Source organism: Salvelinus namaycush, chromosome 23 (assembly GCF_016432855.1).
Source record: "Salvelinus namaycush isolate Seneca chromosome 23, SaNama_1.0, whole genome shotgun sequence".
Classification (NCBI taxonomy): Eukaryota; Metazoa; Chordata; class Actinopteri; order Salmoniformes; family Salmonidae; genus Salvelinus; species Salvelinus namaycush.
Window position 1 is genome coordinate 25,631,525 of NC_052329.1, and position 72,089 is coordinate 25,703,613.

Below are 72,089 nucleotides of genomic sequence, written 5' to 3' on the forward strand. Positions count from 1 at the left end.
AAAGTAACTAGTCCCAGGTGAATACTTGGTTTAGGCCACAATCCTATCAGCCTGAACTGAATAGAGGATTCTCCAGAAGCGGATTTTACTTCCTGGAAGTAGGTCCCCTCTGTGATTTTTTTTAACAATTGGGGATGGTGTTGTTATAATGGGAAGATAGAGAGATTATGGGGAGGGAGGGAAAGAGGGTGAGAGAAGAGGACACACATTTCTGTCCTGTCAAGCAAACAAATGGGCCTGAACATCAGTGTGTAACTCATGACCATCACCGCATCGTCATCACATTAGCCTCATTCAATTACACTGCAACTCGGTGCTCCCTGAAATCAGTTAACTACTGCTAAACCATGAAGTGCACTACCAAAGATAGGCCTTTGCTTTTCATAGATAGTCCATGTTTTACCTAGACCCACACTTTGTTTAGGTGTGGTTAGCCACTTATGGTAATGAGATGAAGGGACTAGTCTTCCCCAAGGTGTTTGGGTTGGGGAGATGCTATATACATTATTTTAATTGGATAGAGGCAGATAAGTCACTGTGTTAAGTGTTGTTAAGTCAGGAGAGGTAAAGTTAGAAGTGGCATGTGATTGTATGTGTCACAAATGGCACCCTATTCCCGATAGAGTGCACTACTTTTGACAAGAGCCCATAGGGCTCATTTGCGATGTATTTGTTGTGTTTGCTGGGTTGCCAAATTCTGGGTAGAGATATGAAGGCTGTTTGGGTCTCTGTGTTGCCATGTTGGGTTGTAGTGAAACCTGCTGTTTGACAGAGAGAGTATTAAGGCGTGATTCTCTGACCTGAGGGTGACCCGTCGGCACCAGGCTGTAGAAGTACACACACACAGATCGTCGCTGTCAGACCATGCCTGCCGTTTGTCAGGAAACACACCCTGGAGAGGTTTTCTCTGTGTCAAACCACTTGCTCCTCTCTAATCAAGACCAGGGCACCTCCTCACCCCATCATTACCACCACACTCCCCTAACATACACACCCCGCCAGCACAGGCCCTGGAAAATGGTAAGTGGTATGTTAAGATGGTGCCGACATACACGTCAGCTCTGCTTCTAGCTCCTAAGCAACTTTGCAATATTTAGTTTTATTGTGTGTTATTTCTTACATTATTATATTATAATTTTTTTGTGTTATAACATACAGCCGGAAATAACTTTTGGATATCAGAGCAGCGGTAACTCAACAGCATTACGACCAGGAATACTACTTTCCCGAATTGGATCCTTTGTTCGTACACCCCAGGGCAATTGAACTTATCCCAAAGGCTGCTCCAAGACGCTGCCAGTGGAGAAGAGGTATTCGGAGTGTACTTCTAGTCCGACTCAGGAGGTGGGCCCACCATCCACTGCTTACGAGTATATTACTCGCTAATATTCAGTCTCTGGATAATAAAGTAGACGAGCTCAGGGCGAGGATCTCCTTCCAGAGAGACATCAGGGACTGTAACATACTCTGTTTCATGGAATCATGGCTCTCTCTGGATATACTCTCCCCGTCCATACAGCCAGCTGGGTTCTCAGTTCATCGCACAGATAGGAATAAAGAACTCTCCGGGAAGAAGAAAGGCAGGGGTGTATGTTTCATGACTAACTACTCATAATGTGATTGTGATACCATACAGAAACTCAAGTCCTTTTGTTCGTCCGACCTAGAATACCTCACAATCAGATGCCAACCGTATTACCTTCCAAGAGAATTCTCTTCGGTTATAGTCACAGCCGTGTATATTCCCCCTCAAGCTGATACCAAGACGTCCCTCAAGGCACTACACCACTGGACTTTATGCAAATTGGAAGCCACATATCCTGGGGCCGCATTTATTGTAGCTGGGGATTTTAACAAAGCAAATTTGAGGAAAACGCTATCAACACATTGACTGTACTACTCGCTTAGGAAAAACATTAGATCACTGCTACTCGCCTTTTCGAGACGCCTACAAGGCCCTCCCCCGCCCTCCCTTCAGCAAATCAAATCAGGACTCCATTTTGCTCCTCCCTTCCTATAGGCAGAAACTTAAACAGGAAGTACCCGTGCTAAGGTCTATTCAACGCTGGTCTGACCAATTGGAATCCATGCTTCAAGATTGTTTTGATCATGCGGACTGGGATATGTTCCAGGTAGCCTCAGAGAATAACATTGATGTTTACACGGACACGTGACTGAGTTCATCAGGAAGTGTATAGGGGATGTTGTTCCCACGGTGTCTATTAACACCTACCCAAACCAGAAACCATGGATGGATGGCAGCATTCGCGCAAAACTGAAAGTGTGAATCCCCGCGTTTAACCATGACAAGGTGACTGGGAATATGGTCGAATACAAACAGTGTCGTTATTCTCTCTGTAAGGCAATCAAACAGACAAAACGTCAGTACAGAGACAAAGTGGAGTCGCAATTCAACTGCTCAGACACGAGAAGTATGGGTCTACAGACAATCACGGACTACAAAAGGAAAACCAGCCACGTCGCGGACACCAACGTCTTGCTCCCAGACAAACTAAACACCTTCTTCGCCCGTTTTGAGGATAACACAGTACCACCGACGCGGCCCGCTAGAAAAGACTGTGGGCCCTCGTTCTTCGTGGCCGATGTGAGTAAGACGTTTAAGCGTGTTAACCCTTGCAAGGCTGCCGCCCCAGACGGCATCCCTAGCCGAGTCCTCAGAGCACGCGTAGACCAGCTGGCTGGAGTGTTTACAGACATATTCAATCTCTCCCTATCGCAGTCTGCTGTCCCCACTTGCTTCAAAATGTCCACCATTGTTCCTGTACCCAAGAAAGCAAAGGTAACTGAACTAAATGACTATCGCCCTGTAGCACTCACTTCTGTCATCAGGAAGTGCTTTGAGAGGCTAGTTAAGGATCATATCACCTCTACCTTACCCGACACCCTAGACCCACTTCAATTTGCATACCGCCCCAATAGATCCACAGATGATGCAATCGCCTGCGCACTGCACACTGCCCTATCCCATCTGGACAAGAGGAATAACTACGTCAGAATGCTGTTCATTGACTATAGCTCAGCCTTCAACACCATAGTACCCTCCAAGCTCATCATTAAGCTCGGGGCCCTGGGTCTGAACCCCGCCCTGTGCAACTGGGTAGGAAACAACACCGCCACTTCACCAATCCTCAACAAAGGGGCCCCACAAGGGTGCGTGCTCAGCCCCCTCCTGTACTCCCTGTTCACCCATGACTGCGTGGCCACGCACGCCTCCAACTCAATCAAGTTTGCAGACGACACAATAGTAGTAGGCCTGATTACCAACAATGACGAGACAGCCTACAGGGAGGAGGTGAGGGCCCTGGCACAGTGATGCCAGGAAAATAACCTCTCCCTCAATGTAAACAAAACGAAGGAGCTAATGGTGGACTTCAGGGAACAGCAGAGGGAGCACGCCCCATCCACATCGACGTGACTGCAGTGGAGAAGGTGGAAAGCTTCAAGTTCCTCGGCGTACACGTCCCTGACGATCTGAAATGATCCACCCACACAGACAGTGTGGTGAAGAAGATGCAACAGCACCTTTTCAACCTCAGGAGGCTGAAGAAATTTAGCTTGGCTCCTAAAACCCTCACAAACTTTTACAGATGCACAATTGAGAGCATCCTGTAAGGCTGTATCCCCACCTGGTACGGCAACTACACCGCCCGCAACCGCAGGGCTCTCCAGAGGGTGGTGCGGTCTGCCCAACGCATCACCGGGTCATACTGCCTGCCCTCCAGGACACCTACAGCACCCAATGTCACAGGAAGGCCAATAAGATCAATGACCCGAGCCACGGCCTGTTCACCTCACTATCATCCAGAAGGCGAGGTCAGTACAGGTGCATCAAAGCTGGGACAGAGAGACTGAAAAACAGCTATCTCAAGGCCATTAGACTGTTAAATAGACATCACTAGCCGGTACCGCCCAGCTACTCAACCCTGCACCTTAGCCTCTACGGCCTTATATACATAGACATGGAATCAATGGCCACTTTAATAATGGAACACTCGTCACTTTAATCATGTTTACGTACTGCTTTACTCATGTACAGTGAGGGAAAAAAGTATTTGATCCCCTGCTGATTTTGTACGTTTGCCCACTGACAAAGAAATGATCAGTCTATAATTTTAATGGTAGGTTTATTTGAACAGTGAGAGACAGAATAACAACTATATACTATATACTGTATTACATTCTGCTGTATTTTAGTCAATGCCATTCCGACATTGCTCGTCCTAATATTTATATATTTCTTTATTCCATTATTTTACTTTTTGATGTGTGTGTTGTTGTAAATTGTTAGATACTACCGCACTGTTGGAGCTAGGAACACAAGCATTTCGCTACACCCGTAAATACATCTGCTAAATATGTCTATGTGACCAATACAATTTGATTTGATTTGAAAAGGAGAAAACAGAGCCCTTCCCTTTTCATGTAAGCCTCCTGTGTCTCTCTCTCTTGTGTTGTTAAGTGGTCAGAGCCATCAAAACCCCAGCAGCACAGACCTTCAAACCAGAACCACAGTCGCCATAAGGCAGGTTGGCCTCCCGGGTGGCCTCCAGGTTGGCCCGGTTACTGCTCCCGGCGGCGCCATGATGTATAAAGAATATCTGGACCCAGTCAATGTCTTCGAATCCAAAGAGAATATTATTTACCAAACACTGCTGTAAAAATATATATATTTTATTGTGTTGATAAGATGGCGGCCATTCCTATCCAGGAATAAACAACCAATGTTGCCATATTGTTTTGCGCTAAACACCAGAGGCCCAGCCTGCATCATACCAGGCATCTCGTACTTTGATCCTGATGTTCTTTTATATGTCATTTACATTGGTGTGTGTGTGTGTGTCCTCTCGATAGCCAATCTGTCCCCTCTCAGGTGCCCTCATAACTGTGTACACGCCACTTAATCAGACAAGCCAGCATAATCAGCACTGGAGAAGACACGCAGTCACACACATTACATGGTGCGCTGTGTGTTTACATGATGCATGTGCAAACACAGACACTTATGTGTGGTACCATCGTTCAGGGTCAAAGCACGTGAACATATGGCACTGGTGTGTTTGGGAACTATACGGTGCAGTCACGTGTACATTGACAGACACACAATATGACATTTTTCCAGGCCACAGTCTGTGCAGCATTTGCAGTATCCCAGTATCAACCATTTTGATGATGCAGGTTCCAGTTTCAGATTAGAAGGGAGGCAGGCTGAGTCACAGGTCTAATCCCACACACAGAGAGAACAGAGAGTTATTATCTGCTGGGATATCTGTGCGGCCTTGTCACACTCACCGTCCTGGTATGGGGGTTATGTTGTTGGGACAATTATGTCCTATCTCCCTTCTATCCTTTGATCTCACTGACTGAACCTACCGCCACTTTTAGACCCTTTTCCTATTGAACGGTTTAAAGACAAACCATGCTGTCGCCTATAAAAAGTCCCCCACCAAGACAGAGAGCATGTGGGTCAGATATGTATACACACTACAGTACAGAGAGGTGTGTGTTTGTCTCAAAGGCTTTGAAGTCTGTCTGACAGTGCCACACACAGTGCAGAGACAGACAACCTCCTCTGCTATTAAAGGTTTAAGGCTAATCGTGAGCTAGCCATCATTGCCTCTCTGACACTCCTTTAAACTAGCTTTAAACAGGGAGGTGCAAAGTGAAGCCTCTCTCTGTGTGTGCTTACGTGTGCACGTGTGCTTGCGTGTGTGTGTGTATGCTTACGTGTGCACGTGTGCTTGCGTGTGTGTGTGTGTGTGCTTACGTGTGTGTGCGCGTGTGCTTACGTGTGCACGTGTGCTTGCGTGTGTGTGTGTGTGTGTGTGTGTGTGTGTGCTTACGTGTGTGTGCTTACGTGTGTGCTTACGTGTGCTTACGTGTACGTGTGCGTGTGTGTGTGTGCTTACGTGTGTGTGTGTGTGTGTGCTTACGTGTGGGTGTGAGTCTTTGGCCCCGGGCAAGCCCCAGTATTGACAGGATTACTAGTACTCAGCCAACCCAGGAGAGAGAGGGAGGGGGAGTAAATCATTTAAAAACAGGGCCTAGTGTAATGAAAGACAGGGAATCTAGTGAAGAGCAAAGAGAGACCTCCTGGGAGCTAGCTACCTATCACAGGCGTTAATCCTGGGAGTTACAGCTCGATTAACACTTAACAAGTCTCTCACCACTTAACTGCTCTGGCAAGCAGCTCTCCTCTCTCACTGATTCTCCTCTCCATGGACCTGCCCTGCCTGGCCAACATCACACACACTCTGTCAGACTTGGTCACAGCGCAAGAAGAGTGTGTGTGTTTGACTACCACTGATAAAGACATAGCCTCAACCTCAAGTCTGCTGTCTCACATCCCAGCTAGTCACCACACCAAGACAGACATGCATTCCGTGCCCCAACTGCTCCAGGTACAAGCTGTCCAGGTCGAACTCAGGGGGTTAGTCTGTATCTTTCCAAGTATACACCTCTGTGTCCTTCAATCCGGTCAAATCCTGATTTACGCAGTGGCATGTTTGTTTTCCAGAAGGCGTTTGTTTTCCCAACACAAATGACCCCGTCCCTACAACCCTCCGTTTACAGCCCTAAGGACTCGTTAGCTTCGCCGCTCTAATGGCACCCCCGTACAGTAAAGCCTAATTTAATTATCGCTATCAGCTAGCCAACCGTTAGCCTCCCGTCATTAGGCTGTTTAGCAGCCAGGTAGCCCAGAGATGATGGCATGTGGCCGGTAGTTATGCATTGCGTGCAGTGTGTGTTTGTGTGTGAGTCCAGCTGTGCCATCCTGAGCTGCCGCCCTGTTGTAAAGGTGAACACACACACACTGATTAAGTCTTTAAGGAAACTAGCGTTGGGAGAGATCAGTAGGGCCTGATTGTCAGTCGGTGTGGTGGTGAACTAACAGCTGGGAGAAAACTAATCCAGCCTGGGATTTAGTTTTACCATGATAAAAAAAAATCTCTCTCTCCTCTTTCTATTTCTCTCTCTTTCTCTCCTTTCTCTCTCTCCTCTCCTCTCCCCTCTTTCTTCTCTCTCTCTCTCCTCTCTCCTCTGTCTCTCTCTCCTCTCCTCTCCCCTCTTTCTTCTCTCTCTCTCTCCTTGGTCTCTTCTCTCTCTCTCTACTCTCTCCTCGGTCTCTTCTCTCTCTCCTCTCCCCTCTTTCTTCTCTCTCTCTCTCTCTCTCTCTCTCTCTCTCTCTCTCTCTCTCTCTCTCTCTCTCCTCTCCTCTCCTCTCCCCTCTTTCTTCTCTCTCTCTCTACTCTCTCCTCGGTCTCTTCTGTCTCTCCTCTCTCGCTAAAATGATTGTGAACATCATGTCCTCATGTTTCAGTTGTCGCTAGAAAATTGTCGGTGACAAATAGAAAAAAGAGGGATTGAGATGGACACAAACCAAAGCCCCACACTGCAGAAGAGGAAGCCCATATCATGCTGCTCCACACTCACTCTGCCCCTCGGTTCCTACTAACCCCTGAGGAGTGCCAGGGTTATTTGATTAGCTTCATAATGATAATGACAGGAGTGGAGGAGTGGGACAGGCTGTCACAGGCTAGAGGATCGAGAGATCACCCCTGATGGAGAGGGGGGCAGGGGGGGGACTGGTGAACTTGACATCTACGTACAGTGCAGTCGAAATATATTCAGACCCGTTTACTTTTTCCACATTTTGTTACGTTACAGCCTTATTCTAAAATTGATTATATAAAAATTTTTCAATCTACTCACAATACCCCATAATGACAGTGAAAATAAAAAGCAGAAATAACTTATTTACATAAATATTCAGACCCTTTGCTATGAGACTCGAAATTGAACTCAGGTAAATCCTGTTTCCATTGATCATCCTTGAGATGTTTCTACAACTTCATTTTAGTCCACCTGTGGTAAATTCAATTGATTGGACATGATTTGGAAAGGCACACACCCGTCTATATAAAAAAAAAACAAGCCATGAGGTTGAAGGAATTGTCCGTAGAGCTCCGAGACAGGATTGTGTCCAGGCACAGATCTGGGGAAGGGCCGCCATCATTCTTAAATGGAAGAAGTTTGGAACCTTCCAGAAGGACATCAATATCTGCAGCACTCCAACAATCAGGCCTTTGTGGTAGAGTGGACAGACGGCAGCCACTCATCAGTAAAAGGCACATGACAGCCCACTTGGAATTTACCAAAAGGGACCTAAAGGACACTGACCATGAGAAACAAGATTCTCTGGTCTGATGAAACCAAGATTGAACTCTTTGGCCTGAATGCATCACATCTGGAGGAAACCTGGCACCTTCCCTACGGTGAAGCATAGTAGTGGCAGCATCATGCTGTGGGGATGTTTTTGAGCAGCAGGGACAGAGCAAAGTACAGAGAGATCCTTGATGAAAACCTGCTCCAGAGCTCTCAGGACCTCAGACTGAGGAGAAGATTTACCTTCCAACTGGACAACGACCCTAAGCACACAGCCAAGACAACGCAGGAGTGGCTTCGGGACCAGTCTCTGAATACCAGAGCCTCGGCTTGAACTTGATCGAACATCTCTGGAGAGACCTGAAAATAGCTATGCAGCGACGCTCCCCATCCAACCTGACAGAGCTTGAGAGGATCTGCAGAGAAGAATGGGAGAAACTCCCCAAATGCAGGTGTGCCAAGCTTGTAGCGTTATACCTAAGACTCAAGGCTGTAATCACTGCCAAAGGTTCTTCAACAAAGTACTGAGTAAAGGGTCTGAATACTTATGTAAATATGATTTCCGTTTTTTATTTTTAATAAATCAGTGTCATGGTGGTTTTGGTGTAGTAACTATTAAGACATACTTTGGTGTACAGTCGTGACCAAAAGTTTTGAGAATTACACAAATATTAATTTTCACAAAGTTTGCTGCTTCAGTGTCTTTAGATATTTTTGTCAGATGTTACTATGGAATACTGAAGTATAATTCCAAGCATTTCATAAGTGTCAAAGTCTTTTATTGACAATTACATGAAGTTGATGCAAAGAGTCAATATTTGCAGTGTTGACCCTTCTTTTTCAAGACCTCTGCAATCCGCCCTGGTATGCTGTCAATTAACTTCTGGGCCACATCCTGATTGATGGCAGCCCATTCTTGCATAATCAATGCTTGGAGTTTGTGGGTTTTTGTTTGTCCACCCGCCTCTTGAGGATTTACCATAAGTTCTCAATGGGATTAAGCTCTGGGGAGTTTCCTGGCCATGGACCCAAAATATCAATGTTTTGTTCCCCGAGCCACTTAGTTATCACTTTTGCCTTATGGCAAGGTGCTCCATCATGCTGGAAAAGGCATTGTTCGTCACCAAACTGTTCCTGGATGGTTGGGAGAAGTTGCTCTTGGAGGATGTGTTGGTACCATTCTTTATTCATGGCTGTGTTCTTAGGCAAAATTGTGAGTGAGCCCACTCCCTTGGCTGAGAAGCAACCCCACTCATGAATGTCTCAGGATGCTTTACTGTTGGCATGACACAGGACTGATGGTAGCGCTCACCTTGTCTTCTCTGGAAAATCTTTTTTCCGGATGCCCCAAACAATCGGAAAGGGGATTCATCAGAGAAAATGACTTTACCCCAGTCCTCAGCAGTCCAATCCCTGTACCTTTTGCAGAATATCAGTCTGTCCCTGATGTTTTTCCTGGAGAGAAGTGGCTTCTTTGCTGCCCTTCTTGACACCAGGCCATCCTCCAAAAGTCTTCGCCTCACTGTGCGTGCAGATGTTCTCACACCTGCCTGCTGCCATTCCTGAGCAAGCTCTGTACTGGTGGTGCCCCGATCCCGCAGCTGAATCAACTTTAGGAGACGGTCCTGGCGCTTGCTGGACTTTCTTGGGCGCCCTGAAGCCTTCTTCACAACAATTGAACCGCTCTCTTTGAAGTTCTTGATGATCCGATAAATGGTTGATTTAGGTGCAATCTTACTGGCAGCAATATCCTTGCCTGTGAAGCCCTTTTTGTGCAAAGCAATAATGACGGCACGTGTTTCCTTGCAGGTAACCATGGTTGACAGAGGAAGAACATGATTCCAAGCACCACCCTCCTTTTGAAGCTTCCAGTCTGTTATTCGAACTCAATCAGCATGACAGAGTGATCTCCAGCCTTTTCCTCGTCAACACCCACACCTGTGGTAATGAGAGATTCACTGACATGATGTCAGCTGGTCCTTTTGTGGCAGGGCTGAAATGAAGTGGAAATGTTTTTGGGGGATTCAGTTCATTTGCATGGCAAAGAGGGACTGCAATTAATTGCAATTCTTCTGATCACTCTTCATAACATTCTGGAGTATATGCAAATTGTCATCATACAAACTGAGGCAGGAGACTTTGTGAAAATTTATATTTGTGTCATTCTCAAAACCTTTGGCTAGGACTGTAGTAGTTTCCGTGTTGTGGTTAGTGTTTTTGCTCTGTAGTGGTTGACGTGAACCCCAGGCGTGGGTGTGAGAAATGAGTTCATACCATTAGGATCCTGCCATCATGTTGATTGAGACTAATGGGTTAATAGCTTTGTGAAGGAAGTCTTCATAGAGCATCTGGAGTGCTGTGACAGTGAATTCAGGACACACTTATTCTTACGCTGACACAGACTAAGACAAGCTCTCACACCTCAATTCCACCCGTTACGTACTCAGCCCATGTAAATAAATGAACTAGCTCACTAAACGTCACACACGGTTCACACACCAGCATAGTGAGGTCTCAGAAAGATGGGCCATTTTTCACAGCAAGGACAGAGGGTTGTTTAAAGGGTCAAAAATGTAATTCCACACTGTGGTAAAACATCAAATCAACAGCTTGGTAACTATAATAACGTCATGTCCCTACTATGGCACACAGGGCTACTGTTCTCTGTCTCACCCACACACACACAACAACACCCCACACACAGGCTCTTGGCCATGGCTTTGATAGTGGGCCTGCTGGCAAGGGGGGGGGGTCCTTTGAGGAATCACCAACGCACATACACACAGCTTTTTTATGAAGTGGTGTAAAGTTATCAGCGTCTCCTGGCTTGCCCGGGACAGTGTGTGTCTAACAGCAGATAGCCAAGTGGAGACCTGGTCCCTCTTATCTGTGTGTAGAACCAGGCCAGGCAGGGCGGCCCGTGCGGGCTCTCGCCCCAGCATTAAAGCCTGTCAGTGGGCCACAGTGTGGCTGAGGCTGGCCAGGTCTCCATACACCAAGGGCATAGATAGACACTGAACTTAACTCTGAGATCAAAGGGTCCACTGTCACTGTTCCTTCTGATAACACAGACCCAGTCTGGGCCAGGGGACTAGGTGTCAGTGTAGAGAGACCAAATAACAACCACCAGACCACAACCACCAAACCACAACCACCAGACCACAACCACCAGACCACAACCACCAGACCACAACCACCAAACCACAACCACCAGACCACAACCACCAGACCACAACCACCAGACCACAACCACCAGACCACAACCACCAGACCACAACCACCAGACCACAACTACCAAACCACAACCACCAAACCACAACCACCAAACCACAACCACCAGACCACAACCACCAGACCACAACCACCAGACCACAACCACCAGACCACAACTACCAAACCACAACCACCAAACCACAACCACCAGACCACAACCACCAGACCACAACCACCAGACCACGACCACAACCACCAGACCACAACCACCAGACCACAACCACAACCACCAAACCACAACCACCAGACCACAACCACCAAACCACAACAACCAGACCACAACCACCAGACCACAACCACCAGACCACAACCACCTGACCACAAACACCAGACCAGAACCACCAGACCACAACCACCAGACCACAACCACCAGACCACAACCACCAAACCACAACAACCAGACCACAACCACCAGACCACAACCACCAGACCACAACCACCTGACCACAAACACCAGACCAGAACCACCAAACCACAACCACCAGACCACAACCACCAGACCACAACCACCAGACCACAACCACCAGACCACAACCACCAAACCACAACAACCAGACCACAACCACCAGACCACAACCACCAGACCACAACCACCTGACCACAAACACCAGACCAGAACCACCAAACCACAACCACCAGACCACAACCACCAGACCACAACCACCAGACCACAACCACCAGACCACATCCACCAGACCACATCCACCAAACCACAACCACCAAACCACAACCACCAGACCACAACCACCAGACCACAACCACCTGACCACAACCACCAAACCACAACCACCAGACCACAACCACCAGACCACAACCACCAGACCACAACTACCAAACCACAACCACCAAACCACAACCACCAAACCACAACCACCAGACCACAACCACCAGACCACAACCACCAGGCCTACTTTTCTATTTGCTGGATTTAAAGGGATACTTTGGGATTTTTAAACCATTTTTATGTCTCCGTGTCCAGTATGAAGGTAGTTTTACGAGACAATGTTAACTAGCGTTAACCCAATGACTGGGCCGCATTCCTAAAATCCCGAAGTATCCCTTTAACCAGGGCCGTAGTCAGTGGTGTCTGCAGCCTTTGTCCCAGCTACTAAATCTCTTGACTTAATTCACTGTTCATCACATCCTGAAGTACAGGGGGAGTGAGGGAATTGGCTAAAATGGGGGGACAGTATTGTTTGAATCAGTTGTTTTAGTATCTGGCTGGCTGGGACCCAGAGATAGATGGAGACAGACACGGAGGCTGCCTGGTGGCAGGGCTTTCCATTTCAGAGATAGATGGAGACAGACACGGAGGCTGCCTGGTGGCAGGGCTTTCCATTTCAGAGATAGATGGAGACAGACACGGAGGCTGCCTGGTGACAGGGCTTTCCATTTCAGAGATAGATGGAGACAGACACGGAGGCTGCCTGGTGACAGGGCTTTCCATTTCAGAGATAGATGGAGACAGACACGGAGGCTGCCTGGTGACAGGGCTTTCCATTTCAGAGATAGATGGCGACAGACACGGAGGCTGCCTGGTGACAGGGCTTTCCTTTTCAGAGATAGATGGAGACAGACACGGAGGCTGCCTGGTGACAGGGCTTTCCATTTCAGGGGTAGAGATTTGAAGAAAACAGCACACTAGGTGGTGTTTGAGGTCAGGACTCCACTTGACAGTCTGTGTGGTTATACAGATTTAGTGTGTGGTTGTTATGGTTGTGAATGTGGTTGTGTATTTGGAATGACCGTGTTGTGTATGGACTGATTGTGTTTGTGGTTGACCGACTAAGTGTGCAGTAGCCAGCGTGCCGTTATACTGACTATTAGAAGGTTCTTGCTTCTATTTTGACCGTGTGTATGGTTAAACTGATCAGTGTGCACTTTAACAGATCATACATCTAATTTATACTTTGTGTACCTTAACTGACCATGTTTCAGGGTTCTACTGAATGTGTTTGTGGTTCTGTTGTGCTGATGGTCTATAAATGGTTGCGTTTGTTGTTCCAGGGACGTTTGACCGCAGTGTGACCCTGCTGGAGGTGTGTGGAAGCTGGCCAGAGAGCTTTGGCCTGCGTCACATGAGCTCTGTGGAGTCCACCGAGGAGGGGCTGAGAGAGAGGCTGGCAGACGCCATGTCAGAGTCACCATCCAGAGACATAGTGGGCTCGGCTACCGGTCAGTCACAAACATACAAACACACACTAACCCATACACAGACACGCACACACACACATATACACACATGCGCGTGCGTGCGCACACACTAACGCGCGCACACACACACACAGACTCATAAATAATTTGTCATCATTAATAATTTCATGGTTTTAATCTTTCCACCAATTTACTGACCATTCATTCTCTCAAACTGTGAAATGTGATAGTGGTCAACTTCATTTTCTTAACTTTTTGAACTTCCATTTACTATCTTTCAACCGCTACTCTTAATCATGCTTGTTTGGTTTTGCAGCAGCTAGTTTTCAAAAGTGTGCGGGTGTATATTTGTGTATGGGCCTGTGTGTGTGTGTGTGTGTGTGTGTGTGTGTGTGTGTGTGTGTGTGTGTGTGTGTGTGTGTGTGTGTGTGTGTGTGTGTGTGTGTGTGTGTGTGTGTGTGTGTGTGTGTGTGTGTGTGTGTGTGTGTGTGTGTGTGTGTGTGTGTGTGTGTATGTGTGTGTGTGTCAGCCATTCAGACAATCCAAATGTTTAACTCATTTAGGAAGCGGCAGCGCTCTTCCTCTCCTTAAGTGAACAAGAGATCCTTTGATTTTTATGGTGGGAGAGGAGGGGTTTCTCTTAGGGAGAGGAGACTGCCACTGGGAGCTAGGAGCGGCAAAGGGTCACAAGGCATTAATGTGTTTAGCATCGACTACCCCCCACCCCTCCTCTCATCCCCTTCTCTCTCACCCTTCTCGCTCTGCTCTCATCCGTCTCTCTCTCTTTCTATCATCCCTTTCTTTCTCTCGCTCTCGTTGCCCATCTTTTACGACATAATCTTGTTTGGACCTATTCATTTACAGAGGCCCCTGCAGCAGCAATGGCAGTCACATGGAATGGACACTCTTTGGGACTACCTCGCCCCCTCCTCTCTCGCCCGCTCTCTCTGTGTCTCTCTCTCTCTGTCCCTCTCTCTCTCTCTCTCTGTCCCTCTATAATTGCTCCTGTCTCTGTGACTCTGCTCGTCATTAGATTAGGGGCCGACTCCCGGACACTTGTAGTCTGCGCTTGTCCATCCATCGCTACGGCTACAGCCCCCTCTAATGCAACACAAAATTCATTACTGATCACATTACATCCAATCTCCCCCCATTTTCCTCTGCCTTGGGCCCTCCTATAAACATGAACTTAACCCTTTCTTGAGAGAGGGAGACATAGAGGAATGGGCTAAATATTGTTTGAGGAGGGGTCAAATGGAGCCGAGTCTGAGACATGCACATCCATTCTGTCTGACTGAATAAGTCCCAAACTACACCCTGTTCCCTATGTAGTGCACTACTTTTGACCAGAGGCCAATGGGCCCTACTATATAGAATAGGGTGCCATTTGGGATGCAGGCTGTCTTTGTGTGACAGTGGCACCAAGCTTCAATCAGGGAATAACTCGGACGTAATGGAGGCAAATCTAATATGGACCTCTGGTTGATGGCTGACTGTAATGTAGAGAACGTGTATGTGTGTGTTCGGTTCATAGAGAGAGAGGCCTTTGATGGGCAGGGCCAGATGGTGTATAGCTTAGAGAGTGTCTCCACGTGCAGGGCCCAGTTTCCCCTATCCTTAGACATACTGTAGGCCCCATTGGCCTAGACCTGAAGGATTCACTCATACACAGATTCTCTCTCTATCCGGCTTTCGCACACACACAGAGGGACGCGGTATTGGAATGCTGGATGATGGAACAAATCACCCTCTTTGACATTTCCCCCTCAACACACAACCCCAGACACACACACTCAGGCTCACGCTCAGAACAAAGCCTGCAGTCACACAGATTTGACTTTTCAGGCACAGCCAGAGACCTACTGTCGCCACAGCCAGGGGCAGGTGACACAGATATAGAGATGGATAGATGGAGAGAGAGGGATATAAGGAGGGGGTGGGACAGGAAGACTCCTAAACATACTCTTCCAGGAATTAGATTTGCGCTAGCAACATAATGTTGCTGATGTGATTTTGCTTAATGGTTCAACCCCAACGAATTCCATTGGAGCCGTGAAGAGGACACCTGTTTTAGCCCGGTTTAGTATATTCCAACCCTAGTCTACTCTCAGCCCAACCCCAGTATAACATAACCCAGTCCAGCCTTTGTCCTCAGCCAGTGTTAGGCCAGTGTTTATGGAGGCCACGTTCAGGATCCAGCCCTGACCTATGTTAATAGAGCCATTGTAAGGGAACTGGTGTCTGCTATATATCTGACATGCAACTATCTCTGTCAACCAGTCATTACATTTTAATGCTAATATTTACGGTATATCCTCATCAGCATCCAAAAATAATGGATACAAACTGTGGATGTGTGAGTGCACGAGCATGTTTATGTGTACGTGCGTATACACTGAGTGTACAAAACATTAGGAACACCTGCTCTGTCCATGAACATCATACAGCTGGCAGGTTTTACACTGTTCCGGCAGGATAGAACAGCAGCCTCTGGTAAGACAAGGGGTGGCAGTTTATGTTTATTTGTAAACAACAGCTGGTGCACGATATCTAAGGAAGTCTCGAGGTTTTGCTCACCTGAGGTAGAGTATCTCATGATAAGCTGTAGACCACACTATCTACAGTTGAAGTCGGAAGTTTACATACAGTTAGGTTGGAGTCATTAAAACTCGTTTTTCAACCACTCCACAAATTTCTTGTTAACAAACTATAGTTTTGGCAAGTCGGTTAGGACATCTACTTTGTGCATGACACAGATATTTTTCCAATAATTGTTTACAGACAGATTATTTCACTTATAATTCACTGTATCACAATTCCAGTGGGTCAGAAGTTTACATACACTACGTTGACTGTGCCTTTAAACAGCTTGGAAAATTCCAGAAAATGATGTCATGGCTTTAGAAGCTTTTGATAGGCTAATTGACATCATTTGAGTCAATTGGAGGTGTACCTGTGGATGTATTTCAAGGCCTACCTTCAAACTCAGTGCCTCTTTGCTTGATATCATGGGAAAATCAAAAGAAATCCGCCAAGACCTCAGAAAAAAAATTGTACACCTCCACAAGTCTGGTTCATCCTTGGGAGCAATTTCCAAACGCCTGAAGGTACCACGTTCATCTGTACAAACAATAGTACACAAGTATAAACACCATGGGACCACGCAGCCGTCATACCGCTCAGGAAGGAGATGCAGGAAGGAGATGCAACTCTGATGCAACTCTGTCTCCTAGAGTTGGACGTACTTTGGTGCGAAAAGTGCAAATCATTCCCAGAACAACAGCAAAAGACCTGGTGAAGATGCTGGAGGAAAGACCCGTAGCACTCACGTCCGTAGCCATGAAGTGCTTTGAAAGGCTGGTAATGGCTCACATCAACACATTTATCCCAGAAACCCTAGACCCACTCCAATTTGCATACCGCCCAAACAGATCCACAGATGATGCAATCTCTATTGCACTCCACACTGCCCTTTCCCACCTGGACAAAAGGAACACCTATGTGAGAATGCTATTCATTGACTACAGCTCAGCGTTCAACACCATAGTACCTTCAAAGCTCATCACCGAGCTAAGGATCCTGGGACTAAACACCTCCCTCTGCAACTGGATCCTGGACTTCCTGACAGGCCACCCCCAGGTGGTGAGGGTAGGTAGTAAAACATTTGCCACGCTGATCCTCAACGCTGGAGCTCCCCAGGGGTGCGTGCTCAGTCGCCTCCTGTACTCCCTGTTCACCCACGACTGCATGGCCAGGCACGACTCCAACACCATCATTAAGTTTGCTGACGACACAACAGTGGTAGGCCTGATCACCGACAACGACGAGACAGCCTATAGGGAGGAGGTCAGAGACCTGGCCCGGGTGGTGCCAGAATAACAACCTATCCCTCAACGTAATCAAGACTAAGGAGATGATTGTGGACTACAGGAAAAGGAGCACCGAGCACGTCCCCATTCTCATCGATTGGGGCTGTAGTGGAGCAGGTTGAGAGCTTCAAATTCCTTGGTGTCCACATCAACAACAAACTAGACTGGTCCAAACACACCAAGACAGTCGTGAAGAGGGCACGACAAAGCCTATTCCCCCTCAGGAAACTAAAAAGATTTGGCATGGGTCCTGAGATCCTCAAAAGGTTCTACAGCTGCAACATCGAGAGCATCCTGACTGGTTGCAACACTGCCTGGTATGACAACTGCTCGGCCTCCAACCGCAAGGCACTACAGAGCGTAATGCGTACAGCGTAGTACATCACTGGGGCCAAGCTTCCTGCCATTCAGGACCTCTATACCAGGCGGTGTCAGAGGAAGGCCCTAAAAGTTATCAAAGACTCCAGCCACCCTAGTCATAGACAGTTCTCTCTGCTACCGGATCGCCAAGTCTAGGTCCAAGAGGCTTCTATCCCCAAGCCATAAGACTCCTGAACATCTAATCAAATGGCTACCCAGACTATTTGTATTGCCTCCCTTTTACACTGCTGCTACACTCTGTTATTATCTATGCATAGTCACTTTAATAACTCTGCCAACATGTTCATATTACCTCAATTACCTCGACTAACCGGTGCCCCCGCATATTGACTCTGTACCGGTTCCCCCTGTATATAGCCTCGCTATTGTTATTTTACTGCTGCTCTTTAATTATTTGTTACTTTTATTTCCTATAATTTTTTATATTTTAACTGCATTGTTGGTTAGGGCTTGTAAATTAGCATTTCACTGTAAGGTCTACACCTGTTGTATTCGGCGCATGTGTCAAATAAGATTTGATTTGATTTTGACATAAACTGATCAGGTGAAAGCTATGATCCCTTAATAATGTCACTTGTTGCCTCCTGAGTGGCGCAGCGGTCTAAGGCACTGCATCACAGTGCTAGAGGCATCACTACAGACCCGGGTTCAATCCCGGGCTGCGTCGCAGCCGGCCGCGACCGGGAGACCCATGAGGCGGGGCACAATTGGCCCAGCATCGTCCGGGGTAGGGGAGGGTTTGGCCGGCCGGGATGTCCTTGTCCCATCGTGCTCTAGCAACTCCTGTGGCGGGCCGGGCACCTGCACGCTGACTTCTGTCACCAGTTGTACGGCGTTTCCTCCGACACATTGGTGCGGCTGGCTTCCGGGTTAAGCGAGCAGTTTGTCAAGAAGCAGTGAGGCTTGGCAGGGCCGTGTTTTGGAGGACACATTGCTCTCAACCTTTGCCTCTCCCAAGTTCGTACGGGAGTTGCAGCGGGACAAGACTGTGACTACCAATTAGATATCACGAAATTGGGGAGAAAAAGGGGTAAAAATAAATAAAACAACAATAAAATAAAAATTATTAATAATGTCACTTGTTAAATCAACTTCAATCAGTGTAGATGAAGGGGAGGAGACAGGTTGGAGAAGGGTTTTAAGCCTTGAGACATGGATTCAGAGGGTGAATGGGCAAGACAAAAAATGTATGAACGGGGTATGGTAGTATGTGCCAGGCGCACCGGTTTGAATGTGCCAGGAACTGCAACGCTGCTGGGTTTTTCACACTCAACAGTTTCCCATATGTATTGAGAATGGTCCACCACCTAAAGGACATCCAGCCAACTTGACACAACTGTGGGAAGCATTGGAGTCAACATGGGCCAGCATCCCTGTGGAATGCTTTCAACACCATGTAGAGTACATGCACTGATTAATTGAGGCTGTTCTGAGTGCAAAAAGGGGTGCAACTCAATTTTAGGACAGTGTTCCTAATGTTTTGTACACTCAGTGTGCATGTGCTTGTGCACTGTGTTCATAAAAGTGTGTGACCCTCCAAACCCAGGAAGTATGTCACTCGCCACCAGGCCCTGTGTGTAGCAGGAACTTGTTATGTTCTAATTATTTATCAAATTGTCGGATGGCGGTCCACATAGGTTTATGATTTACTTAATTAGGCCTACTTCCATGTACTATTGGAGTGTGGATTTGGCCGGTTGATTTCACCGGCTTGCGTGTAGGTTTTGGAGGAGCTCCACCTCTGGTCCGATGTTATCGTGGTACAGAAAACCTTGCCTCTGCCACCACATGTAGCACTGTGTTTTTGTATGTATGTACAGTACTGTGTGGGGGTGGGTGGTTTGGAAGAAAGCAAGCAGTTGATGTAATCTTTTGGTGTGGAGTGAGGATTTCCTCCCTGCCAAAGAGAGTGGTACGTTCCAGTGTGTTTGGGGACCTGTCAGGAGACCAATGAAAGTACAGACTATGAGAGCTAGGTCTATGGGTCCCACTTATGGAGAAACAGAGCGGTTAGAAGGGCACAGGGCCTTTCCATCTATATAGATTCTTGCCACACACACACACACCTCTTACTTTAGTGGTCTGCTTTTTAATCTGATCTTACAGTAATACTCTTTACTGCCTGAATGTCTAGAAAGAACACTCATTGCATGTGAACGTGAATGCACCTCTTTGGGCTAGTATATGTGAATCATTTCATGAAGTTTGTTTCATAATGTCTGATGAATTGGGCATATTAAGCTGTGTGGATGCTAGACTCTAGACTCCAACCCTCTGGTTAGCTCTGTGAAAACCTCTATTGTTCCCTACTGTAGGTTTGGTAATGATGCTCCTATCTCCTGTTTGACTTGGACAGCCTCTTGTAGTCATTCGCAGAAACTACCAGGTCAATTATGTGACTGACTGGGTTCCTTTCTACCATTGCTTGTTTTAACACACAGATATCCATCGCAAGAACAACAAAACACACCACAGCGGTCCACCACACACACAGACACACACAGACACACACAGACACAGACACAGACACAGACACAGACACAGACACAGACACACAGACACACAGACACACAGACACACAGACACAGACACACAGACACACAGACACACAGACACACAGACACACAGACACAGACACAGACACAGACAGACAGACAGACAGACAGACAGACAGACAGACAGACAGACAGACAGACAGACAGACAGACAGACAGACAGACAGACAAGATTATAAACACATCAACTCACTTCTCACTTCACCTCTTTTTGCACTTGGGGACGTGGCTTTAGACCATTGGGAACAGACATGTTGGGTTAACCAGCGGACACACGGCCACACCCAGTCACACACGCACACCCCTCTGTCCTTCTCACTCACCATTTGTGTACTTGACAAAACTATTAGTTGATAATTTTGTCACCTTCCCCCAGGGTCCTGTTATAACCTGCTTCACTAGAGAAAAAGTGAAACCCCGGAGTCCTGTTCTAACCTGCTTCACTAGAGAAAAAGAGAAACACAGGATCCTGTTCTAACCTGCTTCACTTGAGACAGAACCCCAGGGCCCTGTTCTAACCTGCTTCACTAGAGAAAAAGATAAACCCAGGGCCCTGTTCTAACCTGCTTCACTAGAGAAAAAGAGAAACCCAGAGTCCTGTTCTAACCTGCTTCACTAGAGAAAAAGAGAAACACAGGATCCTGTTCTAACCTGCTTCACTTGAGACAGAACCCCAGGGCCCTGTTCTAACCTGCTTCAATTGGGACAGAGAAACCTAGGGCCCTGTTCTAACCTGCTTCACTAGAGACAGAGAAACCCAGGGCCCTGTTCTACCCTGCTTCAATAGAGACAGAGAAACCCAGGGCCCTGTTTAAACCTGCTTCAATAGAGACAGAGAAACACAGGGGCGTGTTCTAACCTGCTTCAATATAGACAGAGAAAGACACTGAGTGCACTCTGTACCACTGAAAGACATTCAGCTGAGCTGCTAAAAGAAAAGAGAAAAAAAGAAGGGAACCCTGGGAAAGAAAAGGGAAAGTGACATGAGCTGAGGCTGAAGAGTATGGTGCAGAGGAAAAAGAAGGGAGTGTGAAAGAAGAGCAATGTCATTATTTCTGCCCCTCAGCACTCCTCCATTCACTGGCAGGTCGCTCCCTCTCTCTCTCTCTTCCTCTCTTTCTCTTCATCTCTCTCTTTTTATCTCTTCCTCTTTCTCTACCTCTCTGCAGCCAGTTGAGAGCGTGAGAGTAATCCGCGGCGACAGTGTGAGACGAGGAAGAATAATTCCTGTATTCAGAGCCGCCACCGCTTATATATTCCTTTTCTCTCCTCTCCTCCCTCTCTTTTGCACTCCTCCACTGATACGTTGGGCCTGGATGTCATTGTATCATTTGCCCTGGCTTCACCTCTCTCTGCCACTCTGCCCTGCTAGCCTAGAGGAGGGGTGGGGGTAGTTTTACTATCATGTGAGGACCAGAACTACTCACAAGGATAGTAAAACAAGGAAAATTTGCTTGTCCACACAAGGAAAAAGCCTATTTTAGGCGTAGGGGTTAGGGTTGCAGTTAGGGTTAGGAGTTAGGTTCATGGTTAGGGTTAGGTTAAGCGTTAGGTTTATGGAAAATAGGATTTTGAATGGAACTCTATTGTTAGGTCCCCACAAGGATAGGGAAACAAACTGTGTGCGTGTGAGAGGGCAGAGATTCTTAGCCTTCTGCAAATGGGCTTTTTGTGGAGTTTTTTTTTTAGACTGCACTTAACAGCTTGCTCAGGGGAGAGACGCCGTGAGAGTTCAGGAAGAAAGAGGGCGAGAGATGAAGAGAGGGAATGAGAAATAGGGCGATGGAGAGGTAGAGAGAGTGAGATTGCGATGTGGAGAGTGGGAAGCACATCTTACAAATGTGTATGTGATGTTCCAGGTCTGTTTTGGGTTGTCTAGACAAGACAGCGGTGAAACACTTTTAAACCGGGAAGCATTTTAGAGGAGTGGAATTTAGGAAAAGGACTCTGTATCCGAGGTGTCTCCGAGTTGTTCTCCACTTTAGTCTGTTGTATGATTTCTACCTATATCTTTTTACTCTGACTTCACTGTTTAAACCTATGACTCTCACATCCATCTGGAACGATACAGCCTTTCTCCTAGCATGAGTAGATGAATAATAAATGCACTAATGTAGTATATACCTCCTGTATATTTACTTAAGCACTCATTTATGCTGACACTCAAACACAAGCACACCTATATGTGCATATGTGTGTATATACACTGCTCAAAAAAATAAAGGGAACACTAAAATAACACATCCTAGATCTGAATGAATGAAATATTCTTATTAAATACTTTTTTCTTTACATAGTTGAATGTGCTGACAACAAAATCACACAAAAATTATCAATGGAAATCAAATTTATCACCCATGGAGGTCTGGATTTGGAGTCACACTCAAAATTAAAGTGGAAAACCACACTACAGGCTGATCCAACTTTGATGTAATGTCCTTAAAACAATACAAAATGAGGCTCAGTAGTGTGTGTGGCCTCCACGTGCCTGTATGACCTTCCTACAACGCCTGGGCATGCTCCTGATGAGGTGGTGGATGGTCTCCTGAGGGATCTCCTCCCAGACCTGGACTAAAGCATCCGCCAACTCCTGGACAGTCTGTGGTGCAACGTGGCGTTGGTGGATGGAGCGAGACATGATGTCCCAGATGTGCTCAATTGGATTCAGGTCTGGGGAACGGGCGGGCCAGTCCATAGCATCAATGCCTTCCTCTTGCAGGAACTTCTGACACACTCCAGCCACATGAGGTCTAGCATTGTCTTGCATTAGGAGGAACCCAGGGCCAACTGCACCAGCATATGGTCTCACAAGGGGTCTGAGGATCTCATCTCGGTACCTAATGGCAGTCAGGCTACCTCTGGCGAGCACATGGTGGGCTGTGCGGCCCCCCAAAGAAATGCCACCCCACACCATGACTGACCCACCGCCAAACCGGTCATGCTGGAGGATGTTGCAGGCAGCAGAACGTTCTCCACAGCGTCTCCAGACTCTGTCACGTCTGTCACATGTGCTCAGTGTGAACCTGCTTTCATCTGTGAAGAGCACAGGGCGCCAGTGGCGAATTTGCCAATCTTGGTGTTCTCTGGCAAATGCCAAACGTCCTGCACGGTGTTGGGCTGTAAGCACAACCCCCACCTGTGGACGTCGGGCCCTCATACCACCCTCATGGAGTCTGTTTCTGACCGTTTGAGCAGACACATGCACATTTGTGGCCTGCTGGAGGTCATTTTGCAGGGCTCTGGCAGTGCTCCTCCTGCTCAAAGGCGGAGGTAGCGGTCCTGCTGCTGGGTTGTTGCCCTCCTACGGCCTCCTCCACGTCTCCTGATGTACTGGCCTGTCTCCTGGTAGCGCCTGCATGCTCTGGACACTACGCTGACAGACACAGCAAACCTTTTTGCCACAGCTCGCATTGATGTGCCATCCTGGATGAACTGCACTACCTGAGCCACTTGTGTGGGTTGTAGACTCCGTCTCATGCTACCACTAGAGTGAGAGCACCGCCAGCATTCAAAAGTGACCAAAACATCAGCCAGGAAGCATAGGAACTGAGAAGTGGTCTGTGGTCACCACCTGCAGAATCACTCCTTTTTTGGGGGTGTCTTGCTAATTGCCTATAATTTCCACCTTTTGTCTATTCCATTTGCACAACAGCATGTGAAATTTATTGTCAATCAGTGTTGCTTCCTAAGTGGACAGTTTGATTTCACAGAAGTGTGATTGACTTGGAGTTACATTGTGTTGTTTAAGTGTTCCCTTTATTTTTTTGAGCAGTGTGTATATATACAGTGGGGAGAAGAAGTATTTGATACACTGCCGATTTTGCAGGTTTTCCTACTTACAAAGCATGTAGAGGTCTGTAATTTTTATCATAGGTACACTTCAACTGTGAGAGACAGAATCTAAAACAAAAATCCAGAAAATCACATTATGTCAATTAGCCTATCAGAAGCTTCTAAAGCCATGACATCATTTCTGGAATTTTCCAAGCTGTTTAAAGGCACAGTCAACTTTGTGTATGTAAACTTCTGACCCACTGGAATCGTGATACAGTGAATTATAAATGAAATAATCTGTCTGTAAACAATTGTTGGAAAAATGTATTGTGTCATGCACAAAGTAGATGTCCTAACCGACTTGCCAAAACTATAGTTTGTTAACAATAAATTTGTGGAGCGGTTGAAAAAATTAGTTTTAATGACTCCAAGCTAGGTGCATGTAAACTTCCTACTTCAACTGTATATGCGTTTAGAGGCACTCAAACATGACTCACATTCTCAGACACACACATACAGTGTCTTTGGAAAGTATTCAGACCCCTGGACCTTTTCCACATTTTGTTACATTACAGCCTTATTCTAAAATGGATTCAATAAAAAAATATCCCGAGTAATCTACACACAATACCTCATAACAAGCGAAAACAGGTTTTTTGCAAATTTATAAAAAATATAAAACAGATACCTTTTTTACATAGATATTCAGACCCTTTGCTATGATACTCGAAATTGAGCTCAGGTGCATCCTGTTTCAATTGATCATCCTTGAGATGTTTATACACTTGATTTTAGTCCACCGGTGGTAAATTAAATTGATTGGACATGATTTGGAAAGGCACACACCTGTCTATTTAAGGTCCCACAGTTGACAGTGCATGTCAGGGCAAAAACCAAGCCACGAGGTTGAAGGAATTGTCTGTAGAGCTCAGAGACAGGATTGTGTACAAAAAAATGTCTGCAGTATTGAAGGTCCCCAAGAACACAGTGGCGTCCATCATTCTTAAATGAGCAATCGAGGGAGAAGGGCTTTGGTCAGGGAGGTGACCAAGAACCCCTCCTCAGTAAAAGGCACATGACAGCCCGCTTGGAGTTTGCCAAAAGGCACCTAAAGACTCTTCGACCATGAGAAACAAGATTCTCTGGTCTGATGAAACCAAGATTGAACTCTTTGGCCTGATTGCCAAGCGTCACGTCTGGAAGAAACCTGGCACCATCCCTACGGTGAAGCATGGTGGTGGCAGCATCATGCTGTGGGGATGTTTTTCAGCGGCAGAGACTGGGAGACTAGTCAGGATCGAGGGAAAGATGAATGGAGCAAAGTACAGAGAGATCCTTGATGAAAACCATCTCTAGAGCGCTCAGGAGCTCAGACTGTGGCCATTGTTTACCTTCCAACAGGACAACGACCCTAAGCACACAGCCAAGACAACGCAGGAGTGGCTTCGGGACCAGTCTCTGAATGTCCTTGAGTGGCCCAGCCAGAGCCCGAACTTGAACCCGATCGAACATCTCTGGAGAGACCTGAAAATAGCTGTGCAGCAACGCTCACCATCCAACCTGACAGAGCTTGAGAGGATCTGCAGAGAAGAATGGGAGAAACTCCCCAATACAGGTGTATTAAGCTTGTAGTGTCATACCCAAGAAGACTCGATGTTGTAGTCTCTGCCGAAGGTGCTTCAACAAAGTACTGAGTAAAGGGTCTGAATACTTATTTAAATGTGATATTTCAGTTCTTTATTTTTAATAAATTAGCAATAATTTCTAAAAACCTTTTTGCTTTGTCATTATGGGTATTGTGTGTAGATTGATAAGGAAACAAAACAATTTAATACATTTTAGTGTAAGGCTGTAACGTAACAATGTGGAGAAAGTCAAGGCACTGTATATGCGTGTAATGGTGTGTCTGTGTATCAATAAAAGATGTGATATGAATTAGTGATAGGGTACATAATGGGCAGGCTGCGTTAAGGAGTGGAGCTGCTGAAACAGTGTTCCAGGGGTGTCTTCACATATCAGATCTGTACCCAGAAAGCACACATAGGCTTTCTAGGAAAGAATAGGAGAGGAGCGAGAAAAGGGGATGGAGTGAGGAGAAAGTAAGGAGTGGTGAGAAGAGATAGAAGAGATAGAATAATAATTATTATAAATGCCATTTAGCGGACACCATCATCCAAAGCAACCTGAGTTATGCGCATATACACTTTACAGTGCCTTCAGAAAGTATTCATACCCCTTAACTTTTTCCACATTTTGTTGTGTTGCAGCCTGAATTCAAAATTGATTAAATAGATATTTGTTCCCACCCATCTACACATAATACCCTATAATGACAAAGTGAAAACATGTTTTTAGACATTTTTGCAAATTAAGTCAGATTTCTCACACCCCTGAGTCAATACTTTGTAGATGTACCGTTGCTAGTGATTACAGCTGTGAGTCTTTCTGGGTAAGTCTCTAAGAGCTTTGCACACCTGGATAATGCAAGCTCTGTCAAATTGGTTGTTGATCATTGCAAGACAACCATTTTCAGGCCTTGCCATAGATTTGCAAGTATATTAAGTCAAAACTGTAACTGGGCCACTCAGGAACATTCAGTCTTCTTGGTAAGCAACTCCAGTGTAGATTTGGCCTTGTGTTTTAGGTTATTGTCCTGCTGAAAAGTGAATTAATCTCTGTGTCTGATGGAAGGCAGACTGAACCAGGTTTTCCTCTAGAATTTTGCCTCTACTTAGCTCCATTCGGTTTATTTTTCATCCTGAAAAACTCCAGTCCTTGATGATTATGAGCATACCCATAACATGATGTAGCCACCACTATGCTTGAAAATATGGAGACTGGTACTCAGTAATGTGTTGTATTGGATTTGCCCCAAATATAACACGTTGTATTCAGGTCAAAAAGGGAATTGCTTTGCCACATTTTTTGCAGTATTACTTTAGTGCCTGGTTGCAAACAGGATGCATGTTTTGGAATATCTGTATCCTGTACAGGCTTCCTTCTTTTCACTCTGTCAATTAGGTTAGTATTGTGAAGTAGCTACAATGTTGTTGATCCATCCTCAGTTTTCTCTTATCACAGCCATTAAACTCTGTAACTGTTTTAAATTCACCATTGGCCTCATGGTGAAATCCCTGAGACAGTTTCCTTCCTCTCCGGCAAATGAGTTAGGAAGCACTCCTGTATCTTTGTCGTGACTGGGTCTACTGATACACCATCCCAAGTGTAATTAATAACGTCACCCTGCTCAAATGGATATTCAATGTCTGCTTAATAATTTTTTTAACCCATCTGCCAATAGGTGCCCTCAGGTAGTCATTCAAAAATCATGTTAAACACTATTATTTAAACTTATTATGTGACTTGTTATGCACATTTTTACTCCTGAACTTATTTAGGTTTGCCATAACAAAGGGGTTGAATATTTATTGACTCAAGACATTTCAGCTTTTCATTTTTAATTAACTTGCAAACATTTCGAAAAACATATTTCCACTTTGACATTATGGGGGATTGTGTGTAGGCCAGTGACAAAAAAATCTTTAATTTAATCCCTTTTAAATTCAGTCTGTAACACAACAAAATTTGGATAAAGTCAAGGAGTGTGAATACTTTCTGACGGCGCCCTGTATTTATGGACTATTTTTTGCAAAGAAATATAACCAATTTTCAGGGTGGCCCTCCAGAGCTCGTTGGAGACCAAATGCGGCCCCCCGGGAAAAATGAGTTTGACACCACCGAATTAGACCAACATAGCACTGTTCTTACACATGTCCCATGGATACAGCTACCCACTAATAATATGCCATCATATCAAATGTCATGGCCCTGCTTGACTGTCTAAAATCAAAGCCAAACCAGAATCACTCTAAATGGCTACATTCAGACAACCAGCTATGATGGAGCCCCCTTCGCTTCAGTGTCATTTTCATACACAGGCTCTAATGTTCTTGTTTTTCCCCTCTTCTCTAAATTTACTCATTCAGGGTATAGCTAGTGATATTAGGATGAACCTTCCATATACCATGTTCCACTTCTGTTTAAATCACTGCTGTATTATTACCTATAAACTGATTCGGAATCAATGGTACAAGATGCTGTTTCTCCCTCCTCCCGGCCATTTAGACCCAGTTTGCGTCCCAAATGGCACCCTATTCCCTATATAGTGCACTACTTTTGACCAGGGCCCATGGTGCTCTAGTCAAAAATAGTGCACTATATAGGGAATAGGGTACCATTTGAGACGCAAACCCCGTCAGTCAAGACGAAATAATGGAATACGGAGTCGGTCGGCTAATTAAATAATGAGTTGATTAGTAGAAATGGACTGTAATGTTAAGTGATATGATCCATTGAACCATAGTAAATAGTTAGAGAGGTAGTGCCCTTAGGTTTAAGCAGCTTGTTTCATAAATTATACCTGCTACGGTAAGAGCCTGCTTAACCATTTGGAGATAGGCCCATCTCCAGCTTCTTCTGCTTCCCAAATGGAACCCTACGCCCTACATAGTGCACTACTTTTGACCAGTGTCCTATGGGAATAGTGTGCCATTTGGGGAGCAGGCTCTGAATGGTTGTAGCTACTTTACAGGCTCTATATATAATAGTTGATATGGCCAGCAGACAGCCTTGTTGTGTCCTCCTAGTCTTTAGCCTGCTGCTGTTTGCACACTCTGGGAGGAGTGGAAAGGGAAAGAAGAGGTGAGGGGTGGCAGTGTGTCCCAGACCAGAGAGCATGTGTGGCTGTGGCCTGTAGTTGTGTCCCCTGAAGTGAAGGGACAGCAGGGGACTATGGGGGGGGGGGGGGGGGGGGTACAGACCTGTGGTGTTGGGTATCAGACGTGCCATGGAATGTTCCATAGGAGTATGTTGGATGGATCTCATTCATGTCTTTGTCTTCTATCAAGTCAGATGTGTGTATGTCAACTAAGGTTGCAAAACTTCCAGAAATCCTGGTGGGAGGTTTCCCGGAATCAGGAGGGAATAAGCAGGAATCTGGAATCCTCCAAACAGGATTTATGGAAAACTAGGGAATTTATTGAAAGTTCCCAGAATTTTGCAACCCTAATGTCAACACATGCTGGCACTCACACACTCAGCACTGCAGCAGCAGCACCTCAGCTCCAGTAGAAAGGTAGTGGTCCTATGAGTGAGTGGAGTGACCTGATGTGTTGTGGCCTGACTGTAGTGAAAGTCCCCTTCACAGCCAAATAGCACCATGCATACATACACACACTACCACCAGTCTGTTCAGCTGAGCCTAGCCCTCTGTCTCAACACATGCAGCATATACAGCTGTCTCTCCCTCTTTCTCTCACTGTTGCCCTGTATATAGTCCTGATCACCGACAACGCCTATAGGGAGGAGGTCAGAGAACTGGCAGTGTGGTGCCAGGACAACAACCTCTCCCTCAATGTGAACAAGACTAAGGAGCTGATCGTGGACTACCGGAAAAGGCGGGCTGAACAGGCCCCCATTAACATCGACGGGGCTGTAGTGGAGCGGGTCAAGAGTTTCAAGTTCCTTGGTGTCCACATCACCAACGAACTATCATGGTCCAAACATGCCAAGGCAGTCGTGAAGAGGGCACGACAACACCTTTTCCCCCTCAGGAGACTGAAAATATTTGGCATGGGTCCCCAGATCCTCAAAAGGTTCTACAGCTGCACCATCGAGAGCATCCTGACCGGTTGCATCACCGCCTGGTATGGCAACTGCTCGGCATCTGAACGTAAGGCGCTACAGAGGGTAGTGCGAACGGCCCAGTACATCACTGGGGCCAAGCTTCCTGCCATCCAGGACCTATATACTAGGCGGTGTCAGAGGAAAGGCCAAGGCTCCAGTCACCCAAGTTATAGACTGTTTTCTCTGGTACCGGAGTGCCAAGTCTAGGACCAAAAGGCTCCTCAACAGCTTCTACCCCCAAGCCATAAGACTGCTAAACAATTCATTAAATCGCCACTGGACAATTTACATTGTCCCTCCCTTTGTACACTGCTGCTACTCGCTGTTTGTTTGTTACCTATGCATAGTCACTTCGCCCCCACCTACATGTACAGATTACCTCAACTAGTCTGTACCCCTGCACACTGACTCGGTACCGGTGCCCCCTGTATATAGCCTCATTATAATACAACAAGTGTAGACTTTACCGTGAAATGCTTACTTACAAGCCCTTAACCAACAGTGCAGTTCAAGAAGAAGAAAATATTTACCATGCAGACTAATATAAAAAGTAACACAATAAGAATAAAGGGCTTATAGTAAGCATTTCACGGTAAAGTCTACACTTGTTGTATTCAGCGCATGTGACAAGTAAAGTTTGATTTGATATGCAGTTGTTTTCTTAGTGAAGTGTTTACTGGCATATGACCGTCCGTCACTTTCCCTTTGGTGGATTACTTAGGTTACGAAGGGGCACTTAGGTTGTTTTGGGGTTAAGTTGTGGTAATAATATCCTGTTTTGGGATTTAGTTCAGAGATCAAGGTCCAGAGGTATGTTTATGTGTTTGGTTCTGTCCCAAATGGCACCTCTTCCCTATATAGTGCACTAATTTTGACCAGATGAACCCTATGGGTAGATAGACTACCTCCCAAATTGCACCCTATGTTTGTGAGTGTTAGTGTACTTAGAGAGGATGGTATGGTGGATTTTCAACAGCTAGCCGGATCATCTGTGTGGGCAACTAATGACGATGTCTCCTCTAAATTCAATGTGGCTTAACTATAAACATAGACTGACAACAGCTGCGCACTCGGCACCACACACTCTCTCAGGCCAACCCAGCGAGGGGGTAATGAAGAGGGACACTCAGTGTGTAGTGTATAGGGTTTCACAGCACCTTGATCTATAGCAGGGCCATACAACCAGTACAAGATATTTACCAGGGTGAGAGAGATGAGTGGAAGGAATGAGGAGAAGAGGGGGAGAGATGGAGAAGAGTTATTGTATTTCCATGCAGCAGTCCTGGTGTAATGAGGTCTGATTGTATTTCCATGCAGCAGTCCTGGTGTAATGAGGTCTGATTGGAGATGAAGCAGTTCACCGTTTATCTGACGACCCGTGTGTGTGTGTCTGGGGGGAAATCTGACTTGATGGCGCTAACCAGAGCCAGCTGGGGCCAACGGTGAGATTAAAGTTAAAACACAAAAACAATCAGTGGGGATAAGTATAGTATCGGTGTGTGTTACTGCCTCACTCCCAGACTCTGAGAGATAGAGGAAGAAGAGAGAAAGAAAAGCGAGAGAGATGAAAAAGTGGCATCTCCTCTCTCCTCTCCGGTCATCTCCTCTTCTCTGGTCATCTCCACTCTCCTCTCTGGTCATCTCCTCCACTCTCCTCTCTGGTCATCTCCTCCACTCTCCTCTCCGGTCATCTCCTCCCCCCTCCTCTTCGGTCATCTCCTCTTCTCCGGTCATCTCCACCTCTCCGGTCATCTCCTCCTCTCCGGTCATCTCCTCCTCTTCGGTCATCTCCACCTCTCCGGTCATCTCCACCTCTCCGGTCATCTCCACCTCTCCGGTCATCTCCACCTCTCCGGTCATCTCCTCCCCCCTCCTCTTCGGTCATCTCCTCCTCTCCGGTCATCTCCTCCTCTCCGGTCATCTCCACCTCTCCGGTCATCTCCACCTCTCCGGTCATCTCCACCTCTCCGGTCATTTCCTCCACTCTCCGGTCATTTCCTCCACTCTCCGGTCATTTCCTCCACTCTCCGGTCATTTCCTCCACTCTCCGGTCATCTCCTCCACTCTCCGGTCATCTCCTCCACTCTCCTCTCCGGTCATCTCCTCCACTCTCCTCTCTGGTCATCTCCTCCACTCTCCTCTCTGGTCATCTCCTCCACTCTCCTCTCTGGTCATCTCCTCCACTCTCCTCTCTGGTCATCTCCTCCCCCCCCCTCTCTGGTCATCTCCTCCCCCCTCCTCTCTGGTCATCTCCTCCACTCTCCGGTCATCTCCTCCACTCTCCTCTCTGGTCATCTCCTCCCCCCTCCACTCTGGTCATCTCCACCTCTCTGGTCATCTCCACCTCTCTGGTCATCTCCACCACTCTGGTCATCTCCTCCACTCCTCCTCTTCGGTCATCTCCACCACTCTGGTCATCTCCTCCACTCCGGTCATCTCCACCACTTTGGTCATCTCCTCCACTCTCCAATCTTGTCATCTCCTCTCCGGTCATCTCCTCCACTCTCCTCTCCGTTCATCTCCTCCTCTCTCCTCTCCGGTCATCTCCTCCACTCTCCTCTCCGTTCATCTCCTCCTCTCTCCTCTCCGGTCATCTCCTCCTCTCTCCTCTCCACCGGTCCTCTCTCCTCTCCACCGGTCCTCTCTCCTCTCCTCTCCTCCGGTCATCTCCTCCTCTCCGGTCATCTCCTCACTCTCCTGTCCTCTCCTCGCTCCTCTCTTCGCCTCGCTCCTTTCCTGTTCTTTCCTTTCCTGGTCTGTCCACTCCTGTTCTCTCCTGTCCTCTCCTCGCTCTCGTTTCCTCTCGTTTCCTCTCCTCGCTCTCCTTTCCTCTCCTCGCTCTCCCTTCCTCTCCTCGCTCTCCTCTTCTCGCTCTCCTTTCCTCTCCTTTCCTCTCATTGCTCTCCTGTCCTCTCCTCGCTCTCCGGTCTTCCTCTCCTCGCTCTCCTTTCCTCTCCCGCTCTCCTTTCCTCTCCTCGCTGTCCTGTCCTCTCCTGTTCCCTCCTCGCTCTCCTTTCCTTTCCTCGCTCTCCTTTCCTCTCCTCGCTCTCCTTTCCTCTCCTTGCTCCCCTTTCTTCTCCTTTCCTCTCCTCGCTCTCCCTTCATCTCCTCCTCGCTCCACTCATCCGGTCATCTCCTCCTCTCCTCTCTTCCCCTCGCGCCTCTCTTCGCCTCGCTCCTCTCCTGTTCTCTCCTCTCCTCGCTCTCCTTTCCTCTCCTCGCTCTCCTTTCCTCTCCTCGCTCTCCTTTCTTCTCCTCGCTCTCCTTTCCTCTTCCTTTCCTCACCTTCCTCATTCTCCTTTCCTCTCCTCACTCTCCTTTCCTCTTCCTTTCCTCTCCTCGTTCTCCTTTCCTCTTCCTTTTCTCTCCTTTCCTCTCCTCACTCTCCTTTCCTCTCCTCACTCTCCTTTCCTCTTCCTTTCCTCTCCTCGTTCTCCTTTCCTCTTCCTTTTCTCTCCTTTCCTCTCCTCACTCTCCTTTCCTCTCCTCGCTCTCCTTTCCTCTCCTTGCTCTACTTTTTTCTCCTTTCCTCTCCTCACTCTCCTTTCCTTTCCTTGCTCCCCTTTCCTCTCCTTTCCTCTCCCGCTCTCCTTTCCTCTCCTCGCTGTCCTGTCCTCTCCTGTTCCCTCCTCGCTCTCCTTTCCTTTCCTCGCTCTCCTTTCCTCTCCTCGCTCTCCTTTCCTCTCCTTGCTCCCCTTTCTTCTCCTTTCCTCTCCTCGCTCTCCCTTCATCTCCTCCTCGCTCCACTCATCCGGTCATCTCCTCCTCTCCTCTCTTCCCCTCGCGCCTCTCTTCGCCTCGCTCCTCTCCTGTTCTCTCCTCTCCTCGCTCTCCTTTCCTCTCCTCGCTCTCCTTTCCTCTCCTCGCTCTCCTTTCTTCTCCTCGCTCTCCTTTCCTCTTCCTTTCCTCACCTTCCTCATTCTCCTTTCCTCTCCTCACTCTCCTTTCCTCTTCCTTTCCTCTCCTCGTTCTCCTTTCCTCTTCCTTTTCTCTCCTTTCCTCTCCTCACTCTCCTTTCCTCTCCTCACTCTCCTTTCCTCTTCCTTTCCTCTCCTCGTTCTCCTTTCCTCTTCCTTTTCTCTCCTTTCCTCTCCTCACTCTCCTTTCCTCTCCTCGCTCTCCTTTCCTCTCCTTGCTCTACTTTTTTCTCCTTTCCTCTCCTCACTCTCCTTTCCTTTCCTTGCTCCCCTTTCCTCTCCTTTCCTCTCCTCGCTCCCCTGTCCTCTTCTTCTCCTCCTCTCTACTCTCTTCTCCTTGCTCTCCTGTCCTCCTCTCTTCTCCTGTCCTCTTCCTCTGCTTGGCTCAGACTCACTGATTAAGAGCCGCTTTGTTTTCCCTTTGATCCCTCGCGCCACTCATCTCAACTTAATGTAGCCCCCTCACCACATCCTACATACACACATAAACACACACACTGCAAACACACACACAGCACAAACATGCTTTCGGTGAGGAGACTTACATGTTTGTACGTTGATTCATTGTGTGAGTGCATGCATGTCTCAGTTCTTTACATTTGTGTGTGTGTGTGTGTGTGTGCGCTCACGGCAGGCTGAAGTGAGAAGAGAAGAGTTTAGGAGGATTAGGCCATTGACAGGCTGCTGGACCATTTCTGGACGTTATTTCCACAGTCAGTCCACTTGGTAATGAGTTATTTACTGAGCCCAGTGGAACTGTTATTGCATTTTGCCACAAAGCACAACTCCATCCTCGCTAGATCGAGCCATGAGGACATTCAGCTTGGTGTTTGTGCAGGGGTTAGGATTGGGGCTAGTGGTTAGGAGAGAGGTGTTGGGGGTTAGGAGGGAGGCGCTAGGGGTTAGGAGGGAGGTGCTAGGGGTTAGGACTGAGGGGTTAGGAGTGTGGGTCTAGGGGTTAGAAGTGAGGGGTTAGGAGTGAGGGGCTAGGGGTTAAAACAGAGGTTAGGGATTAAAAGAGAGGTTCTAGGGGTTAGGAAATGGGATAGAAGAGAACCCAGAGGAGGAGCAGGAGAGGAAGCGAGAGTGAGGTGAGTTGTGTAGTCAGAGAGACAACAGCACATCTACATGATTACAGCTGACAACGTGATATCATTAGATATCATATCATTACTGATTCATCCATACTGTGTGTGTGTGTGTGTGTGTGTGTGTGTGTGTGTGTGTGTGTGTGTGTGTGTGTGTGTGTGTGTGTGTGTGTGTGTGTGTGTGTGTGTGTGTGTGTGTGTGTGTGTGTGTGTGTGTGTGTGTGTGTGTGTGTGTGCGCGCGCGCTTGCGGGCTCATGTGAGGGAGTGCGTGAGAGTAAACCCCAATGTGGAACAGTAGTCGACGTCAGCCACTAGGATTACTGTTCAGCTGTGACTGTGTTTCTGCTGCTTGTATCCAAGCAAATGAAAAAGGGAGGAAGGTGGGACAGAGTGGTGGTTGCGTGTGTATTCTGTGTAAGGGAGGAAGGTAGGACGGCTTTGTGTAGCTCGTCAGATCTGAAGCCAACAGCTACTGTTTCCCGTGGGACATTCTCATGGCTCCAGTGTAACCTCTCCCTTCAGTCCACACCGCCTGGTTTACTTATGTCATGGATTGGATTTATACAAGGCCTTTACAGCTGCTTCAAGTGCTTTACGTTGAATGGGATGTGATCATTGATGTCTGAATTGACTGGATGTATAAGTGAGAGCACGTGTTTGAGTTAAGCATTCATTTGTACGGTAGAAGGTCTGTGACTGTGTGTGTGTGAGAGCAGAGCTGTCTCACCTTCTACGTGTGCAAGAAATAGAGAGAGAGGAAGTGAGCGAAAGAAAGAAAAGAAAGGGGGATACCTAGTCAATTGTACAATAGCGCAGATATGTTTGTATATATGTTTGTGCAGCTGTCAGTTTCTGAGTGTGCTAGGGTACCGTTGCATGTCTGTGCAGGCAGCAGAGTAATAACGGTGAAAATACCACGCTGCCTATGACAGGTATATATACTGTATGTCTGATCTGTGTCACAATTCACCACGTAGATAACTGCCTTTATTCCTTCCTGACACCATGCCAGCCTGCACCCATCCTGACGGATATGTTTTACAGTATGTAATATCTTTAATATGTTCCGTATGGCCATGGACTGACTGTCTAATAATAGAAACATGTAATATCTTTAATATGTTCCGTATGGCCATGGACTGACTGTCCAATAATAGAAACATGTAACAGTTTCCTGTGAATGGTGTTGGAGCAGCTTGTCAGACAGTGTGTCAGTCTACACAGGGTGCTGAAGGAGCAGACTGCTAGCTGGCATACCGTACTGTTACTGTAGCTACTGGGATGATTGATGAATCAGGTTGAGAGACAGTGTTTTTGACAGAGCAAACCAAGCAACCCTGAGACATGTGGTAGTGGAGGGAGTCTGGTCTAGTAGAGGGAGCAGAGTTTGGGTTCCTGACCAGAAGCAGCCCCTAGCCCCTACCTCTTGTTCCCGATAGGCTCTTCATCTGTTGTAGATCTGATAGTTGGATAGGGAGAAGCAAAATGGTTGTAGCTCCAACTTGGCCTCTGATAAAGACAACATCTGGCGGCTTTATGTGAATGTACATTTCTATTGGTTTGGTACACAGACAGGAACAAGACAAAATCCCACTCAACACTACATAATCTACTTACACCGTTACAACACGTTCAATGTACAGCTCATAGAAGATTGGAATTTTCATAAATGCTTTATGTACTCGTTGCTCTTTGTGTGTGTGTGTGTGTGTGTGTGTGTGTGTGTGTGTGTGTGTGTGTGTGTGTGTGTGTGTGTGTGTGTGTGTGTGTGTGTGTGTGTGTGTGTGTGTGTGCCTCTGTCTCTCCCCCACAGAGCTCCAGAGGGAGGGCAGCATTGAGACTCTTAGCAACAGCTCTGGCTCCACCAGCGGCTCCATCCCCCGTAACTTTGAGGGTTACCGCTCTCCACTGCCCACCAACGAGAGCCAGCCCCTCAGCCTCTTCCCCTCCGGATTCCCCTAGAGGAGACCAGGAGACAGCCTGCCTACCGCCCTACAAGACCTGGGGTCAAATACTATTTGATATCTTTCAAATGCTTTGAGAGTTTGCTTTAGTCTGCCTGGAATCCCTGATGGGAGGGGGCTACATTTTGGCGACTGTTCTATTGGTTCCATTACGCCAGACAAGCTCAATAAACCCCAGAAAAAGTATTTGAAATTATTTCAAAAAGTATTTGAACCCAAGTCTGTTCTGAAAAATGCAACGTTACAGGACTTTCAGGTAGAACATTTTATAGATCAGATATGTCCTGTAGGAAAATGAGTTATTGCAGATCTATATATTATATTTATATCTGCAACGCTCTGAAAGTTTCACCCTATTGAACACAGCCATGTTCCCGTAATTCTGCATGTTGAATGAGTCGATGGCTACTGCTGCTTGGTCACTGGCTAATGTAACATAAAAGGGTCATGATTAATTTATTATTTTTAATGCAGAACACATGCTTATTAATACATTTTCACTGTAATATTGATTTTGTACAATACTGAGTCGTTATTTGCTATACATTTGTGTTAATGAAATACTGAAGACTTGGAAAATAGTTTGCTGTGTTATATTATCACCCCTGGATATTCAATAATTTCATATATACTAAGTAAATATAACATCTGCATAGTCATTGTTTTAATCACGTGTACAAAAGTTAGCAGCTTGTGCTTCTGTAAATGTAAAGAGACTACTCGTTTAATTTAAAGAAAATAAATTAACCACACCAAAGCCAGTACACATTTTCTGCCAGTTTATTGTGGAAAAGCAGACTGTGAATACAACACTCTAAAACGTATCTGACACTCAGAACAAGAATCAAATTAACTGCAAAATGTTCAAGAATCTAAAATCAGTACAAGACTAATTGATGTAGGGCCCCAATGTTTAAATGCAATTCACTTACCTTAGACAGGAGCAAAACCAGGCCAGAGACTGAAATGGCCATGTGAATGTGTTTGAGCAGGCATACTCATGCCAACAAGCACTGGCTCTGCTCTTGCCTTCAGGTTGTTTGCCCCATAGAAAAATAATTTATAGAATGGGCTTGGAACTTCTAACCCTGGCATTTTTGATTGGTAAACACATGGGTACACTTACAGTGGCTGCCTGGTAATGTGATGCAATAATTTCCATGTTCATTCAAACGAATGTATTTTTTTGTAATGTCAGTTTAATCAACAAATTACAGCACATATGACTTGTCCACCCATAGAGTACCACAGTATGAGTCATATACCCATAAAACCTAGCGGTCAAACAGGGAAATGGTTCAAATCATTTTTCCACCATTCATCATCATTCATAGGGGATTTTATAAACACTTAAAATAAGGGCTGTGTTTCATGTAGGGTTACTCTGGTGTGACGTTTTGATAACCGTGTAAATCTGTCTAGGACAGGGTTACTTTTATCAATAATTTGCCTGTATTTACCCCCCCAAAAATGAAATGCTAATTAGCTGCTAATGTGGCTATCATAAAACATTACAAATGCCATGATGATCTGGAGGTGGCTGCCGAATCGAGGCAAAGGTAAGAATCTCTGGATTAACTATCTGTTAACTAAATGTAGTAATGAATAAATTGTCTACATTTTTTTTAAATGGACAATTCTGTGAACTGTCTTTTGCTATTTTTTTATATATTTTTTAATCTCCCCAATTGATAGTTAGTCTTGTCTCATCGCTGCAACTCCCCTACGGACTCGGGAGAGGTGAAGGTCGAGAGCCATGCGTCCTCCGCAACACGACCCTGCCAAGCCGCACTGCTTCTTGACACACTGCTCGCTTAACTCGAAAGCCAGCCGCACCAATGTGTCGGAGGAAACGCCGTCCAACTGACAACCGAAATCAGCTTGCAGGCGCCCGGCCCGCCACAAGGAGACACTGATGATGAGACAAGGAAATCCCGGCCGGCCAAACCGTTCCCTAACTTGGGCCAATTGTGCGCCGCCTCATGGGTCTCCCGGTCACAGTCGGCTGGGATCGAACCTGAGGCTGTAGTGACGCCTCAGCACTGCGATGCAGTGCCTTAGACCGCTGCGCCACTCGGGAGGCCCTTTTGCCAGTTTTAAATTGACACAATACCTGATAGCAAAGGTGTCAGCTAGAGATGATGTGCAGGAGCTTGCAGAGATTTGTAGTTTTGCGTGATGTCTACTTTGAAGCTAATTAGCATTTTTGAATCAGAGTAAATAGAGCCAAATATATTGATAAGTCACCTTGTCTGAGAGAGATTTACATGGTTATCATAACATCACACCAGGGTAAGCTTACAAGAAACACAGCCCTCATTTTAAGTATTTCTAAATTCCCCTATGGGAAAAATGAATGGTGGAAAAAACGATTGGAACCATTTCCCTGTCTGACCGCTGGGTTTTATGGGTATTATGACACCTCCACTGTGGGCATAATTGACTTGAATGGGGACGCCTGTTCTATTCATTATATTTCTATGGTTTGCCCACTGACGCTCCCCTGGTGCCCCACACTGTGACATGATGCCCTGCATGCCAATGTCTCTCTGAGTCTGAGGGAACCATGCCCAGGCCAGTGCCCCAGCTGGCACCTCTACCAGGGGCAGGGGCCTGTTAAGGAGGGCACACCTTAGCTGTTTCACTCTGTTTCAAAACGTTGTCTGCCTCCTGAACATGCCCCTGGTCTTTACCATCCTCTCCTGTGACAGTCTCCATTTATACCCATCCTCCTCTGCCAGCAAACCCTGTGAATAGATAGAGCAGCGAGAGGAGAGATGAGGTTGGCACCAGGAGAGAAGCCGCATTAATATATAGCTAGCTACAACCACTTGTGGACAGGTTTGCTAAGCTTTTGCTAACATTGTTTTACTCAAAATCACACAGAAAAAAATCCACTGCCCAAAGAACGCAAAATACAGAGCAAAAGTCATCTCTATCCAACCTCATATACTGTATTTCTTTAACTTTGTGGGATTTATTTCTGTACATATCTGTGTCTTGAAATGTGATGGAATTTGTTATTCACTTATATTCAATAATTTATCAGACTGTAATAGCATTATAATGTGTGTACAATACAAAACATTTAACAATATCAGATCTGAAATAGTATTTTGATTGCTGTCATTTAATTTTTGTCATCCTCTCAACTAAATAGACTAGGAAGACTTACATTGTTAGCAAAATATTTATGTTAGGCAAGTAAAATTCCCTCTTTTTTAATCACTTATAATTATTTTCCTTTCCTTGGTGCACTCCTTTGATCCACAAAGGAGACAACTAGATATCAAATAGGTCTACTTCGAATTAATTTATAGTGGCAGCCATTTGAAACCAATCAAAGGCAATACCATGTATTATATCCTATTGTTCATATGAATATGACAGAAAAAATATCTTGGGAAATGCTGTGGTCATTGCAGGTATGTTGATGACATTTTATGACCTTTTAGTGAATAAAACAAATGTCACTAACCAATTACAATTCGCATAGGGCTATTATTATTGTTAATTTAATGTACAAATGTAATCTTAATAGCCACTTTTCAGATCATGCTTTTCAATCGTCTAACAGGAGGCGAATATTTTTTTTATAACCTAACCTTACAGTTCTGTGTTGTTTACATTGCCAAAGTGTCCAATGAAAAGGTTTTATGCATCAATGATTTTATTCAAACGAAACGCTTCCTCATAAACTGAGGACCCTAATCGCCTGATTCTGAGCAAGATTATAGCCTGCCTATGTGTACACTTATTTCTAATTCAATGATAGAGACCATCGTGTGAGCGGTTACGTTCGAAATTGAACACGGGAAAGTGCTTTCCTTGCTAAATGAAAGTATGTCTGAAATAAATGTAATTTCCCCCTGACCCAAGTAATTTCATATCGCTTCTGTATATAATACGATTCAATGTATTCGGTCGCATGAGTTGAAAATTGAATTTTGAAGCACTGTCAACAAGTTCAACTCTGTTAAATCAACACGAGTTTGATAGGACTGTAGCCCATAGTAGAGAGCAACAAGGCTATTTTCAAGGGAACTGAGTGCATGTGAAACATAATAGCCAGCCTATCCATGTTGTGTTGCAACATCACATCAAATTGATCAAGGCTGTTATAGAGTTACGTTCCTGAACAGAAATTGATCTGCTATATGCACATATATGTTGTCAATAGGACATTAAGTCTACACTTGTTGTATTCGACGCATGTGACAAAGTTTGATTTGATTTGATTAACTTGTCGTCTCTCTACTACCTATTTGAGCTTAGACATTTGAACAAACCAAAATTGTTAGTCTATAGCAGCGGTTCCTAACCAGTGGTACTAGGACCCCTGGGCCTACATGACCTATCCACAAGGTTGATTTTAAAAAATGAACTAGGCAAGTCAGTTAAGAACAAATTCTTATTTTCAATGATGGCTTATGAACAGTAGGTTAACTGCCTTGTTCAGGGGCAGAACGACAGACTCATGAGACCATAGGGATACAGGTAAAATGCACATGAGCGGGTACTTCAGGGGTACTCCGGACAGAGCAACATTTTAGGCTATATAGCCTATACCTTCCATTTCTGAAGTCAGTCAGATAACTTCCAACACCTAGGAAATACTCTCCCATTTATTTCAGATGTGGCCTATTTTTCGGTTTATTTCAACTGCAGATGCAACAATTCCATGAAGCTTTCTACTGAAGTTAATGATATACCTTTCCATATATAGTAGGTAGACATACTTGTAGCCTACATCAGTATCGACCCATATGGATTTAAATAGTTTCTTAGATGCATAAAATACACTTTGCAGTTCACTTTCAATTGTCCTATATCTCTAACCCTAACAATGTCCGAGGACAGCAGCTTTGTTTACAAGTTGTGAATCAGTAGCATTATGACCTTAACGAGGTTGTAAAAAAATCTAGTAAAGACTTCGATTACATCAGCTTATCGACACGAAGACAAAGCATTGCAACACAAATTCAAAGGTGCGTACAAATCACTGTTAACACTATTGTCAAAGTTACCCGCCGAAAGAACTAGCGGATCATTTATTGTTACGGTTCTTGTCAGTATTCACAAGATGTAAACAGTAGGCGGACACAAGATCAATCAATCTGCAGGCAATTCTCATTTCTCCGTAGGCTAATGCTTTTTCATTTATTCTAGGACTACTCAAAGGATCAAATCTCTTCCAGGTGGCTATATCACTCACAAAATATCCTACGGTTTAACCCGCGCCATTTAATTAAAATCATTAGGCTATAATGCATTGCATAAATTGTTTACGGATTTGTAGCTATGTTATTCTAACACCTTGCTATCAGTAGCATCCTAAAACTGCCATCTGAGGTATTTTGAGGTTGTGGTTTGTTGTTTTTGTAATCCACTGTTATCAGTGAAACTATCAATTAAGGTCCATTCAATGCCACTCGACTGAAACCATGATATGGATGTTTCATTGAATCGCATGATATGCTTAAAGATAGTAAGTTATTTAGTGGTTTTGTTAAATATATTTTCAGAAATCAATGAATGGCAAACAATTACGTCTTTATGCTGCTATTTTGCACTCAAATAAGATGCTGTTAGCGTGCCCTAAACCATTACGCTTGTGTAAGCTTGCTGCATTGAGGGTGGGGGGTTAATGATATATGCCAGGGTCACGGACTGGGTTGTAATTGAAAAAGCAACCCACATGCTGCACGGCTCCGCGGCCAGGCCTCGCTGATCAAAGTTTGGGAAGCCGGGGAGGAGAGGGCCGGCTGCAGGCAGGGACATTCCCGGAGCTGCATGGAGTATTGTGTGTGTTCAACCTGTGTTGCCAGAAGCAGAAAATAAACAAAAACTCCATTCACTCTCAATTAAGATATTTCCTGCATTATTTTGTCAAGAACTATATACCCGTTGTCATGACATGTGTTTATAAAAGCCATTCTTAATGCATAGATGTTTTGTATATTAAAGTAAATAATACATTTTTACTACAGGTCACGTAGAATTAATGTCCAAGGGTAGCAAACTATGTCATGTGTGTAAACACGCACCCGCACGTACACACACACACCTTTGAATCACTGTCAAATGAACTTGGACAGAGTGAAACAGTGAACAACACAGACAACATGAGAGTATATTGGTTTAGTGAAGTAACATGGAGGCTGGAAAGCAGCAGTAAGGGTGTTCCTCGGTACCCTGGGGTCATTATAGCGCCCCCACCTGTTGCTACCTGTGAAAGGTAGGCTGTCAGCATAGAATTGGGAGCTAGAATACTTCTCTATGGCTGTCAATTTCTCCAGACAAACGCTTCAAGCTTTCAAGATGTACGTCGGAAAGACAATAAATAGGCTATACTATTCGCTAAATAAGTATCTAAAATATTTACAATCGACATACCTGGCATAATCACCAGTTCTGTGCTACTATTTTACAAATAACCTCAACCTATTATTACAAAAGCCTACTTTCAAGGTGATAGCTGCACGTGAAAATAACATCGTATTCACGTTTGTTGTAGGATGGGGGTTATTCGGCTACCAGTGCTGCTTGTGAGAATTGTTCTTTTTCATCAATCAGTCGCAATTTGTCCAAGCGGACAGGACAGCCCACCGGCAGCCCTGCTGACTCGGGTCAATGAGACAACACGAGCACGAAGACGAGCAAATTGAACAAAATTCACAGAGGGCGAGAAAGGGGGATTAAAACCCGGCTTTCATGAGTGGGAGATGAAGAAATTTAGAGAAATTTAAACTGTGTGTGTGGGGGGGGGCTAGAGTGGGGGCAGGGAAGGGGAGTAAAGCGAGAATGAAAGAGCGATGGGGAAGAGGAGGGAGAGGGGGTTGGTGGTAGCCTGGCTGGAGGAGGCGCTGGGTATACATGTGACAAGTGGAAATATGAGGGACTTTGACAGGTCTTAAACGGTCTGGCGCCAAGGCCTCAGTCTACCGGCTAAATATAGCAGGAGAGATGATGGGAAGAGAAGAAGAAAAGATGGAGAAAAACAAATACAATGTAGTGGGAGTAGCCTAAAAAATAACAAAACAAAATTACAGACAAATAAGGCTACAGTAGTAACAATACAGTGACCCGTTATTTCGTAATTAGAATTTTCCCGCAGCATATCAGTAACACGCGGGTCACCACAATGACCCTGAAGGTGTACTGTTCTTTCCGCACATTTTCACCTAACACTTGCAATTAAGCAAATTATATTGTGTGGACCTTACATGGCACAGGGCTTAATGCAAAATGATGTCTGTTACTTTGGGGTTACAACCTTTTCCATAGGAAATGATCTCGAGGTGTGGCGAGCACATCTCTTGTCACGCACAGGAGCAAGCATAAAGACGTAATGGGGCATATTTCTATAGGACCATGTTCAACGTTTAACCGAAATATGCTGAATATTTCCGTTATTGCCACGTCTCTCATCTCTGCTTTAACAGGTAGCATAGAACAGGGAATGTTTCTGGCATTTATGACGTTAAAAGTAATCTGTAATAACACCACATCACTTGAGGATTGCGTTTTTGTCCATTTAGCCCTATATAGTGTATTCACACACCTTGACTTGTTCCACATTTTGTTGTGTTAAAAGGGTGATTAAAATGTATTTCATTGTCATTTTTGGTCAACGATCGACACACACAAAAAATCTAACATTTATTTAACAAATATGGAAAATGTAACACTAATATATCTTGATTAGATACGTATTAAGCCCTCTGAGACAACAATAAATGTTAGAATCACCTTTGGCAGAGATTACAGCTGTGAGTCTTTCTGGGTAAGTCTCTAAGAGCTTTGCACACCTGGATTGTACAATATTTGCCCATTATTCTTTAAAAAACGATATTACTAGAAATTGATAGAAAGCCATTTTCATGTCTTGCCGTAGGTTTTCAAGCCGATTTAAGTCAAAACTGTACAGGCCATTCAGGAACATTCAATGTCGTCTTGATAAGCAACTCCAGTGTAGATTTGGCCTTGTGTTTTAGGCATACTTAGTTAAGTCCACAACTGAATGCATTCAACCAAAATGTGTCTTCCGCATTTAACCCAACTCCTCTGAATCAGAGAGGTGCAGGCAGGCTGCCTTATCAACGACCACGTCCACGCCGCCGGGATAGCAGTTATTGTTAGGGGTTAACTGCCTTGCTCAAAAACAGAACTGCAGATTTTTCCACCTTGCCAGCTCTGGGATTTGAACCAGCAACCTTTTGGTTACTGGCCTAACAGTCTTAACCGCTAGCCTATCTGCCATCGTTATTTACCTGCTGAAATTTGAATTTGTCTCCCCAGTGTCTGTTGGAAAGAAGACTGACACAGGTTTTCCTCTAGTATTTTGCCTGTGCTTAGCTGTATTCCATTTATTTTTATCCTGCAAAACTCCCTAGTCCTGCAGATGACAAGCATACCCATAACATGATGCAGCCACCCCCATGCTTGAAAATATGTAGAGTGGTACTCATTGATGGGTTGTGTTGGATTTTCCCCAAACATAATGCTTTGTATTCAGGACAAAAGTTAATTTCTTTGCCAGATTTTTTGCAGTATTAGTTAAGTGCCTTGTTGCAAACAGGATTCTCTGTATAGGCTTCCTTCAGTACACTCTGTCATTGTGGATTAACTATAATGTTGTTGATCCATCCTCAGTTTTCTCCTTTCACAACCACTAAACCCTAACTGTTTAAAGCTGAACTGTTAAAATCACCATTGGCCTCATGGTGAAATCCCTGAGCAGTATCTTTGTAGTGACTGGGTGTATTGTTACACCATCCAACGTCTAATTAATAACTTCACCATGCTCAAAGGGATATTCAACGTCTGTTTTATATTATTTTTACCCATCTACCAATCGGTGCCGTTCTTAGCGAAGTAGTGAAAAACCTTCCTGGTCTTTGTGGTTGAATCTGTGCTTGAAATTCACTACTCGATTGAGGGACATTACATATAATTGTATGTGTGGGGTACAGAGATGGGGTAGTCATTCAAAAATGATGTTAACCACTATTCTTGAACACAGAATGAGTCCATGCAACTTATGTGATTTGTTAAAGATATTTTAAGTCCTGAACTTTTTTAGGCTTGCCATAACAAAGGGGTTGAATATTTATTGACTCAAGACATTTCAGCTTTTAATTTTTTATTAATTATTAACATTTTCTACAAACAAAATTCCACTTTGACATGATGGGTTATTGTGTCAATGACCTACACACAATCTCAATTTAATAAATGTTTAATAACGGCTGTAACACAACAAAATGTTGAAAAGGGAGGGTGTGAATACTTTCTGGAGGCGCTGTACACAGCGAATACCTGGAGTAACTGCAAACCCGTTGTTGATGTAATTAGTTGTTTAAGTATATACATAGAAACCATTAACATTCTCTATGTGGTGCTGATATTTTCCCGCTCAGAATGTTTCTTCTGCCCAACTTGAACCTCAGTAAGTAGGCTAAGCTTTAACGATGAGTCTTCTATATAGTCTAGCAGCAGTATAGCGTCTGTTAGAATGCACTTCATTTCGCTGACTGGGCTACTGATTGACTCAGTCGACCACTAGTTGAATGTATAGCCTATAAAGGACGAAAAACACAAGTACGAAGGAAGAGTAGTGCTTTAAAATATATGAGATTGATTTTAAAAAATGTACTCGAGCTAAATCAAATAGATCTGAAATAGGCTTCATGTTAAATAGCACTGAAACTGTAGCCCTATACATAAATTCCCTAACTGTAAAAGGTTTAAGAACATTATATTCACAAAACTAAATGATGAAACATGTTGGGCCTAATGAGCTAGAAAAGTAGTCACCAAATTATCCATTATGCATAATTGACCATCCTTAACCTATTATAACAACAATAATTCTACAGGGTTTCAACAATTTCCCATTATTCTGATTATATTGTTCATACTAGAAATGAAATAATCCCAATTTACCTGATTCCTTTAAGTTAGGCCACATTATAAAGATTCCAATTAAATTATGCAGAATAATTGATTCAGTTCAAGCCTGATAAAGCCGTGATCACAAAATGTATTGACAACTAGGCCTAATTAAATTCACTACAATTTTGAGCACGACTGGTGTGATAAGAAGTCTATAAAACCATTTACAGAATGTCTCTCAGATAAAAATGCTATTGGAAGAAAAATTAGTTTTGGAATAAATATCAAATCGTTTTATCTTACCGCACATTGCATAGTGACTTCAATCAGGTTTTAAAAGGGTAGGTCTGCAAAAACAAGTGATCTATGTTCCAAAAAAGATTCCACTGTCTCTAGTTTCTTTAGAATTTACAAGTATAAAACAACGTCCTGGATTTTGCTGGGATTTTCATGTTCAGATATAAGTAACACGTGTCTCACCTCATACCACCAAGGCTCATTCTACAGGGTGTCTTCTATTTATTTGTTATTAGTGGTACATTCCTAATCAGATGATATGAATAAGATAGTAAGATATCCGTATAACCTTGATGCACTAGAACAGACCACAAAAACAACACCAAAAGCTATTGCACCTTATACCATGTCAAAGGTGTGAAACTCTAAAAAGTATCCTACTTTTACTTATAAATTACGCATAGATTACATTTAATTTCATTCCGGGTTTTTTCAAATCTAACGTAAATCCTTCAAGCTCTCAACATGCACTTGGAAAGGAATGTGTTATATTCTATTGACACTAATGCCAATGGAGCTGTGGGAACACTGATAGGGAAGAAATGTAGACCTACACAAAACACCGACTCGGCCTGCGATAGAAGGTAAATCGGAAATGTGTGGTTTGTATCTGACGAACTCACTCGGAAGGATTATGAGTTTTTGTTTCAGTTTTTATGTCGAAGTGACGATGTTCTGGATTGAGCTAGAGCGGAACCGGATCTACTAGTCTGCGTCAGATAAACTTCTGGGCAGACTGTTCCGTGTATCCAAATTCTCACATTTTGATGCAAAGTAAAAATCCCTCCGAAAGAGCATTCTCAGACCAAAAACTCCAGACATAAGCCGCAGCTTTGGCGTAGATAGCGAGGGGGATTGGAGGGCGCTCGCTGCTGGTTGGATTTTAGGGTAAATATGAAGTGACAAGTGTCTGCTCTTATTGTGGTGCGTCAGCCGACTGGCGCCAAACGGCTCTTTAACCAACGGAATTCAAGTTAATCAAGCCAAGGGTCCACAGAATGGATTTCTTAAAGGTACAACACAACAGTACCAAGACCAAGTTTTTGGTCGGGTCGCCTTAGGTTGCAATGGTCTCAAGTTTGTTATGTACTGTATGGGGTTTGACACATACCAACAAACTGTTCAGGCGAGTCAGGACGCTGTTGTGCGGTCACGCTCAGAGGAGAGACTGCCCTCATGATAATCTTTTATTATAAATCATCTCATTGCTGTATCAGTTTATGCTGAAGATGAGAGCGAAGGTCATATTAGCATAAAAGGAATAGTCTACGTCTATACAGTACAGTATAGGAGAGCTAACGATAGGCTACGTCAGGCTATTCCTTGTATTATTATTTTCACTATTTAGGCTATAAGGCAATCAAATAAAGTGAATGTACAATTAATCACTTTGCGTAGGTCATAACGTGAGCATGAATAATTTATTCTACCTCAAACCAAGTGAAGAGGACATAGATAGGCTACACATCAGAAGAAACAACATATTTAGTTTCTCTAAGGCTATAAGCAAGCACTCACCGCGTTCTATCTGTCGATTTTGCCCTCGAAATTCATTCATTTGTTTTCTTTTCTTCTTGCCTCGACGCAGCATCTGCCTCTGCGCTTTTCGAATGACCCGGGGCAGTTTTTAAAGTGGCAATGTCCGGTTTATTAATCGCTGTCCTTGCTGTGAATCGTTCACAAAACAGCAGCGAGTCACGGAAATGGACAGACATGAAATATAATCACTAAATCGAGTCCGATAGCCCACATTCAGGTACGGGTGGCTGTGGACTCTCTTACCGTCTCAGCATAGTCTGTGTAAGTATATCATTAAGCACAACCAGTGAGGGAACAAACTGTATGCTATTATGGCCAAACCACGATCAACACTTCAACAGATAAAACTGCACGCGGATTTCTAAACAAACGAAACCAGATATAATGGCTATGAGGTAAAAATGTAACCTAAACTGACAACATAATCTTCACATGAAATGGAACCACAACGAATCTATTTGGAATCTTCGTTTTCCTGAGCTAAATTCATACTTTAAAAAATCAATCACCGGTATAGCCTACTAACTTGATTTAGCCTACCTCTAGGCTATAATGAAAGCGACCAAAGAGCAATAAACGTAGGCTATCTATTCGGGTATTGTTTCTGGGCTGGAGTTATGCACCTCGTCGAAAGTATAAAGCTCAAGCCGACCGAGGTGATGCCTCCACCGGCCAAGAATTGAGGGCTGACCCGGTGTTTGGCTTGGAGATAGGGGTGGGATTTCCCGAGCTTTCCTGTCATTGGTTAATATTTTATTCCGTTGACATGTTTTCTTACTGCTAATGCTTCCGACACCTTGTTGTCCACCCCCCTCTCTTAGAGCCTGGCTGGAGCTGTCAAAACCACGCCTATAGAGGCCCACAATTGGTCCAGAAAGCGTAAAATCAGCAATCAAAGGGGCTTGGTTCATTAGTGTTGGGATCGAGGCAGGAAGGACATGTGAGATAGTCACAGTTCTACAGCGAACAGGGCAAGATCTAACCATTTCAACTCCGTGTCCGTGTGGAATGATTGCTCTAGCCTTCCGAGAGACACATCTTATTTTTATCAAAGCGATTGGTGGGGAGAAAGAAGGAAACCCCGATTCTGCTCTCAAAGCGTCGCTGCTTCTTTATCTTTGACTAATATTGTTACTGCACTTCGTGGAGGTACCAGCAACGGGAGTTTACGTGTAGTATAGGCTAGTTCCTATCAATTCATTTTTTTCAGATAATAACCATCTATAACGCGTCTATTCATAGGCTAGCTATCTGGCACCGTATTCGAAATTACTTCTGTATACTTCTTAAAGAAATAAGACTGAAATAAATTATTCTGGAAACGGACCTACTATTTTTGCCCAGGGGGGAGAATATCACTGTATATCATCATTTCACTTCGATATTTTGGATGCACCGATGAGAGATCCAGTTTTCACAGGGACTGCCATGGCTTATCACCCTTTCCACGCTCACCGGCCGACCGACTTCTCCATGTCAGCTTTCCTAGCGGCTGCGCAGCCCTCCTTCTTCCCGACGCTCACTCTGCAACACGGGGCTCTCACTAAGCCCATGTCGGACCATCTCGTCGGAGCCGCGGAGGCAGGGCTCCACCCGGCTCTCAGCCACCACCATCAGGCGGCTCATCTCCGCAGCTTGAAGAGCCTGGAGCCCGAGGAAGAGGTGGAGGACGACCCTAAAGTCACACTGGAGGCCAAGGATCTATGGGACCAGTTTCACAAAATAGGAACAGAGATGGTTATTACCAAATCTGGAAGGTGAGAGTGCGCTCTGACAATTATTGCCAGCGAAGCTGACTACAGCGTCATGGTTATTCTCTGTCCATCAGTGGCGATTTTAGCGTGTATATCTTGGTGGGACAAACATTGTCCATACTGTATAGGCTTTGTGTTCAGATGTGCATTGTGTTCAGATTTATTCTGTAACGCTACAACAAGATTATGGCGAAAGCAAAGAGGGTACGAAAGAAGTAGCTACATTTAGGATTATAGGTAATAGTCCAGGCCCTGCTAGGCTAGACTGGCTCGATGTGATTGTGTTTTTCATTGTATTCTATTGCATGTTCTTTAATTTATAAGCCTAGTTTATCATCGAAATAAGTTAATTATTATTAGTTATACAATCAGAGTTTTCTTTATCATTGTGACCTGACTTGATAGCATTTTATTTAGTTTCGATGGTACGATTATAATGAAGTTATTATCAAGTTTGGAGCGTCTTTGACAGTAAAGGATATTTGACTAATTTTGAAAATGTAGAATTTAGTTTAGGCTAGTAGTCTTGCCAGAGAGGAAAAAAACTCCCCTGTCTTTAGTCAGTAAAACGAGAATAGCATATGGATCAAACTGCATTCTGTCATGACAGTTGAGCTTCTGGATTTTGTAAACAGACTGTCAGACTTGAAAAAAGAGGATTGTGATTTAACCTGATAGTGTCATATCATAAATATATTTCACTCGGCTGATTGCAGACGAATTTCTAAATATTATAATTAACAATAGAAAATAAATACAAAGTACTTTTAAGTAGGCTATTAGGACCTACACCTTATTCGTTTCATTTCCTACAACTATCATGGTATTTGCAAAGTGGCATGTACATAATTCGATGGAATGCTTTTATTATGAATGACAGTTCTGTCAATGAATATTACTTTATAATTTGCCTCGATCGATGATTTGGTGTTGCATTTTCCTGGACACGAAGGAGAGAGAGAGAGAGAGAGCAAGTCGCCTATTGACGTGTTATTACAATGTTATTGCCAGATTCATGGGTCTTGTCTGACAACATTAAATGTCATATTTGCATGAATAATCCTACATGGAGTTAATTCCACGCATATTTGTCTGTCTTCCAGGAGAATGTTTCCTCCGTTTAAAGTCAGAATAAATGGGCTTGATAAAAAAGCCAAGTATATTCTATTGATGGATATAGTCGCTGCCGACGACTGCCGCTACAAGTTCCACAATTCTCGCTGGATGGTAGCGGGAAAGGCCGACCCGGAGATGCCCAAAAGAATGTACATTCACCCGGATAGCCCGGCTACGGGAGAGCAGTGGATGGCCAAGCCGGTTGCTTTTCATAAACTGAAGCTGACCAACAATATCTCGGACAAGCATGGATTTGTAAGTACTGTATGTTGACTTTTATTTACATTTAAACACGCAATTGTATTTCTGATGGATAATAATAAATTACACACATTTTATAGACAATATGTTTTAGGTTTGGTGTAACACAATGTATTTAAAGACAGATACTGTTGGATGTTTTGAGCGAGATATTTCTATAGTTCTTGAATATTCTCATTCTATTTGCAACATGATTTTAGTAGGCCTAACGTATTTCCACTGTATTTTTCCCAATAGATGGCTTAGTATTGCCAGGCTGTTGCCAGGATATTGTTCAACTCAATGTCCACAGGCCTCTTTCCAAATATGATCTCCCAAAATGTCTAAAGCTTCATAAAAGTAACCTATAAATCTAATATCATGCTCTTGTTGGTAGAAATAGTAATGTAACGCAATTACACCTTTATAAAACTGAGTTGTACACGATTGTGGAAGAGGATTGTATTCATGATTCAAGTATTAGATTTGCTATTTTTTTAAAAGCCTCATATAAACGAAGAGGAATTGGTGATTATGAACTTCAGAAATCAGGTCAAGGAGACCGGGCAGAGGGGAAATCGGTTTGGATAGGGCGAGTCTCTGTGGCGTCCTTTCGGTTTGATAGCTTTACTCCGATCTAGCCTCACTGTCTTGAGCCAGCTTGAGCAGCGTGGAATAAAAACAGTGTATGGATGTAGCCTGTACTCGAACTCGAAGGCCGTGCCTATTCGTGTTTCGCCGTCGGTCCCTGAAGTGCTTTTTGTAGCCTACTGTAAAAAATTATCCGCGGAGAAGAGGGAAATTATGGATGCCACAAAAAGTAGACTATATAGAGAGAAGCTGCAGCGTGTGTTCAATGCTCCTATGTGCAAACAAACCGACTGTAAACAAATTGAACATTTACATGCCAGACGCATCCAGACGTTTTTGCAAAATGTTGCAGAGAGTGTTTTGATAGATGTAGGCCATAGGCTATCCAAAGTTTACCTTTAATTATCCAGCCACTGTGTATAGGCCTACGTATTGTTGTAATTAATGAATGTATAGAATATACATGTTATAAATGTTATCAGATACCCAGTAGGTTGGCCAGCAGATATGACAATGCAAACATTACATTAACTGTTTATCTTAAATATTGTTTTGTATCTCGATCTGGGTTGACCACAGGTGTGTTCTCTTGCATTCTGAGAATACACACTAGGCCCAATTCTAAATAAGACCTGCTCACTGTTATGAATAATAATGATACTAGGCCCAGTAATAATTAGTATAAGAAATAATAATACCATATTTTAATCTACTTTTATAGTGTGGGCCTACTTATGGGCCTACGAGTTATTTTGAGATAGGCATATCATCAGATGGTCTCGATGAAATGCTAATAATTAATTTTCCCCCATATTTCCACAGACGATTCTTAATTCCATGCACAAATACCAGCCCAGGTTTCATATCGTGAGGGCCAACGACATCCTGAAGCTCCCATACAGCACGTTCAGGACATACGTGTTCCCGGAGACAGACTTCATTGCTGTCACAGCTTATCAAAACGACAAGGTAAGCAATGTAATACAGTAGCCCATACAATACTATACAATACTGTACAATACAGTGGAATTTAACATAGGATATGTTACACTAATGTTCGAGACCATGAAATAACCTCGCCATAAAAGGTTGTGCCTATATTCAGACAAATGCCACGATTTCGTATCAGCAAAGGGTTAAACTGAGGTTTAATTTTGATTTTGTTTTGTTTGTTTTTATGCTGTGAAAAATTGGATCATTTGTGGAATTAGATGGCCTCACTCGTTTGTTTAACCTTGTTGCATTTAATGATCTTTGTTTGCGAACGTTAAAGGAATACTTTTTACAGTGAACCCGTTGCTGCAGGGTTTTTAATCTGTAGGACTAAATGCACCTGCTCAATCAAACCGCATGTTGGTCATCATTGTCAAATGTTATGGTTAACCTTACGTAACCAGTTTAGCCTGCAATTGCAGCATATATTTGACTAGTAAAATAAGTATTTGAAAAGATTGGCTATTGCTGTTGTCTTTCCGTCTATGGGCTATGGACGATATGCTGCTGGCTACAATTCCATTCAAATCTAATTAGATGGCGCTTCTTTGGACACTGACACCATTTGGTTAAAGACTGATTTCCCCATGGTTATTCAGGGTGTCAGTAATTCCTAAGTTTGATGGTGAGTATTTATTTTAGTTGCAGTCTAAAATTATCTAGCTCCCTGCGCCCCTCTCCTCTTCCCCTCCATGAGTCTAATTGGCGTCCGTGTCAGAGGTGGTCTTGTTGCTATCGTAAAGTTTATGGCAAAGAGTCACAATCGATTAGAAGGCACTAGCCTCGTCAGTTTGTCCGCGAACTACACAGTTTCAGAGGCTGCCTGCGCAATCAAAGCGTGACAGATGGGGAACTGTGACTCCCTGATTGGTCGATTCATGAATTCCTCAAGAGTTCCATACACGGTGAGGAGGGGGAAAACACCGGCCTCTCAAACAGGACAAACCCCGTATCGAAACATTTAGGCCAAGCAGCGTGTACAGCGGTTCCAGTGACAGTGTTGGCTTTAAAGCCCATGCAGTATTTTTTTCCATACATGCCTTGCATGAAGCAACCCCCACTCAGCTCTCCCCCTCTCTCACTCTCTTCGAAAAGAATGGATGGAGAAACACTGTATGTTTCTCATGGGGCTCGTGAGAATAACGCCTCGTCATTAAACCCCTATTAATAATGCAACATCTATCGGGGCTTTCTTTCATCTGAGTGTGTTCTGTTCGGTGTGTTTAACGGGACACTATGTATGTGGGAGAACTATATCAGACTAAATCAAGTGGAGAAAAACACGTGACCCTATATATAGGTCAAGACATTATTCGGCGTACCATATGCCCAACTGGACCTATATGCCCATAGGCCGAGTTATGGGCCTATTACTACTACTAGTACTACTAATAACAACAATAATGAATTGTAACGTCTATGGTTAGGCCTATGTGTCATTGTTTTTCTCGTTTATCTTGTGTACACCCTGCACTGCCTAATATATTTTCTCTACCTCCTGTCTACAGATAACACAACTGAAGATTGATAATAACCCTTTTGCCAAAGGATTCAGAGACACTGGAAATGGAAGGAGAGAGAAAAGGTAAGCATAGGTTATGTCCATTCACCAAATTATGTCCAAATTATATTATCATAATACGATAATATGCATAGGTCCTATGTTATGCATGTTTCAACAATGCCCCAACGTTATTCCTTCATCTGTTTATTAGTTAACAAAATAAAAATGACAAAATGCATGCTATTCTCAACTCTGAGGTAGGCTTATCATTGAATGTAGGTCGGCCTAATGCTTGCATCATGTCATGTTAATGGTGTATGGATGCCTTACTTGAATACATGTACCCACTATTATTAAAAGGGAACCGTTCAACTCTAGGAAACAGTTGACCCTTCCCTCCCTGCGGATGTATGAAGACCAATGCAAAGCAGACCGAGACGGGGGCGACTCTGATGCCTCCTCTAGCGAACCAACAACTGGCCGAGAAAGTGCGCACTCCCCAATCGGACCTGGATCCAGCCCGCTTAGGTTCAGTCGAATCAGCCGAGGTAAAATACATTATATTCAACCTAAATCTCAGTTCGTTTGATAGGCTTAAACATAATAGTGCAATTGTGTCCAATGGCATTTAGACTTATGGTGGTGGAACTATGTAGGCTATAGGCCAAATCCTCTAGTAATTTAGCCTATTTGAGAGAATAGGCTTTAGGCCTATACCCAATAGTGTACGGTTTGTGAAACTTCATTTAATTTATTATGTCAAAGTATTAGATTTGTGCAACACAAAAAGCAATTTACCAAGAACACACAGAGTAATAGTACATTTTATAATTACAAAATGTACTTTGATCGTTTTCAGCAGCTCATGTTCTTTAGATTTACAGTGTTCTTTCGTGACAGGCTATTTGTTCAACTGACTTATTATTGAAATATTAAATAACAGTTGTAATGCATAGACTTAATCAGGCTATTTGACCATCGAAAAACACTAACTTTTGACTGCTCAACTTTCGAGTCATAACTGAAGTCTATTTACTCTTGGGTAAAAATAAAACACAAAAGCCACATGTTAATGCTCGGAGTAAGCCTCTTGGGCTGACATGTAGGAAGGAAACGGTTAGACAGGGCATGTTAACACTAAATCATGACTGTACACTTAAAATAATCACTTACACAGTGCGTGTGTGTGTGTGCTTGTGAATGTTGTAACCACTGCCGTTTCAACTGCTATTTTACTTTCCATTATTAATCATATATTTGTATTTATTTAAGTCTGAGCATGGCATGGAATTTTGTCAGTTATTTTACATTTAGGCCCACCAACATACAGCTAATTCTGACTACAACTTTTTTTTATAACAGATGATAAAACCTGTACTGACAGTGAGCAAGAACTTGATCATCAGGATGAGCGTTGTACCGCATCGAACAGCCCTGGACCCGAGCCGCTCTCTCCCTTCAGCCCGAGGTGCGAGGACCGGGTGAAGGATAAGCCGAGTCTGGACAAGAAAGACGACTATCCGTGCTCAAGGAAGCCGAGTGACTCCATATTCAGGAACCTTGAGAAAGGAGACAAAACGGAGAACAGGCACAGGAAAGACACTACAGATTCGTCAAAAAAGAACACCACAGACAGCGGCGGGATAAGCGCAAGCAAGGAAAGTTTCTCCCCGCTCATGGTTCAAACAGAGAGCCCATCACACTTTAGCGCGAGCCACCTGCAGAGTCTGGCCCTGTCTGGCTTGCACAGCCAGCAGTTTTTTAATCCCATGAACGCCGGACAAATGCTATTTCACCCTGGACAGTTCGCTATGGGCCCAGGAGCGTTTTCTGCCATGAGCATGGGACATCTATTGGCGTCGGTATCTGGAGCAAGTGGTATGGAAAACGGCAGCCTCTCCGCCCAGGGCACGGGGGGCACCCCGAACCCTTTCCCCTTCCATCTGTCGCAGCACATGCTCGCCTCTCAGGTAAGGGAGACTTTAATTCTACACAGCAACAAATTGTTTGTTTGAACTCGGAGATCACTTATAGGCCATTATGCTCGTTTGACTTTAGGCCTAGAATAGGCTTTGACCAATAAAATCAAATCAAATCGTATTGGTCACATACACATGGTTAGCAGATGTTATTGCGAGTATAGCGAAATGATTGTGCTCCTAGTTCCGACAGTGCAGCAATATCTAACAAGTAATCTAACAATTCCACAACAACTACCTAATAGACACAAATCTAAGTTAAGGCACGAGACTTACAAGTATGTCCAAACTTAGTGCCAAAAGTCCACTGTAGACGCTATGCTTTGTACCATTTAACTGGCCAGATTCAGCAGGCTCTATTCTGGGCAGAACTCAATGTCTCAGTATGTTGGGTTATCAGGTCACTGCCACTATGCCTAGGGAAGCTTGGGTCTCTTGAACGCTTAGCATAGTGAGGACGCATGCTGGCAGAATAGCGACAAAAAAGGTATAGGCCTATATATATTATTATTACCATTATTTTGAACAACAGTTTTGTTAATTGTGTTTCAAAGCAGTCTGATATTTGTTTCAAATGAACATGCTTTAGAAGAGCACCCATAAATCAACCACTCAGGAAATGTGTGGGTGCAAAAACGCAAGGCCTTGCTTTTATTTTGGATTGGGAATAAGCGTTCTCCTTTTTAGCCTCCAATGCGTATAGCCTTCATTATTCTTAGGGGTTCATTAACATCGGAGAAGATGACTTCCTTGTAGGTTTAATTATTGAAGTGAACTAGCTATTCAGGCCGTGCATAATTTGGTCGTTGAGCGGGTTCCCCAAGGTTCAATAGGACTAGTCATTTGAGTAGGCTACATCATGGTCTGAATATATCACTATCACCAACACGGTCCCAGTACTAACTGCCATTTTCTCCTGTCTGATTTCAGGGCATTCCCATGCCGACCTTTGGAGGCCTGTTCCCATACCCATACAACTACATGGCTGCTGCTGCAGCCGCGGCCTCCGCCATGCCCGCCAGCACTACAGCCAGCTCGCTCTCGAGGAATCCCTTCCTCACCAGCTCCCGCCCTCGGCTCCGGTTTAATCCTTACCAGATCCCGGTGTCTATGGCCCAGAGCACAAGTCTACTCACCACCAGCCTGCCAGGCGGCCTAAACCCCGGCTCCGAATCCTCCAAATCGGGCAGCAGGGAGACGAGTCCCGTGCCTGATGTCCACAACAACAAAGCGGGGTCGAGTCATAGGACCAGCTCTCCCAAATCGATGAAGGACTCTATCAATGAGCTCCAAAACATCCAGAGACTAGTGAGCGGCCTGGAGAGCCAGAGAGAGACGTATCCCCCCAGAGACTCCCCTAAGTGATCTCACTAATGGAATAATATATTCCACCACGACTTGGCTTGAAAATCAGAGGACTTTATTAAACATTTTGTACAGCACATTACGCGAGGAAATGGCAATACCGGCCTACCTTTTCTCGCGCCTGGACGGAGCAAGGAAGCAGGGAATGAAGGAGAGAGAACCAGCGTCATCACTTACTGTTACTGTGTGGGGTACGCTTTCAATATTGTAGGAAATTGAAGCATCGAAATAATATGAAAACCAAAAGTGAGCACTGAATTTTTAGGCTGCTGGCTAAAACTTGAGTACACAAAGAGGATACCATACCACAAGGAGGAAAACTTACTAAGAACATTCTTCATGTAGAACATATTGATGTTAAAAGGACAGTGGAAACGTCGTGGCATTGTTTTTAGGGACTGAAGAAAGAAAGAACTTTATCGAACTATAATCAATAGACGTGCTTTTGATTTATGATGAGAGCACTGCAACAGCATAAGTACTGAATGAACATGGGTGAGCAACCTGTAGAATGACAGGAAGACAAGCTACATCCAAAAGGTTTTCAAAACATAGGCTATTTCAAAAGGGATGGATAAAATAAACATTCCGTTAAAAATAATTGATAGAAGAAAGCTTAGGCCTATCATTTTTGCCAGAAAAAATGTTTGAACTATTTATGTAATTAAAATTAATTATGTAAATAAGCTATAAAGGAATCCAATAATATGCAATTGGTATTAATTTATTCAAAACTGTACATTGGTGTGTATATAATATTTAGAGTTTAACTCATTGCTTTTTATTCTTTTTTATTTTACATGAACGTATAGGCCTTCTGTAAATGAAAGGTATTTAGCGCTTGTTGGTTTGAACCAAAACGTCTTTACATGTAGTGCATAGGCATAGCTGATTATCTGCCTGTGACACGTGAAGGAAACAAACATGTGTGCCATGTTTATCTGCAATCTCTGTCTGCAAAAACTAATATCAGAAAAGAGAGAGAGAGATAGAAAGAGAGAGGGAGAGATAGAAAGAGAGAGGGAGAGATAGATAGAGAGAGAGAGGGAGAGATAGATAGAGGGAGAGATAGAAAGAGAGAGGGAGAGATAGATAGAGAGAGAAAGCTGCCTATTTGTCACATTACCTGACTATTATCTGCAGGAGAGGCAGAGATATAGAAAAACCTCAGGTCATTTCACTCCAACACAGGAGAGGATGATAACATGTATCTTTAAATGGGGCACAATGCATATCTATATATAAATATATTTAATTTGAAAGCGTATCTCGTTTATGTTGGTTGTCCGGGTAAATTCATTTTTTTGTTGAATTATCTCAAAATTTCAATTAAAAAAAACAATGTGTTAAAAAGTTTTGTTCACTCATATTTTGTATCTACTGGATACAGTTAAAGTACGTTTGAAATTCTTAAAAGTAATAATAATCATTTAAATGAATGATTAATAATGTATATAGGCTACCTATTACTAGTATTATTATGTTATAATTATAGCCGAATTATTATCTCCCAACATGAGATGAATGATGCCTCTAAATGAATGATAATACCGCCTTACAAAATAGAACTTAAAATGGTCAAAGACCTGAAAACACACACACACACACACACACACACACACACACACACACACACACACACACACACACACACACACACACACACACACACACACACACACACACACACACACACACACACACACACACACACACACACACACACACACACACACACAATTTTGTGAAACATGACCTAACTAGTTCACTGGGTGTATGGCGCCCTCTGTCGGCAATATATTTGAGGATAAAATGTAAGTTTTTCAGCCCAATATTTCTCTAGCTCTTTATCAGTGATGATTGTTTAACAAATTCAAACGAAATATGTTACATTATACCATTTTTAAAAAGGCAAATCAATGTATTGTAGGTTTCTGTTCATAAGAGCAATGTAGCATGTATAACTGTCATTAGTTACAAGTCAATTTATTCTTATAATAATTAGGCCTATAGGCCCATAATTGTCATATTTTCATTGCGTTGCAGTTGAATAGAGGCACGTGAGTGATGACATGCAAGGCACTTATTTTTAAACTGAGCTACTGTTAGTGTTTCTATCAGTGTTTCCTGTAGTATTGTCTGTATTCTACTATTAATAGAATAGAATAGTAATATAGGAGTATTTATAGGAGGGCGAGACACGGAAGTTCCGCCTGCTCTCCATTTCAACCGCACATATTAACCGTTTGAGTGTATGAGAAAAACGGATCCCCATTTGTATGACACACACAAACACAGTAGCCTACGGTAGTCTATAGGTCTATTGAAATCAACAATAATTGACATATAAGGAGGGTTAAATGAAATATACTTTCCCATAAGAAATTAGACACTAATTAAATTTAACAGCAGTGCTCAACATGCCATAGGCCTTATAAGCATTTTGTTGACGCATTACAGAAACCGAAGGCATAACTTTCCAAAAAGTACACAAATATTGTCTTCCCACGGGCTAGTACAGATGAAAACTTCATTACTGTTTGGAAATATTTTAATCGTGAGAGAGATGCCTTGGTCGGGGAGACCTTGTCCCATATCACCGTGAAAGGGTTTTAAGCGCCACAGCACAGGCTGGGAAGTTTGGGAGGATGGGCGCTTGGACGCCTAGCCACTTTGGCAGCAGACAGCCCTTTGTCCAGCAACCGGCGCCTGTCGCCTGCCTGCCGGCCACACAGCCTCCCCACACCCGCGCACAAAGGTAGGGGGAGATCCCACCAGCCACAGTTCTTCTAATTAGAGCACCCCTTCTTGTTTCTTTTCTTTTCTTTCTGCAGCCATAATCACAAAACTCTCATTCTATTATGGGGCCATTGTTGCCCACTCTGTTATCTTCAATTAACAGAGTGAGCTACTCGACCTCGCACTCTCGGATAACAAACTATTTGTCTAAAGCAATCAGTCAATGACTGATCAATAGGCTCGTTTAGTGGACTCATGGATGCGACTAATGATTGGTGACGGTTCGGGGTAAAAAGGCCAAGACTATTCACAACTTTGTTCAGTGATCAGTGTAGGCCGCTATTTTTCTATTGTTTCTACAACAGACATGAATAGAATCTCTACCAGGCCTGGTGGAACGAAATTAAATAAAATGTGCGCACGAATTAATTAAAAGTGTGTGCATGACTCAAAAGAGCACGAGATAAGCCTGAACCGAGATAACTCCAATTCTCTTGCTCATCATTAACTTATATAATTAGGCTACAATTATTTATATGATTATTCAGCTACAGCAATTGAATATTCCGTTTTGACCACATTTTCACATGCATTCCCATGGGCATGAGAAAATGAAATTCTTCCTGATCTCAACCAACCAACCAACCAACCAACCAACCCAGCCAGCATGACTCATGATGAGTAAGTAGGCTACAGACTCCTTTCACTAAAATCAGGGCCAGACAATGACATGATGATGCTAATATATTTGTCCATTACAGTTGCCTTGTGTTCTGTGTGCTTATGTAGATTTCCGGATGTTTACACTTACCTGAATCTCCAAACATCTCTCAGCAAAGTGATCGTAGAGGCAGGTGTTTCGCTGATTGGATCACTGTTGCCTGACTGTGGCACAATCACAAAGGCACATTTTCCCGTAAAAAGCCGATATTTGAGCTTAAATTAGATAGCCTATAAAATAGCTTTATCAGTACAGCAAAGAAGAAATGCATTGGTTGCGTTCCCCTGCTCAGGCATTGCATGCATCAACCAAAGGTTGCGTGAGATTGCTATAACTAAACGATGTGGTTAGCTGATACTTAAAATACCTATCCGGGCGTTGTAGATCTGGCATGTGTCAGCAACGGCTGGGCAAAGGAAAGCGTTCATTGTCTGTTGTCTGTTCAACTGAATAGCAGATAATTAGGGGAGACCGAACACAAAGTAACACTTTCAGTCTTTTGCTTATTTATGAAACTATTATTTGAGTTAGATTAATAATATGTTTATACAAACAACACACACATATACCATTAAATACTGTAACTACGTTTCTCCCTAGGACATGGCAGAAGCAAAATATTGTCTATTATATTGACAAGACAGTCAAGTGAACGCTATAACAATGGGAATACATGTCCTCAAAGATGGAAGGCAACAGTAGCTAATAAGAGGGCAGGCATGCGTGAACAACAGGCCATAGAGATAGATAGAGGACTCATCTTTGTATCTGTCCCATTATTGACAGCACGTACATCGCCACTGAGGCAATCTCCATTTTAAAGTAGTATATTTTCTTCTTCTTCATTGGCTGATCACTCCCAACTCAACTATCCACAATTGATAGAATCTGAATTATATTATGATAAAGAACAAGTAGCCTATTCACTTATAGCCATTGGTGATTAGTTGGTGATTATCTGGTGATTAGAAGCAAAGATTGTCTATTATATTGACAAGACAGTCAAGTGAACACTATAACAATGGAAATACATGCTCTCAAAGATCGAAGGCAACAGTAGCTAATAAGAGGGCAGATGCATGCATGACCAGCAGGCCATAGAGGGGCGCAGCGATCTAAGGCACTGCATCCCAGTGCTAGAGGTGTCACTACAGACCCTGGTTCGATTCCAGGCTGTATCACAACCGGTCGTGATTGGGAGTCGCATAGGGTGGCACACAATTGGCCCAGCGTCTTCCAGGTTAGGGTTTGGCCGGGTAGGCCATCATTGTAAATAAGAATTTGTTCTTAACTGACTTGCCTAGTTAAATAAAGGTTAAATAATAAAACATTAGTGGTCTGTCACACAGACAACAGAAAAGTTATTGATTAACTTGAAGAAGGACATTTAAAAAGTTTATTTTAACAAAATTATCGAGATTCCTAGCATGTGACAATCAGTGTAAGTAAGTTAACGAGCTGGTAATTATCTTGGGGGCAGGAGGAGTCTATCCTGCATCCTATATCGCGCCCCATGCCTCCGCTATCTCAGAACGTGAGCTGGGTGAGAACACGGACAACCCACCACTGGAGGAGTGGAGACAGATCTCTTGGCGGAGATAACCAGCAAGGAAGCAGATATCAGCCCAGAATAGACCGTCAAGGAGGGTGGCGCGCGCACGGGCTGCTGTAACCTTCTAAATAAACATTTCCTTGGAAGCTCTCACCTGCTCTGCGTTCCGAAAAGACACTTGCCATTACCTGGATTTCAACATTCTTGGTAGTAGTTCACGCCTGCCTAAAGGTCATTTAAGTTTGTAGAGAGGAAGAATAATTGTTTGTTGTCTCTACTAGTCAATGTTTGACAGGCACTGTTTCACAATTGAAAGGTGCCTGTCTGTCTCACTCATACAGCTGTTTTATTTCTGCTTCTAGGGCTTCACAGTTGAAAAGAAAGCTATTAGGGTCCCATGGATATTGCATTTGGTTTGCACAAGGTTCATGAAATTATACCGAACCCCACAACAACGTCAAAATGGAATTGGCTATATTTTTGTCCTTTGTAGGTCCCCTGTCATTCTTACACCATTACCAGTATGTTTATTGACATCAAATATAATCACATCTTAATATAACCATAAATATCCTATACACTTCATTATTATCACCTGCATACACATAATGTGGGCTGGAACTGCCTCTGGCTCTGACTTTTTTCTTGTTCTTGCCCATCTCAGTGGACTTGCTCGAAACAGTTTTGAAGTACCAGCATTCACCACTAGATGTCACAACGACTTACTTTTAAAAAACAACAAGATTTTGGGAGAAATATCAGTATGAGATCAATTATTTTATCTCCTAGTGAAGCGTTCTTTCGTGATATGTCACAAAAGCTGAAAAAAAGGCAACAAAAGAAAGCAAAAATAAGTTAGCTACATGTTCTAAATATGAAGCAACATTTATGAATTCTAACACATTAGTGATGGTTCAAATGTATTCAACTTCTCCAGTACTGAGTTAAAGCCTTGAAATAAAAGAAGTGTACATCGACTTAATAATGTGTGTGCGTGCGTGCGCGTGTGCGTGCGTGTGTGTATGCATGCACCAAACAGTATGTATAGCCATACTTATTGAGATTGAGTAGGATGCCTTAAGGAGGCCCTGAGAAAAGACTATCATGTAGGCTACATTGTTAATTTACAGACAACTATCCTCGAAAAAGACAGTGGTGGAAAAAGTACTAAATTGCCATACTTTAGGAAAAGTAAAGATACTGTAGCTCAATAAAAAGTTACTCAAGTAAAAGTAAAAGTCACCCAGGAAAATAATTATTGAGTAAAAGTGTAAAAGTATCTGGTTTAAAATGTACTTAAGTACAGTGGTGGAAAAAGTACTAAATGTTTTAATTTGAGTAAAAGTACAAAGTAAAACTAAATGCTAAAAATAAAAAAAATCCTTATATTAAGCAAACTAGACCTTATGATTTAAATGTATTTACAGACAGACGGGCACACTCCAACAATCAGACATCATTTACAAACGCAGTACACAGATCAGAAGCAGTAAGGATGATAACGCATTATATTGATTGGTGCGTGAATTGGACCATCATTTTGTCCTGCCTCAGCATTCAAAATGTAATGAGTACTTTTTGGTGTCAGGGAAAATGTATGGGAGTAAAAAGTACATATTTTCTTTTGGAATGTAGTGGAGTAACAGTAAAAGGAGTAAAAGTTGTAAAAAAATATAAATTGTAAACTAAAGTACAGATACCCCAAAAAACTACTTAAGTAGTACTTTAAAGTACTACTGGAAAAGGATGTGTATAAACTAAAATATTACAATACGAAAACCAGTAAATCAATGATAAACCAAACAATATTATAAATGAGCTCTTGAACCCAAGTGTGTGTCCCAAATGGCACCCTATTCCCTACATTGTGACTATGGGCCATGGTCAAAAGAAGTGCACTATATAGGAAATAGGGTGCCATTTGGCACAGAGACAACTCTCAGACACATGCTCCATGCATCCTGTAGGACCTGTAGAGTATACAGAGTAGACGTCCAAAGTATCTTTTGATCTCCGGGGTCCTTGAGGACATGTTTAAGAAGACATAAAACACTGCAGAAGAGCGGTGAGGGATTTTCAGATCTGACCCGGGAGAAATCATTTGCTCCTAGCACGCAGCACCCCTGGTCCTGACACAGAGATTAACATAGCAGATTAATTTAGACTAACAGAGTTTGTCATGATGAACGGAGTGCAGGGCCTAGCCGGGGCCTGAGACTAAACCATCCAGCTCTTCTAAAAACATACAATCGTCTCACACAACCTCGGGTTAAGCACAGCGAGAAACAGTCACAACGGCTGACAGGGAGATAGTGCACATACAGACATAGGGCTTGATTCAATCAGATTCATGCTAGCCGACACCTGCATAGCTGGTGTTTTGATGTGTTAGAGGTAGAACCGCGTTCGAACTGTCAAATCCACAAGTGTCTCCCGGCATAGCTATCGCGGACATTGGCTGCACGGTCACATTAAATACACTCTTAGAAAAAAAGGTGCTATCTAGTACCTAAAATGATTCTTCGGCTGTTCCCATCCCATTTGAGAACCCTTTGAAGAACCCTTTTTGGTTCCAGGTAAAACCCTTTTGGGTTCCATGTAGAACCGTTTCCCCAGAGGGAAAAAGTACCCAATTGTCATACTTAACTACAAGTAAATATACCTTAATAGAAAATTACTTAAGTAAAAGTGAAAATCAACCAGGAAAATACTGCTTGAGTAAAAGTCTAAAAGTATTTGGTTTTAAATATACTTAAGCATAAAAAATAAATGTAATTGTTAAAATATACTTAAGTATCAAAAGTAAAAGTATTAATAATTTCTAATTCCTTATATTAAGCAAATGTATGGACAGTCAGGGGTACATTCCAACACTCAGACATAATTTACAGATAGTCAGGGGCACACTCCAACACTCAGTCATCATTTACAGATAGTCAGGGGCACACTCCAACACTCGGTCATCATTTACAGATAGTCAGGGGCACACTCCAACACTCAGACATCATTTACAGATAGTCAGGGGTACACTCTAACACTCAGTCATCATTTACAGATAGTCAGGGACACACTCCAACACTCATACATCATTTACAGATAGTCAGGGGTACACTCCAACACTCAGTCATAATTTCCAGATAGTCAGGGACACACTCCAACACTCAGACATAATTTACAGATAGTCAGGGGTACACTCCAACACTCAGTCATCATTTACAGATAGTCAGGGGCACACTCCAAGACTCAGACATCATTTACAGATAGTCAGGGGCACACTCCAACACTCAGACATCATTTACAGATAGTCAGGGGCACACTCCAAGACTCAGACATCATTTACAGATAGTCAGGGGTACACTCCAACACTCAGACATCATTTACAGATAGTCAGGGGCACACTCCAAGACTCAGACATCATTTACAGATAGTCAGGGGCACACTCCAAGACTCAGACATCATTTACAGATAGTCAGGGGCACACTCCAACACTCAGACATCATTTACAGATAGTCAGGGGCACACTCCAACACTCAGTCATCATTTACAGATAGTCAGGGGCACACTCCAACACTCAGTCATCATTTACAGATAGCCAGGGGCACACTCCAACACTCAGTCATCATTTACAGATAGTCAGGGGTACACTCCAACACTCAGTCATCATTTACAGATAGTCAGGGGTACACTCTAACACTCAGTCATCATTTACAGATAGTCAGGGGCACACTCCAACACTCAGACATCATTTACAGATAGTCAGGGGTACACTCTAACACTCAGTCATCATTTACAGATAGCCAGGGACACACTCCAACACTCAGACATCATTTACAGATAGTCAGGGGCACACTCCAACACTCAGTCATCATTTACAGATAGTCAGGGGCACACTCCAACACTCAGTCATCATTTACAGATAGTCAGGGGTACACTCCAACACTCAGTCATCATTTACAGATAGTCAGGGGCACACTCCAACACTCAGTCATCATTTACAGATAGCCAGGGGCACACTCCAACACTCAGTCATCATTTACAGATAGCCAGGGGCACACTCCAACACTCAGACATCATTTACAGATAGCCAGGGGCACACTCCAACACTCGGTCATCATTTACAAACTAAGCATTTGTGTTTAGTGAGTCCTCCAGATCAGAGGCAGTTGGGATGACCCAGGATGTTCTCTTGATAAGTGTGTGAATTGGACCATTTTCCTGTCCCGCTAAGCATTCAAAATGTAACGAGTACTTTTGGGTGTCAGGTAGTAAAAAGTACATACTTTTCTTTAGGAATGTAGTAAAGTAAAAATAAATAGTTAAGTACAGATACCTCAAAAAACGACTTAAGAAGTACTTTTAAGTATTTTTACTAAAGTACTTTACACCATTGCCTTTTTTTCCAAAAGTGTTGGAATCCCTTGCAGCTGTGTTTACAAGTTCGAACACTGGAATTTGTGATATAATCTAGGCCTACAACTTGATTAGGCTGATAGAAATCCTCAATATTTTGTTGAATGATTTTCAATTTCAGCACCATTATTTCTATATTGCCTTGGCCTAAACTTTCTCGTTCTGAACTTCTAACGCGAGTGGGACGGGTGTGGCTTCGTGACAATCACAAGAGCAGCTGCTCATCGATGTGAAAGCTCCAACGCAGTTACACCTCCAACACCGCCAAAACATCAGCTATGCAGGTGTCAGCTATCGCCGGTTAACGCTTGATCTGATTGAATCTAGGCCATAGACAGACAGACAGACAGACATATGCACACATTTCTATTCAAAAGCTTGCATTCAGTCATGCACTTACATGTACCCTCACAACACATCATCCCTGCACACTGATGGGGAATTGATGTCATCAGTAGGCTTACGTCCCATGTTGCTTCCTAATTGTCTAGTTTCGGTCTCCTATAGTCCTGGTGTTTCTGTCTCCTATAGACCTGGTGTTTCTGTCTCCTTTAGTCCTGTTGTTTCTGTCTCCTATAGTCCTGGTGTTTCTGTCTCCTAAAGTGCTGGTGTTTCTGTCTCCTATAGTCCTGGTGTTTCTGTCTCCTATAGTCCTGGTGTTTCTGTCTCCTATAGTCCTGGTGTTTCTGTCTCCTATAGTCCTGGTCTTTCTGTCTCCTATAGTCCTGGTGTTTCTGTCTCCTATAGTCCTGGTGTTTCTGTCTCCTAAAGTCCTGGTGTTTCTGTCTCCTATAGTCCTGGTGTTTCTGTCTCCTATAGTCCTGGTCTTTCTGTCTCCTATAGTCCTGGTGTTTCTGTCTCCTATAGTCCTGGTGTTTCTGTCTCCTATAGTCCTGGTGTTTCTGTCTCCTATAGTCCTGGTGTTTCTGTCTCCTATAGTCCTGGTGTTTCTGTCTCCTATAGTCCTGGTGTTTCTGTCTCCTATAGTCCTGGTGTTTCTGTCTCCTATAGTCCTGGTGTTTCTGTCTCCTATAGTCCTGGTGTTTCTGTCTCCTATAGTCCTGGTGTTTCTGTCTCCTATAGTCCTGGTGTTTCTGTCTCCTATAGTCCTGGTGTTTCTGTCTCCTAAAGTCCTGGTGTTTCTGTCTCCTATAGTCCTGGTGTTTCTGTCTCCTATAGACCTGGTGTTTCTGTCTCCTATAGTCCTGGTGTTTCTGTCTCCTATAGTCCTGGTGTTTCTGTCTCCTATAGTCCTGGTGTTTCTGTCTCCTATAGTCCTGGTGTTTCTGTCTCCTATAGTCCTGGTGTTTCTGTCTCCTAAAGTCCTGGTGTTTCTGTCTCCTATAGTCCTGGTGTTTCTGTCTCCTATAGTCCTGGTGTTTCTGTCTCCTATAGTCCTGGTGTTTCTGTCTCCTATAGTCCTGGTGTTTCTGTCTCCTATAGTCCTGGTGTTTCTGTCTCCTATAGTCCTGGTGTTTCTGTCTCCTATAGTCCTGGTGTTTCTGTCTCCTATAGTCCTGGTGTTTCTGTCTCCTAAAGTCCTGGTGTTTCTGTCTCCTATAGTCCTGGTGTTTCTGTCTCCTATAGTCCTGGTCTTTCTGTCTCCTATAGTCCTGGTGTTTCTGTCTCCTATAGTCCTGGTGTTTCTGTCTCCTATAGTCCTGGTGTTTCTGTCTCCTATAGTCCTGGTGTTTCTGTCTCCTATAGTCCTGGTGTTTCTGTCTCCTATAGTCCTGGTGTTTCTGTCTCCTATAGTCCTGGTGTTTCTGTCTCCTATAGTCCTGGTGTTTCTGTCTCCTATAGTCCTGGTGTTTCTGTCTCCTATAGTCCTGGTGTTTCTGTCTCCTATAGTCCTGGTGTTTCTGTCTCCTATAGTCCTGGTGTTTCTGTCTCCTAAAGTCCTGGTGTTTCTGTCTCCTATAGTCCTGGTGTTTCTGTCTCCTATAGACCTGGTGTTTCTGTCTCCTATAGTCCTGGTGTTTCTGTCTCCTATAGTCCTGGTGTTTCTGTCTCCTATAGTCCTGGTGTTTCTGTCTCCTATAGTCCTGGTGTTTCTGTCTCCTATAGTCCTGGTGTTTCTGTCTCCTAAAGTCCTGGTGTTTCTGTCTCCTATAGTCCTGGTGTTTCTGTCTCCTATAGACCTGGTGTTTCTGTCTCCTATAGTCCTGGTGTTTCTGTCTCCTATAGTCCTGGTGTTTCTGTCTCCTATAGTCCTGGTCTTTCTGTCTCCTATAGTCCTGGTGTTTCTGTCTCCTATAGTCCTGGTGTTTCTGTCTCCTAAAGTCCTGGTCTTTCTGTCTCCTATAGTCCTGGTGTTTCTGTCTCCTATAGTCCTGGTGTAACTGTCTCCTATAGTCCTGGTGTTTCTGTCTCCTATAGTCCTGGTGTTTCTGTCTCCTATAGTCCTGGTGTTTCTGTCTCCTATAGTCCCGGTGTTTCTGTCTCCTAAAGTCCTGGTCTTTCTGTCTCCTATAGTCCTGGTGATTCTGTCTCCTATAGTCCTGGTGTTTCTGTCTCCTATAGTCCTGGTGTTTCTGTCTCCTATAGTCCTGGTGTTTCTGTCTCCTATAGTCCTGGTCTTTCCTGGTGTTTCTGTCTCCTATAGTCCTGGTGTTTCTGTCTCCTATAGTCCTGGTGTTTCTGTCTCCTATAGTCCTGGTGTTTCTGTCTCCTATAGTCCTGGTGTTTCTGTCTCCTATAGTCCTGGTGTTTCTGTCTCCTATAGTCCTGGTGTTTCTGTCTCCTATAGTCCTGGTGTTTCTGTCTCCTATAGTCCTGGTGTAACTGTCTCCTATAGTCCTGGTGTTTCTGTCTCCTATAGTCCTGGTGTAACTGTCTCCTATAGTCCTGGTGTTTCTGTCTCCTAAAGTCCTGGTCTTTCTGTCTCCTATAGTCCTGGTGTTTCTGTCTCCTATAGTCCTGGTGTAACTGTCTCCTAAAGTCCTGGTGTTTCTGTGTTTCTACTACTCTCAATGCTTCTCTTTCCTCGAGAACAAAGGCTGAGTACTAGGGAAGTCTTTTGAAATACATTTTAGATGACCACTTACAAGTCAGTCGCTACCAATAAAAATGTAGGGAAAAACTAAGTGTTGCATGACAAATGGCCTCCCTTATTCCATATATAGAGAGCAACACAAAGACGAGAGGGTTTAGGAAAGTAGTCCCATCATCCAAAGCCTCACCAGAACCAACCCATATTCAGTTACTATACTCAAAGAAACGCAGGGTGTGTCCCAAATCACACCCTATTCCCTATATAGCCCCCATAGGATGACAATGCCCCTATCCGCAGGACACGAGTGGTAACTGAATGGTTTGATGAGCATGAAAACGATGTCAACCATATGCTATGGCCGTCTCAGTCACCAGATCTCAACCCAATTGAACACTGGAGCAACGCCTGACACAGCGATTTCCACCACCATCAACAAAACACCAAATTATGAAATTTATCTTGGAAGAATGGTGTCGCATCCCTCCAATAGAGTTCCAGACACTTGTAGAATCTATGTCAAGGTGCATTGAATCTGTTCTGGCTCGTGGTGACCCAACGCTGGCAAGGAAGGTGACAAGGAAGATGTGTGTTTTAAAAAGAGACACAGGAAGGGGCCATCAAGTTAAAGGACGATTCTGGGATGCTGGAGTCTCCCTGGGAGGTCCAAGCAGCACTGCACTACACACACACACACACACACACACACACACACACACACACACACACACACACACACACACACACACACACACACACACACACACACACACACACACACACACACACACACACACACACACATACACATACACATACACACACACACAGCGTGTGGAGCAGGACTAGCCCCACGGCTTCTGTAATGTCAGACGGCCAAACTAGGTCCCATGTCTCCCCTTTGGGGATCAAAGAGCGGTGGACAGGAAGAGGTGACTGTGTGTGATTGTGTTTGTGTGTGTCACAGTGTGTGTCACAGTGTGTGTGTTGTGTAAGTAAGTGTGTGTGTGTGTTGTGGTTGTGAGACTGTGGGGCTTGCTTGACCGTATCCTGATCCACACAGCACATGATGCCTACATACCGAGCGAGAGAGGAGAGAGCTACTAAACTGGACTAAACACACCAATTAACCCTGACACTAATGTCTCGTTGCACTGCTATGAACTGAACGCTAATTGTCCAAACCCCATTTCACTTCAAAGCTTGAAGGGCTTATCTCAGAAGAATAGAGTGCATTACTTTTCTAATTTACGCTAGCGACGGATCTTACGATGGTTATGGTGATGTAATGGAGTACTGATGGCAATACCACCAAATAAACATGAGAATGGTTTTACAGAGAACAGAGACATGTGCAGTAGTGCTTGTTTGTATTGTGGATAAAGAAAATACAATTATATGAGTGGTTCTGTGGTTAAATTGAGACCCCTGACCTCTTACTTTTTATCTCGCAGCTTAGACGTAGGCCTCTTTACACTTCACAGTGTAACTAAAATCAGCTTCAATAGTTACATGATCAGTCTGCTCATTGGGTTCACGATCAACAATGAGTATC

The 72,089-nt window shown here is 44.0% G+C and overlaps 2 protein-coding genes and 1 long non-coding RNA gene across 6 annotated transcripts; 2 read left to right on the forward strand and 1 right to left on the reverse strand.

Moving 5' to 3' along the window:
• Positions 1 to 10,025: 10,025 nt before the first annotated feature.
• LOC120018237 (breast carcinoma-amplified sequence 3-like) lies at positions 10,026 to 37,611 on the forward strand. The gene is made up of 3 exons (XM_038961317.1): positions 10,026 to 10,127; positions 13,465 to 13,632; positions 36,695 to 37,611. Exons 2-3 carry the CDS (start codon positions 13,536 to 13,538, stop codon positions 36,841 to 36,843), a joined length of 246 nt encoding a protein of 81 aa, XP_038817245.1. The 5' UTR covers positions 10,026 to 10,127; positions 13,465 to 13,535; the 3' UTR covers positions 36,844 to 37,611.
• A 1,646-nt stretch (positions 37,612 to 39,257) lies between these two features.
• On the reverse strand, positions 39,258 to 49,251 carry LOC120018239. Its single transcript, XR_005472195.1, has 3 exons — positions 48,558 to 49,251; positions 42,544 to 42,661; positions 39,258 to 39,592 (listed from the first exon to the last, which is right to left on the reverse strand). It is a non-coding gene; the product is annotated as an uncharacterized LOC120018239 (long non-coding RNA).
• A 65-nt stretch (positions 49,252 to 49,316) lies between these two features.
• LOC120018238 (T-box transcription factor TBX2b-like) lies at positions 49,317 to 59,473 on the forward strand. 4 transcript variants are annotated; one of them, XM_038961318.1, is made up of 7 exons: positions 49,317 to 50,335; positions 51,436 to 51,712; positions 53,102 to 53,248; positions 54,781 to 54,857; positions 55,137 to 55,324; positions 56,139 to 56,746; positions 57,686 to 59,473. In XM_038961318.1, the coding sequence occupies exons 1-7, from the start codon at positions 49,977 to 49,979 to the stop codon at positions 58,118 to 58,120; spliced, it is 2,091 nt and encodes a 696-aa protein (XP_038817246.1). In that variant the 5' UTR covers positions 49,317 to 49,976; the 3' UTR covers positions 58,121 to 59,473. The 4 variants fall into 4 exon arrangements, with proteins under 4 accessions (XP_038817246.1, XP_038817248.1, XP_038817247.1 ...); XM_038961320.1 differs by having other exon boundaries at positions 49,319 to 50,335; positions 55,155 to 55,324; XM_038961319.1 differs by having other exon boundaries at positions 49,328 to 50,335; positions 51,436 to 51,703.
• The last annotated feature ends 12,616 nt before the right edge of the window (positions 59,474 to 72,089 follow it).

Bases quoted from the DNA above. Each gene is read 5' to 3' on its own strand.
- LOC120018237 (XM_038961317.1), top strand. From the start codon at position 13,536: ATGAGCTCTGTGGAGTCCACCGAGGAGGGGCTGAGAGAGAGGCTGGCA. The intron at 13,633-36,694 runs GTCAGTCACAAA...TCTCCCCCACAG, and splicing joins CATAGTGGGCTCGGCTACCG to AGCTCCAGAGGGAGGGCAGC.
- LOC120018238 (XM_038961318.1), top strand. From the start codon at position 49,977: ATGAGAGATCCAGTTTTCACAGGGACTGCCATGGCTTATCACCCTTTC. The intron at 54,858-55,136 runs GTAAGCATAGGT...TATTATTAAAAG, and splicing joins AATGGAAGGAGAGAGAAAAG to GGAACCGTTCAACTCTAGGA. The intron at 55,325-56,138 runs GTAAAATACATT...TTTTTATAACAG, and splicing joins GTTCAGTCGAATCAGCCGAG to ATGATAAAACCTGTACTGAC.